At 54.2% G+C, this 69,452-nt stretch overlaps 1 protein-coding gene across 6 annotated transcripts; it reads left to right on the forward strand.

Annotated features, from left to right (window-relative positions):
* The first annotated feature begins 4,560 nt into the window (after positions 1-4,560).
* On the forward strand, positions 4,561-51,950 carry Src (SRC proto-oncogene, non-receptor tyrosine kinase). Of its 6 annotated transcripts, XM_059261806.1 has the most exons (17): positions 4,561-4,685; positions 21,156-21,232; positions 27,992-28,119; positions 36,779-36,848; positions 37,897-38,073; positions 39,102-39,359; positions 40,581-40,680; positions 40,891-40,908; positions 43,877-43,975; positions 44,143-44,246; positions 45,826-45,975; positions 46,914-47,069; positions 48,460-48,639; positions 49,564-49,640; positions 50,455-50,608; positions 50,719-50,850; positions 51,053-51,950. In XM_059261806.1, the coding sequence occupies exons 6-17, from the start codon at positions 39,110-39,112 to the stop codon at positions 51,259-51,261; spliced, it is 1,629 nt and encodes a 542-aa protein (XP_059117789.1). In that variant the 5' UTR covers positions 4,561-4,685; positions 21,156-21,232; positions 27,992-28,119; positions 36,779-36,848; positions 37,897-38,073; positions 39,102-39,109; the 3' UTR covers positions 51,262-51,950. The 6 variants fall into 6 exon arrangements, with proteins under 6 accessions (XP_059117789.1, XP_059117785.1, XP_059117790.1 ...); XM_059261802.1 differs by lacking the exon at positions 36,779-36,848; XM_059261804.1 differs by lacking the exons at positions 4,561-4,685; positions 36,779-36,848 and adding an exon at positions 5,038-5,110.
* The last annotated feature ends 17,502 nt before the right edge of the window (positions 51,951-69,452 follow it).

The following is a 69,452-nucleotide window of genomic DNA, read 5'->3' on the forward strand; positions in this document are numbered from 1 at the left end:
AAAGGCGTGAGCCACCACCGCCCGGCTCTACTTTTAATTCTGAGACAGGATCTCACTAATTTGCCCAGGCTGGTGTTATCTTCGTAGCCCAGGCAGGGATTGAATTGTGAGTCTTGGGCCTCAGTTTTCCTGGGTACCAGGTTGACAGATGAGACTCCCGTCTGCTCTTGATATCACGTTTGTTCTCCTCTCTTCCCTGGTCAGTGGGTAGGTGGAGGAGGGCCCTGCTGGCGGCTGGTCACGCTTCCAGCCGGGTAGCCAGCCTCTGAAGGGATGGCACTCATGGCTCTGCCTGTTTTCTGGCTCACAGGAGGCTGTGTTAGGTTTTAGTTGTCCAAGACACTTGGCCTCATTTCCTCCAACTCAGGTCTGTGGTCCCGCTCACGGGTGCGCGAGTGTTCACACACAGAGTAGAAGCTCAGGCATCCGCCTCACCTGTGTTCTGGCCCCCTGGGCCTGCCATCAGCATAAGGTCCCCACTGCCCCCTCCCTGCCTTTCTCTTTCCCTCCTACGTTCTCTACTTCCCTGCTCACCACCCTCTCTGGGGTCCCACTTCTGTTGGGAGGAAAGCAAAGCTTTCCCTTACACTTGCTGGTCTTGGCTTCTCCTCGGGTCACAGGAGAGGCCCCAGGAGCCTCAGCCCACGCTTACCGGCTCCCCTTAGCCATACCCTTGCCACACCCAGCACACCCCTGCTCTGTGTTCCGCTGGCACTTTCACTAAGTTCCAGCTGTGAGAGTGTGTGTCGCCTCAGGCCTCCACACAGCCCCTCTGCCCACACATTTGCCTTACCTTACCTGGTCACCAACTCTCCAGCTCTTCAGATTCCACACCTGCTGGGTTAGCCCCACCTCACCCCTTAGTCCTCTGTGCTTGCCCGGCCTCTTACTTTGGGCTCTTGCAACTCACACAGCAGGTCTGGCTTACTCACTGCTGCATCCCCAGCCCCAGGCCCAGACCCTGGTATCTACTAGAGGCTCTCAGTAAGTACCAGCAGAGGAGAGGGAGGACTGGGGGTGTGGGGGAGGGGCGCTCCAGCAGAGATCAGACCATGCAAAGGCCCAGGGTCAGAATGAGGCACAGCAGAAAGCAGGCTTGACATAAAGGCCAGGAACCTGAGTAGCTGGCAGAGGCCAATCAGAGGACAGCTCTGTGTAAACTGTAAAGTCCTGGACCCAGCAGGAAAGGCCAGCCTCATCTAACAGCCTCAGGCTGGACCCAGCAGGAAAGGCCAGCCTCATCTAACAGCCTCAGGCTGGAGCCGGAGCCTGGAACCTGTCCACCCCTCTACCCTCTCCGGTAGTTTCCAGGCTGGTGGCTTTAAGTAGAGGACTCACAGAAGGTCATGCAGGGTATGGTGAGACTGGGTTGGAATTCCCCCGGAAGACTGTGATGGGTCTGATTTCCCAGTCATTGCTCAGAGGGTGGTCTGGGCTCTGCAGATCAGCTACCATAGACTAGGGCCACCAGGGCTCCTAGTGAGGATGGGAATTGTCCCTGATCCCATGACATGGGACAGCCTTGACCCATGGGTCCACTACCATGTGTGAAGGGCCAGGCTTCTACAAGCTCCATCCTGTGTCTTTTACCTCTGTAGGGGAAGAAGGGGTCTGAGACACCGTGTGCAAACATTGCTTTAAAAACCAATGTGTAGTGTCACACGCCTTTAATCCCAGCACTCGGGAGGCAGAGACACTCAGATCTCTGTGAGTTCAAGGTCAGCCTGGACTACAGAGTGAGTTCCAGGACAGGCACCAAAGCTACACAGAGAAACCCCGTCTCAAAAAACAAAAACAAAAACAAAAACAAAAAAAAAAAAAAACAACCCTCAAACAAACAAAATACCAAACAACTCCTCCCAAAAAAAACCCAAAACCAATGTATATATATATATTGTGTGTACACGTGTGTGCATGTGGGAGTGCACGCACAAGTGTGTATGTGTGTGTGTGAGTGTGCTTGTGTGTGCGTTTGTGGAGGCCAGAGAAGGATGTCCAATGTCTTCCTCTATTGCTCTTTCCCCTTTTTTTTTTTCCACCTTTCTCCCTTGAGGCAGGCTCTGTCACTGAACTTGAATGCTGCTTTTTGGGAAGCACTTATCTCCACCCTCCACCGATGAGGTTTTCTGCACGTGCAGCCATGCGCGGCCGGAGATTCAGACTCAGATCCTCATGTCTGTACATTGTACAGCAAGTGCTCTGACCCACTGACTCATTCAGTGCTTTTGACAACGTCCCACAAGTAGAGTCTGACAAAGCTAGGCAAGATGGCTTCCGCCTGGGCCTCTGTTCCTGGGAGGCCGAGACAGGACTGTTGGAAGTTTGAGTTAGGCTAGTGTGGGCTACAGAGAGAGACTTCTCTGGGGATGGGGGGAGCACCTACCGTGTCTTAGTGATGGGTGCTGGGGGACGGCTCCTGTCGACGATCTAAGCCTGGCCCCGGATGTTTCATAATAATGATGGGCAGACTCGAAGCTGTAAGTTGCTGTTTTACTAACACAAAGCAAAGTAATGTACACAGTCATTCGTCTGCCAGGCCAGACCACCAACCCTCCCACCACATTCTGCAAAGTGGTGGGACGCTCATTCCCATTTGACTGATGAGTAAACTAAGGCCCACAGAAGAAGGGTCACAGTCAGTGACAGAAAGTGTTGGAACTTGTTCTCAGAGAGTCTGTGGAGACCATGCCAGTGTGTTTTCCACAGCCAACTGACCAGTGACCACTAGATGCTGGGCACAGGGCCAGGCCATGGTTCCTGCCCTCAGGGTGGGAACAGACACACCCAGAATGGACTCCGGTGGTGTCTCTATCTGGGGCGTGTCTAGAAACAAGTCCTGGAGGACATGGCCCTTACCCAGGATCTTGAAGGTCTGGGAGGGTGGGGAGACTGGTGATAGGGGTGGGCATGCCTGGTGGGGGTTATAGTCTGAGCAAAAAGCCCAGAGGGGGTGGTTAAAAATAAAGAGCACCCTGAAAGCTCAATAATGAAACCAGTGTGCTGCCCATTTCCTCAGAGAACCTCGCCTGTCACTCTGCCCTCAAAGCGAGGTAGCTCCAGGTGTGTGTGAGGCTGCATCACACCAGTCAACACCGGTCTTCTGTGCAAGGCTGTGAGCACCGTTCAAACCTCCCTCACCTCTCTGTACCCTCATGCCAGCCTTCCCAGGATGTGTTCTCCTTACCCGTTTTGCAGGGCTTTGGCATGCTGAGCTCGGAAAAACAGCATGCTCTAGGTCATTCATTTATTTGCAAAGTGGTAGAGTTGAGGCTTCAACCCAAGCCTGTGGGTCCAAAGTTTGTGCTTTGAAGCTTGTCTCAGTTCTAGAAACGCCCAGACCTTTCTGTTGAACTTCTGGCAATGGATTTAGTGATATGCTGGCAAATATTTAACAGCCAGCTCTCTGGAAGAAAAAGCTAAGGCATCGTTTGTCAAATTTCTCCATTTCCAAGTAGAACGCACTTCCTCTGCGGCCGATGCCAGGTGACCAATCTGACATCACCACCGAATATGGCACTGGGAAGGACAATGGTCATAAGTTCTTGCAAGCCGCTGAGAACCAGCTCCAGCACCTCATAGGAAGAGTATCCACCCTTCCCCCAGCCCAGTGTGGCCAGTAAAGGCCATTAGACAGCTCTCTGGCTGGCGGGGAAGAGGGCGGAGAAACCTGCTCCTCCAGCCAGGGCCTGCCGAATGGAGTCCTGGGAAACTGCCGTTAATCTTTGAGCAAGTCTTGCAAACAGGAGTGGCTAGTTTGCCTGCTGTTCATGAGGAACCCTGATCAGCCCCATCCCCTCTTTGGCCTCAGTGGGCTACCCTGGCCACACTCTGCAGTCCGGCCTCCAGTTCTTCAGCTCGTCCACTCCTACTGGAGAGAGGCCTGGAACAGGAACCTGATGGGCTGAGCAAGCCCTGAGGCACCTGGCCTAGATGTGAACTCAGATCAGCCTGACTCAAAGCTTGCTCCTTCCTGGTCTCCTGGAAGAGAGATTGTATCCTGAGGCTGGAGCCTCTTACATTCTAGGAGGATAGGGAACCTGCCCTTCAGGAGGGATCTCTAATCAGGAGAAGCTCAGGCCTGGTGCCATGGTGCCACATGAACCGGGTTGGATCTCAGTTGCCCATCTGTGAGATGGGAGCAATTTCAAGAAAGGACGATGGAGGCAGATGGTGATTGACAGCTGGTCAGACCCATCTTTGTAGAGGGGAAAGGAGGAGTCAAAGGTGGACCTCTGCCTGTCCCCAAGGGGCAGCCCTAGAACCTGGACAGGGACTGATGGTGTGTGGAGTGGTCTTCGAGACCAACCTGAAGCCACATCCTGCCCCCCTCGTCCCATTTTCCTTCTCCACTTCCTGTCCAGCTGGTCCTGCTGTCCTCAGTGGCTGGCTCACCTGCACACTGCCCAGTAGATGTACATGGTCTCTGTATGCATTGAAAATGAACTTTGGTTTGGCCTGATGCAGTCCCTTCCCTCCGTAGGCAGAGGCTGGAGGCTCCCACAAGTTCAAGGCCAGCCTGGGCCACATAGTGAGCCACGATTTCGCCTCTTGATACATTTTTAATAATGCTGCCTCTCCTCCTCACTCTGCCCTTCTGAACCCAGTCTCCGTTTAAAGACACTCAGGGCAAGGCTGGTGTGACCAGTGCCTCAGTTTCCGTGTCTGGAAGACAGTGCTTGCCATCGGTGAGTACGTAGCTCAGGTAGCTAGGGTGCAACCCTAACGTGGTCCCGGGCGGCCGAGCCAGGCGCGCGGCGTGGAGGGCGCCCCCGCGGGCGGAGCTGCGGGGAGGGGGCTGGGTGCGGGAGGCGCGGGCCCGGCTCGCGCAGCAGGTCCCCCGGGTCGCCGGCGGGACCCGGGTCCGCGCTTCCTTCTTTCTCCGGCTCGCCGCGACCGCGGCCCCTCCTCCCGCGCGCTCCCTCCCCCCTCGCCGCCGCCGCCGCCGCCGCCGCCGCCGCCGCCGCCTCCTCCTCCCTTTCTCTAGGTCTGTCTCTCCCGGCCCGGAATCCACCCGGCCGCCCCGCCGGAGCGGCCAGGCCGCCGCCCGCCAGCGCCGCGCGCCCCGTTGGGGTCCGCCCGGGCGCGTTCGGAGCCCGCGGCCGCCGCGCAGGTGAGCGCCCCCGCCCCGCCAGCCCCGCGCCCCGCTGCGGGCTCCCGCCCTGCCCACTCCCCGCCGCGGCCCGCGACCTGCCCGGCGCGGCCTTTTGTTGGGATGCGCGGGGAAGGCCGGGCGGGGCGCGGGGGGCACCGGCGCGTGGGGACCCTCGGCCGCGGACTCCCCGGCCCGGTTAGGCCACATCTGAAAACCCGGCCGATCGGCGCCGCCCGCGATCGCGGCTGCGGGGCCCTGCGCCCCCGGCCCGGAGTGGGTGGTGGGGGTGGGGTGGACCCTGAGGACTGGGTGCCCTGCCGGCCACACGACCTCCTTGGGTCTCGGGGCCTCGGTTAGGGCCTGGTGCTCCTGGCCTGGAAGAGACTGGGCCACTCTGTCCTCGGCCACCCCCAGCCCCCCAGCCTCGCCCCAGCTCAGGCCCAGCGACCGGCCGGCTCAGAAGTTGGCAAAAGTTTTGGGGTTTCACTACCACCACTAGGTCCGCTTGCCCACCCGGGCAGGTACTGGAGGTGAGTTTGTGTCCCCTACTAGGACCGACCACCACTTGTCATGCTGTGTGTCTTGGGGACAACTGCCTTCGCTCTCTAAGCCAAGGTCCTCCTCAGTGATGGGTGGGCCTGGCCAGGACTGCTGAGCTGGTTGAAGGGTGGCGTGAACAGAGGGGACTCACCCCTGGGTAACCTTTAAACCTCTGGGGTATTCAGAGGGAGAAAAGTGGGCAGAGGCATGTGAGGCTTATGAGGCCCTGAACAAGATCTTTCCAGCCTCACAAACTGCCCAATAAAGGCAATGGTGACGGGTTCACCTGCGTGGAAGTCAGATTCAGTTTCCAAGGTGGGCATGGGGGCGGGGCGCGCGCGGGGGGTGGGGGCTCTTTCCAGACTTGTGAGTCCAGGCATCTAAGTCCCTTGTTTTTCTGCGTGATTTGAGCTGGGGGCAGCCCCTTGGACCCTTCACGCCAGCGACAGGGTCCTCAGGTGACTATTCCCCGCGCTTCTGCAGCTGAGGAGTTGGCATACATGGAGACGGGGAACTCAATAAATGAGTCCCATCCTGGAGCCCGCTCAAGATGGCTGGGGTGCTTGTGGCATAGCCGCCTGCAGAAGAGGGTAGCTCTGTGCCTCAAAGGGTGCCCTAGAGCCCCGCCAGAACGAAAGAGCGGGGCATCCTCCAGCGGCCCACAGCTGTGTGAGCTCTTTGGCCTCAGTCCTGTCAGGGAGGAACGATCAACTGGGTTGTGAGGGAACTCAGTGGTAGAGCACAGGCTTCGAGTGCCCAAGGCCCTGGTGCTAGCCGCGGCAACGCAGGAGGGACAGATACATCAGATGGAGCCGTGATGACCAGAGATGCTGAAGTCCACGGAACTCCACCTGGGGCTAGCTCAGTCTGCAGCTGGAACCGGATCCTAGACTTCAGAGGAGCTGGCTGGCTGCCCTTTAACCAGCAGGGACACCGAAGGCTGTGTAGTTTGGGGTCAGGCACAAGGCATTGTTGGAAAAGGCTCCTCCCATATCCCCCCAACCTGGCAGAGCCATAAGTCTCTACTGGAGATGGGGTGTGTCCCGGTGAGGTGGCCTTTCCACAAGGGGAAGTGAGTGACTTACAGTGTGTCACCTCTCAGCTGACCGCCTGCCTGCATCCTGGGGTACACACTGAGAATGAGTGCTAGGAGCACCCCCCATCTCATGTTCATCCGTGTTCTTCCAGCCTTAGGGCAACCCTATCTCTCCCACCCCATCCTCTCCTGTTTCCTGTTGTGCCCCGTTCCCCCCACCCTACCCCCAGCCTCCAGCGCACAGGCTGCCTCCTGCTTGAGCTTTTACCCCGGTGGGGATGGGGCTTGTCTGGGTCCTCTAAGCCCCAGGGTCTAGGGAGGACTTGGTTAAATGACTTTTGTCCCTGCCTCTCCATCTGGTCCTCAGCTGTCTTTGATTGTTCATTGAGCACTTACTATGTGCTAGGGTCTGTGAACTTTGGTGAACAGCTTTGTGGGGCTTCCTGGAGGAGGGGTTTGAGCTGCAGGAAGCAGTGGCCAGCTAGCCAAGAGTGCAGCTGGGCCAGTGTTCTTCCTCTCTGCTCAGAAGGTCATCTGCCTGGGGACTTGCTGGGAAACTGTGAACAGGTCCTTGGCTCCTAGAAACTGGACTATGGAGGATAAGCCAAGTGGCCAGATAAATGAGTATATAATCATGGCTGTGATAAGGGCAGGGCCTAGGGAACAGAGGAATCTTGAAGGAAGGGTGTAGGAGGGACCTGGGCATGAAGCTAGGGGAAGGTGCCCCAGGCAGAGGGAGATGTATGTGCAAAGGCCCTGAGGTCGGGGGAGTGTATGCCTGTTGTGGAGAAACAAGGGGACAGCCGTGAGAGAGGACTGTCAAACACGGCCTGCTATCAGAAGGGCTGGTCTCTGCGAGGGCTCCCAGAAGCCTTGAGAAGGCTCTTGTCCTCCATTTTTACACAGGGAGCTGTGTGAACCAGCTTCTGGAGGCCAAGACCCAGAGCTAATGGAATAGATGTATAGGATGGCCTCCAATATTCTGTGGGGGCCTGCTCAGGTCTCAAGAGGAGGCAGTGTATGAGGCTAGGCTCTGAAGGTACAGTAGGAGTTCAACCCATGAAGCCAAGAGGCGGTGAGAACCAGGGATCAGGAAGCACAATGCTGTGTGTGTGTGTGGGGGGGGGGGCTTATGAGTGAGCTGGAGGACAAGGATGGTCAGTCAGGAAACCGGAGATCATCTTGTGCGTCTGATAGGCCCGAGTTCAAGTTCTAACTGCTGACTGTCCCATTTGCTGTGTGTCTTTGGGTCCTTCGCTGTGTCTTTCTGAGTCTTGGCTTCTTCATTAAAAACGAGGACCAACAATCTCCCCCTTTCCAGCTAGGGTTGAGAGAAGGCCCTGTGCCTGGCACTACTAAATGCCCAGAAAATGGGACCCGTTGGCTGTATGTGGCATTGGGAAGCCTGTTGGTATCTCTGGGCTCAGCCTTGCCATCCCTGTGGCCATGGCCTTGAGTGATGGCATGGATGTGAAGGTCTCAGTTTGGGCAGAGCTTGTCTAGAAGAGGATGTTGATAGGAAAGGACATCAGTGTGCTGGGTGACCGTGAGCCCTGTACTCTCTGTGCCGGAAAGCTGAGCTGGGGGTTGTGCACATGAGATGGTCTAGCTTTCTGGATGTAAACTGTTGCTAAGACGTAGAGAGAAAAGGCCACTTGCCTAGGGTTTCCCAGGTGATGTCCAGGGACGGGCTGTAGAGCTCTGAACTCCGCATTCAGAAGTGGCGCTACTGGAGTCTCAGAGTCCAGCAGAGGCCCTGTGTGGAGGCCCCACTGTGAGCCACAGCCTCAGTTGGAGGTCCTCCTGTCCCTCTGTGGTCCTCCAGACTTCACAGCCCTTTGGGCCTCTCATATACCTTTCCCCTCCCCGGGGAAAACCTCTCTGGTTTTCTGGGGAGAGGTCATCACCTTTGAGGGGCTCAGTTTCTTCATCCATGAAGTAGGGCTGACTCATGGCTGCCTCGATGTCCCAAGAAGATGGATGTGGGGTACCTGACACATTCAGGGCTTACTAAATGTGAGCAGGTTGGAACCAGACATGGGCCGAAGTCTCGCCTCCTCTAGCAGCTGGTCCTGGTCCTGGGACACAGGGCTGGAGCTGTAAAATGGACTTGCAGCTGACAGGGCCAAGGAGAGGCTGGGATCCCACAGGCCTTCACTGGAGCTGACTCTGCCTCTCTGCTCTCAGAGAGGGAGACCTATTGCTCAAGGCCTCATCCCACTGGTGAGCCCTGAGTCAAATCACAGCCTCTTTGCTAAGGTAATCCCAGCAGCTTAATCTACTGATTTTTTTTTTTTTTTTTGTACATTATATATATTTTCCCTTCTCTGGCTCAGACAAGAAGTTCTGACTTCCAGTTCCACAAACTGAAGTGCTGTGTTGAGCATTCTGACGTCCAGTGTTGGCTTCATGGGAGACAGTGCTGTGATAGATTAGTAATGTCTGCTCTGGGCAGAAGATTAGCAAGCATCGTCTATGCGCCATGAGTTTGTCATTCCTGATCTATTCAGACCTTCTCCTTCATTGTGGGGGACGTGAAGGAGACAGACCCAGGGCATGTTAGCCAAGCTAGGAAGAAAATGCTAATGTCTTTTGATGTAGGACTGTCCCCACCAGCCAGCCTGCCCATGACCACAACACTGTCAGATGGCCTGACTAGAGAGAGGGCCAGGCAATGAGGGAGAACCCAGAGCAGGAAGCCAGAACCCCCATCTCTCCACTCGTTGCTATGGGACTCGGGGCGAGTGACTTCCCCTAGGACTACTCAAAGGAGTTCTAGAAAGGAGAAGCAGGAAGCGAGAAGAAATTGAAAGATTGTGGTATATCTCTTCCTGTTCTGGTCCTCTGTGTCTTCGAGCATGGAGCTCTTCCCATGCTTGAGAACCTGAGTCAGGGTCCTAGCTGGAGTCGGGTGGGTGTTCAGGATGGGTGGGGTATCTGCCAACTATTGGTGATGGTAGCTGTGGGTCCTTAGGTGTCCTTGGGCTTGCTGGACTGTGCAGCCAGCACGATCGAATCTGACATTGGAGGTTGGTAACAGGGCTGACGTGGCACCAGGAGGCATGGTGGTCTTGCTGGAGGCTGGTAGCTTCTCTCAGGCCACTCTGTCTAACTTGTGGCCTCCACTGAGCTTTATCTGATGTCAGAATCCACACACTGTGTTCTCCAGAGCTGGGCCACAGCAGAGTGACCCACCGTATCTGTTCCTTATCCTGGAGTGGGTGGAGCTTTTATTCCTATTATGTGGAAGGTAAGCAGGGTCCCTGAGAAGCAAAGGACTGTGGCTGTAGTCATCCAGCAAGTGAGATATGAGCATGGACTTCTGCAGTCTGGATGACTGTGGATATCTGATTCCTGCTGAATGTCCCCGTGACCCCAGTGTGACTGACATCTTTCTTAGGCAGAGTATGAGTTCCCTGACTTCCTGGGCCTGTAATGTGGCTGGTGGATATTGGATGGTCCAGGTGCGTGGTCTCCTGGTAGTAGGAGATCCTAGGGAGGCAATTGGCTCTGGGTTTGCATCCTGGCATAAAGACCTGTTTGTTGCATCTGTTTGTGGGAAAAATAACTGCTCTGTGCCTCAGTTTCCCCAATATGGGTAGCTCTAGTATAGCTGTGAGAAGATGGCCTGACCGTCAGGCATGCTAGTATATGTCCAGTGCCTGGGCACAGGGCCCATTCAGGGTGTTTTTGAAGCTATGAGGGAATGTGATTCTGTGGTGAGGCAGAAAGGCAAATTGATCCGGGAATCCTCAGGGCTGGCAGGGGCCACCTTGGTTTCTGGTTGTCTTGCCCTACGCATCTAGGAGGGATTGCATCGATTGGGACCTGCCAGCTCCGTCTAGCTACTCCAAAGCTAGCCCCCGCCTCTCCCTGCCCCTCCTAGAACCTGATCACATATCCATCCCATGACCTCCAGTGCCCAAGACTCCCCTTACTTGTGGAGCCCTTTGTATGAGGTATCTGCCATCTGGGCAGTGGGTGCTCCGCATGCTGGTCCACATGGCCAGGGTACAAGCTGCACTTTCCTTGTGGTGGCAAGGAGAGGCTCATAGAAGGGTTCGAGCTCTGCATAGGTCCTGGAGAAATCACCTGTTGGGACAGAGTTCCTTCCTGAGCCCCAGCCTCCCTTCCCCCTTGTGTTTCTGTTGTGGGTTACCCTGCAGGCGCTTTCAGCCACTGGCTGGTTTCATGTTTGTCTAGATAGTTGGGTGTCCATGCCTTTGGCTATACAGGTTCTCCACTCCCGGGAAGGTCCTCTATTCTTTTATTGGGCAGGTGTGTGTGTGTGTGTGTGTGTGTGTGTGTGTGTGTGTGTGTGTGTGTGTGAGAGAGAGAGAGAGAGAGAGAGAGAGAGAGAGAGAGAGAGAGAGAGAGAGAGAGTCTTGCTATATAGCCTTGGAACTCATCTTGTAGCCCAGACTGGCAGCAGTAATCCTCCTGCCTCAGTTTTCTGAGAGTTGGAATTACAGGATCCACCATTACACCTGACTGGGTACCCCACTGTTGCCCAAGACCTCTAGCAGCTAAAGTATCTCTGGCCCTCCCCTTTCTCTGCTGTCTTTCAAGGCTCCAGCTCTGTCTGAGGTGGCAAGTCCTGACTCTAGGCTGGTTTTCTCTGCCTCTAAGGAAATGTGTGGTAATTATCACTCCCAACGGTATAGCACTTTATAGTTTACAAAGCACTTGTGTGTAGTTACCTGTGCACCCCAGCAGGGCTGTGAGGGAGGCAGAACCCAGTGAGCAACTTCATTTGACAGCTGAGGAAAATGGCCTCTGGTTGGCTCTCCCTGCTTGGGTAGCTAGAACACCCCCACGCTTCCGAGTCTTGAGTTTGCCTTCCTGTGAGTTCCTAGATGGATCAGAGAGGTAAAGTGACTTCCCTGGGGTCACATAGCACTGAAGGGGTGACATTGGGAGGTTCCTTCTAAGATTCAATGGCCAGGGTGTGCCCTGTGGACTTTGTTCTGAGCTGTCCCTAGTCCCCAGAGAAGGCTGAATCAGCTGGCCCTGTTCCACTTGCCTCTGCTGGAAGCCCAAGAAAATGGCCTCTTCCTTGTCCATGTCGGGAGGCAGCAGCTTTTTCTCTTGGGTTAGCTGGAAGATGACAAGCTCCTCCTCTCTAAATATCTTACAGCTTTAGGAAGTTTTCCCTCAGTGGTTGAGGTCGAGGGGCAGGAAGGGGGATTGTCCCAGGCAGAGGATGGTGTGATCCAAGGCTTGCAGGTGGGGCAGCCTGGGATCCAAGGGGGGAAGTTGTGGGTTGGATGGGCCCCCACTGCAAGAGTTGCCTCCTGTTCCCCACCCCACCCCTCCAGGTGTTCCAAAAGCCCGGAACCAGATGAGCCACCGTTCTATTTGGGGATAATTCTGCTGTTCCCGTTTCAATCCTGTGCCCTAGTTTTAGAAGCAATGTGGGTTTGGTTACCAGTTGGCCATTTGCAGGCAGCTCCCCCTCCACCCACTCTGCCCACACCTTAGATCCACGGGCATCATGGTCAGAACAGGCCTTGGCTGCCTTTGGGGTTGCCTGCCTTTGGGGCTGCCTGCATGGGCGCTGACTGGCAACTGATGGTGTCTGAGCCAGTGATGGGATGCCCACCTGGTGGGGTGACTGCTCCTGGGCTCTGAGAGGAGATGGACTTGGGAGGACAGGACAACTTGAGCGGTCTTGGGGACTGATCTGGGACTCTCTGGGAGCAATGCTCTAGGGAGCTAAGTACAGCCCCTGATGGTTGCTCTACTGTGAGCTAGGTACCACAGGAATAATGGCAGCCTAATAATGCTGGGAGGACTTCCCGGAGGTGACACCTAGGACTTAAAGGGGGAGCAAGAGGTCGTTAGAGAAAGAGAAGAGTGAGGGCATGCTAGGCAGAGGGAACCCAGGGGCCAAAGTGTGTGTGTGTGTGTGTGTGTGTGTGTGTGTGTGTGTGTATGTGTGTGTGTACGTGTGCATAACCTGGGACTGTGGTCATGCATAGGTACTAAGAAGGGGCCTTGGTTATTCCAGCACACTCAGACTCTGTTGTCTTAGAGTGATGGGAGCAGGGCAGGCGTAGGTGGTGGAGGGCAGAGGAGGAAGAAGGGATCAAAGCCCCTCACTGGGTGGAGGACAGCGGCTGGTTGAGGAGGAGCCTGATCAGGGCCGGATGGTACAGTGTGCAAGCTCCTTCTGAGCACTGGGAGCTGAGGTTTGGACCTGGTGCCCTCTGTGGACACCCCAAGCGTAATGCTGAAGTGTTTACACACAGCCTTATGAGGTGGGAGGGCTACGGTGGGATGGATACATACAGTTCTGTGGGTTGTGCCTGGCTCAGGCAGTGTGGCCTCCCTGCAGTGGCCCAGGGAACTCTGCTGAGTGGGAATAGCAAGAGCCTGGGTGGGGTGGGGGAGCAGGGAGGCTTGCCACAGTCCCCTCTTACAGCATCCCTTGGTCACACTGCCCCTCAGGAAATGGGGGGATCCAGTGGTGGGTTCCACAGGCACCTGGGCTGGGCTCTGGTCCAGGTTCCAGCCTCCTTCCTTTTGAGTGAGCCTCCCGGGGCACAGTCCACCCTCTCTTGAGCTCCCCGTGGTCTGGGAACTATCTATCTACTGTGGGACCCAACAGGCCTGGCTTGGAAGCCTCACTTTGATTCCAGCTGGGAGAGCTTGGCTAAGTGATTTTGCCTTCCTGAGCCTCAGTTTCTCCCCCCACAGAAGTGGAGACTATCCTTTGGAGGGCTGTGTCCAGTGTTGTACAGTCCTGGGAGAACCTGGCTCAGAGCCGAAGCCTTGCTGAGCTGCCAAGGGGCAGCTTCCGGGCGCCCTAGGTTCTCAGTTCCAAGGACAAAGCCCCTTTGTGGGGAGACAGATGGAGCCTGGGAGCCCCCGCCCTGGGGAGCAGAGCTGTCCGCCTCTCCTCTACACTCCATCCCCTGGGAGAAGGAGTTTTCTGAGGCCGGGGGTGGGAACCCCATGGGTTGCACAGCCTTGCCATTATGGCCGGGGAGCTCAGTGTCTCTTCCCTGTCTTGACCATTTCTCAGGGGCCCAGGCATCCCTGGCAAACCCTGAGCCTGCTGTGGGTGCTCTGTGCATCTATCCTTCTGTCCACTGTTCATCCTTTCATTCACCCATTCATCTTCCATCTGTCCATCTTCCTTCCATCCCTCCACCCCAGGAACCTTCCGCTTGCTGGGCCTGTGCTTTTAGCCACTCTGCTCTGTCTGAACGTTCCAGCTATGTGTTAGTTTTGTTGTTGTTGTTGTCTGTTTGTTTTTTGGAGACAGGGTTTCTCTGTGTTGCTCTGGCTATCCTAGAACTCACTCTGTAGACCAGGCTGCCCTCAAACTCACAGCGATCCACCTGCCTCTGCTTCCCAAGTGCTGGGATTAAAGCCGCACACCACCACCACCAGCCACTGTGTGCTAGTTTTAATACAACACTAACCACCAAACATCCATCTGTGAGCGAGGGGAAGTGGCCCTGCACTCACCCAGAGATGGCTGCCATCAGAGCAAAGAGCCAGGCCAGGAAAGAGAAATGGAGAGCCTCAGGCTGAGGGACCCTCCAGTCCCCTGAAAATATCTCTTTTGAGCTGAGCCTGGAAGAGTGGAGATGGCTGAGGTGCTGTCATGGAAGTGCCTATTGGAGTAGGGGACATGAGCCCTGAAGACTCAGAGAAAGTGAGGGAGTGAGGCATGTAGATGGGGGTGGGGTAGAGTAAGCTCCGGGCAGAGAGAATGGCCTGTACAAGGGCCCTGAGGCAGGAGCATGCTGTTTCCAGGGAAGGGAGAGCTATTGACTGTACAGCAGAGGGAAAAGGGGAAGGGTAGGGCTGGTGTGGTGACCGGGAGGGTATTGGGGCCCCTGTACAGACTTGGTCTTTCCTTTAGGGTAGGGCCTGTGGGGAGGTCAAGGGCTGAAGGATTCAGATCAGTGTTTCTGAGAAGCTTTCTGCTCCAGTTTGGTGGTGCATGAGAGAAGGATCGGAAGTGTTTGGAGCTGGGATTGACAAGGTTTGGAACCGGGCTACTGAAGACAGGAAACGGAGGCTGAGCGTGCCTTCTCCATGGCCAGGATCACAAGCAGGGAGGGCTGGATTTGGGCTGTCAAGGCCTAGGGGATCTATGGCTTTAGAGAGTACAGACCCTGGTCCCCAAGTCCCAGCCAGCAGTTTAAAAGTATACCCATTTCTTGTCTTGGGAAGTGGAGACTGCTCAGTATGCCTCTAGGCTGGGGAAAGCTTGACTCCAACCTGCTGTATGAACTGAGTCCCAGTTTCTTCTGTTAACAGTCAGTCTCTCCCTCACAGTGCTGTGGGGAAGCCTCAGTCAGTGTCTGGGGTGTGAGGGCCTGCCCGTCCACAGCTGGGCTTTGGAGCAAGGCTGGAGTTTCTTTTGGATATATCAGCACCTTGGGGTTGAAGGCTCTTGGAATCAGAGCCCAAAGCCTCTTTCTACATGGAGAAACAGCCCAGAAGGACTCCACAGTTTGCAGAAGGCCCCCTAGCCTGGCAGAATCGGACAGCATCACTTAACTGCCTAGCCCCAGGGCCCAGCTCGCCCTGCCCTGCCCTGCTCAGGCTCCACTCACTTCCTGGCCTTGCCCTCCTTCATCCTGGAAGCCGGGTTCCCAGCTTCTTGACATTGCGACACAATGTTGTCATCTATATGGTTCAAGCTCCAGGGACTCTTGAGTTACATAAACAAAACAAAACGGGGCGGCGGGGGGAGGGGGGATCTTTAAGCAAGTTACAACTTTGTGTTAGGTTGCATTCATAGCTGGCCTGGGGTGCTGTGGCCTGAGGGCTGCAGTGTAGACACTTTGGACATCCAGGCTTAGGACACAGCCTAGTGGGAAGGGATCTTGTTCTTCATGGCCCAGGTCAGGGGCTGAAGTCCAGAAGAGAGCAACAGGGACCAGTGGGTCTGCACCGGGCTTGCGGTGTGAGCCTCATTTTCCTCTTGCTTAGCTTGTGTCTTCCCAGGCTGCAGGTCCTGGGTCCCAAAGCACCACCCCCTCCACCTTTGCCAGGGCCAGCTGGAGCCTGCAGGCACTCTGCCCAGCGGCACTGGCAGAGCCGGTTTGAGGCGTGACAGCCCCCAGCATGCTTGTACTGGGAATGCAGGACCAGGCATGTTCTGACTGCTGTGGCCCTTGGATCTGCCCGCTCCCCCCCCTCCCCATGCACCCTCGCTCACTCCTGCTCACTCCTTACTCACTTGGCAGACACCTCCCCCACCTCCCACCCAGTTCCTGGCCCAGGCCTGTGCTGGGTGGGGCCTGGGACTGGAGCTGCTTTATATTTTACTTTGCCTGTGTAAGCTGGGTGGTCAGAGTCTCTGCTGGGAACTCGTGCAGTTCAGGGTGCATGGAGAGCAGGGGATGGGGCTCAGCCTCTGGGATGAATAGACCTGTGGTTTAGGCTACCTCTCCTTCCTGGGAGGCTCTAAGTGGGGACCATCCACCCCCCTAACTACCCACCCACTTGTCTACCTACTGTCGATCCACTCTTCTATCCCCACCCTGCCATCTTCTGTCTGTCCATCCATCCATCCATCCATCCATCCATCCATCCATCCATCTGTCCACCTATTTACCTACTCATCCATCTGCCTATCCCTTAGGGGGGTCCATCCATGTGCATATCTGCCCACTCACCTACCTGTCTGTCCTTCATTCATCCACCTACCTAGTCATCTTCACCCATCCATCTACCAATCCATCCTCCTACCTGTCCATGCATCCATCCATCCACCATCATCCATCTATCCATGTATCCATCCATGCATCCACCATCATCCATCCATCCATGCATCATCCATCCACCACCATCCATCTATCCATGCATCAATCCATGCATGCATCCATCATCCATCTATCCATGAATCCATCCATCCATGCATGCATCCATCCTTTCATGCATCCATCTGTCCATCATCCATCCATCCATGCATGCATCCTTCCACGCATCCATCCATGCAGTCATCTATGCATCCATGCATCCATCCATCATCCAGCCATGTACACTGGGCACTTCTATGCACTGGACAGTGTTCTGGAGGCTGGAGACACATCAGAGAACCAGCTGGACACAGTCCCTGCCTTTGCAGTTTGTTGACCCACAGGGTGGCCAGAACAGCAGCAAACAAGGGATCAGTGCGCATGGTCTGCTAGAGGGAGCCAAGTGCTGTGGACCCTACATAAAACAGGGAGGGGAAACGGGTGGGCAGCCAGGAAGGTGCTCACACTGAAAGACTGGCTGGCATTGGGAGAAGGGTGGGCTTACAGCTCTCAGGAAGAGAACCTAGGGAGGGAATGCCAGTGCAAAGGCTCCGAGACAGGGGCATGCTTGGAGTGTTGGAGCATCATCAAGAGTCTGGGGAACAGGGTAGAAAAGGAGGTGGAAGGAAGGCAGGAGACTCTGAGGGGCAGAGCTGGTGCCCAGGGTGGTCTGTGGGCTGGAAGTGGGGTGGGGCTGCAGTACATGCTGGCGAGGAGCAGATAGCTGTCTGCTTGGAGTACTTGGGTACTGAGTACTGGAGTACTCAGGCATAGTTCACTGTTCATTGTAGCCATCTTCTTTCTGTATGGAGGAGCCACAGCAGAGCCCTTGGCCCCTAGCCCTTCCCTTGCTCTCTCTCATGTCGTGATAAAGGATCTCCAGTGTCCCACGTCGAGTGTACGTACTTCTGCATAGCCACGGATCTGTAGTCTGCCCAAAGCCCACCGTTCCTTCCTACCAGTGGCCTCCCCCTTCCCCTGGTACATTTGCTGGTGAGGTTGATGTGGGTTATATGGGCAGCCTCCCTGCTGTGCTGAGTGGCCACACTAAGCCCGGGGCCTAGCGCTCAGTGGGTGCCCCCCACACAGTAGCCACTGCTCTGACGGGCAGCAGATACACCGAGCGTGCTTGCTGGGCTCTAGGTCCTATTCTCAGGGCTCCACAGACAGGAACTTACTTTATTCTCATGGCCTTTTTTTTTTTTTTTAATTTATTTTAACTTTATTTTATGGACATTGATGTAAAGGTGTCAGATCTCCTGGAACTGGAGTTACAGACAGTTGTGAGCTGCCATGTGGGTGCTGGGAATTGAACCCTGGTCCTCTGGAAGAGCAGCCAGTGCTCTTAACCACTGAGCCATCTCTCCAGCCCCCCTCATGGCCTTTCTTTAAAGTAGGCTGTTTGTGTATCCTGATTATATAGGAGAGGAAACAGGCACAGAGAGGTAGAGAAACTGTGCCAAGGTCACACAGTAAGGAAGGGTTGGAGCTGGGTTTTGAACCAAGGTGGTTCTGCGCTTAATCCTCATGTTGAGGGAGGGCTCTGTTAGCCCAGATAAAGAGGAGCACCTCTTTTCACCTGGGTAAGGGCAGGTGAGGTTGGGAACTGACCGTGGTCAGCCCCTCAGGAGGGAACAGCATGTGCAAAGGCCCGGAAGCTGGAGAATCATTTAGGGGTGAAGTAATGGGAGGGGGTGGAGAGAGATGGAGCAAGCCCCCAGCAGGCAGGGGCATGTTTGGACCACCTTGCTGACCACTGCCCCCACTCATGTTCGATACCTTGTCCTCAGTTCATGGAAAGGGAAAGGAGATGGCACCTTTGGACCAAGGGGTGGGGGTGGGGCTTAGGACTGCTAGTGCCGTGGGGCCTGGCCACTTGGTGTTCCTGCCCACCCATGTCCCCAAGGGAGATGCCACCTGGGTGTGGGCGGGGAGGAGGGGGCACTGTGTTCCCAGACTCGAGAAGCAACCAGAGCTGTTGGCAGGGAACAGCGGGCACCGTGGGCAGGGGCCGGCTGGCAGCCCCCCTCAGGGCCCATCCGCCTGCTGCCGGTGGGGAGAGGCCGCCCAGATGACCTTGGAGAGGCTGGGGAAAGATTGGAACTTGTTGCCTCCACGTCCCACGAAGGTCACTCCCTCATCCTGAGCTTGTCAGAGACCGTGCCCAGATACTGGCTGAGGCCCAGAGGAAGTGTGGCTTGCCTAGGGTCACACAGTGATGGGGACCTCCCTGAACTCATTAATAAACCATCTTGGGGTGTCCCTTAGGCCTTGAGCCAGTGGCTCTCAACTAAGTTGGGACGGCTCTAGCCACCCCTGCCTGCCTTTTTCTGGGAGAGCATGAAAAGGAAGGAGAAGGAAGGGTTTCCCGGCCCCCAGGAAGTCTCCCGAGCCCTGTCTTCAGATGTAAAACCGTGAGGCCGCAGGCTGCTGGGGGCTCCATTCTGGGTGGTGTGAGCTCTTATAGGAGGATCTGTCCCCGCCCCACTGCTCCTGTCTTCCCAGGAGTCTGAGCTGGGTTCCAGGGAAGACCAGCCCAGCTGGAGGCTCTTAGAGCCTTTTGCAGCCCCTGGAGGCAGCCTGCTGCAGGAAAAACCTGGGGGCTTGCCACAGGAGTCACCAGCTATCACAGGATGGGACCTTAGACTTACCTGTTCTCATCTGTAAAATGGGCTGAAGAATGACCCAAAGGGCCAGGCAGTGCTTGCGCACACCTTTCTTTGATCTTAGCACTTGGGAGGCAGAGGCAGGAGGATCTCGGTGGGTTCAAGGCCAGCCTGGGCTACAGAGTGAGGATAGGCAGGGCTATACAGAGGAACCCTGTCTTGAAAAAGGGGGAATAAATAACACATAGGACTGGTATGGTGGCACACACCTTTAATTCCAGGACTTAGGAGGGAGGCAGAGGCAGGTGGATCTCTGAATTCAGGGTCAGCCAGATCTACATTCTGAATTCTAGGCTACCCAGTGCTACTTAGCGTGACTCTTATCTCAAGAAAACTCATGAAAGGTGCTGGGGGTGCCGCTGGGTGAGAGAGTACTTACTTAAGGCCCTGGGTTCAGTCCCCACCACCGTGTAAGCTGAATTTGGGACGTGAAGGCAGGAGTTGGAACTTCAAGGTTATCCTCAGCTGCGTAGTGAGTTTGAGGCCAGCCTGGGCTATATGAGGCCCCGTGGGGGTATTCAGTAGATGCTAAGTAAGTCTCAGTCATCACTGCTGTTGCACATATTTCCTTAGCCCTTCATCCTTGCCACATTGTTAAGCTGCTTGTGGACGGCTACCCAGGCAGTTCCCATGGTAACACTAAAGACAGAGTCAGGGAGCTTCCCCCCAAGAATGCCGCAGGGAGGGTCCCTCCTGTGAGATGAGTGATGCCCTCCCGGGTCCTTTGACCCACTGCTGGGACCTGTCAGAATGTCAGCTGGGAGCCCATTCTTTGGTCCCACAGGCTCCTGGTGCCACGCCCCTCTGGCTGGGAGGCTGGAGGGGAGGCTGTGGTGGCCTGGCTCCTGGGGCCTGTAGTGTGTACCCCTCTTTCTGTCTGGTCTCTGTTCCCCTTTGGAAAAATGAGCTGGCCCATGAGCTTAAGGCTCCCCGTGAAATCAGCTGCGACTTTGGGAAGAGGGCTGGAAGATAGCTGGGACCTCACTGGTGGCCCAGGCACCTGACTTAGCTTCTTTGAGTATTTCCTGGCAGCTCTGCAGACAGATATGGCTGTGTGTCTGTCCCTGTGCCCAGGGCCTGGGAGAACTGGGGAGCTGGTAGTGAAGGTCAGAGGGAGGTCCCCCTTGCCAAGGCAGCCTGTGGGTTAGGGTGCTGCCCCCAAGAATGACACCAAACCCCAAACCATGATGCTCCCTTGACCTGGCTGAGTAGATGCCTGTGGGGACCCCTGCACTGCCCAGTCTACCTGCCGCCTCCTACTCATTCCTACATGGCAGACATGCCCGCTTTCCCAGTGCTCAGTGGTGCTGCTGGTGTCCTGACCTTGCTGGGAACAGCCCAAGGGAGGATGGACAATGGCAGAGGCAGGCTAGTCACCATGGGATGGTCCCGGAGTACAGGAGACTGTGGATCCCAGACAGTCCATGCTTGCTTTCGAATGCTGTCTCTTAGCTGCTGTAAACCTCTTTGTGCCCCAGCTTTCTCATCTACAGAAAGGAGCTGACCACACGGGTTGGGTGGAGCATCCTGGATCCAGGCATGGAGTGTACTGTTCAGCATGGTGTCTGTCCCTGGGAGTCACCCTCCTCTGAGAGCCCCCAATTTAGATAGATTCTGGGGGTTTGTCCTCTGGGCTAGGGGAGAGGAGGGAGGGCTGAGAGTGCTAGGTGACTTTGAACAGTCCCTCTCCTGATTTGTGGGGTGGGGGCTGGGGGAAGCTCTGCTGGTCTCAGCACCCTCTCTGGTTCTTCCTTTGTGTACCCCATCCCTTGGCTGCAGCCAGCTGGTTGACCATTCAGGGATGGGTGACTGAAAGACCCCCTTTGCCAGAGACTCCACCCCTACTGTGGGGACCCTTCTTCTCCCTGCAGCCCTTGGTGGGGCTGCCTCTGCAGGAAGCCTGCCTGCTCTCTGCTGCTCTTGCACGCGCACCCCCTCTAAGGCTCTGGGTGACTAGGACAGTCACCTGGTGTCCATAGTAACATTGATCGCTAGCAGAGACTGTGGCTTACCACAGCCATGTGGAGATGTCACTGACAAACATCCTTCTGCAGGACAGAAGACGGAGACTGAGAGCACCGAGTGGCCTATACAGCCATGACAGACTGAGCCAGGATCTGATCGGAGGCAGGTAAGCTGGGTAAATGTCAGTTTCTGACTCAGGGGGGTGGGTCTCATGTGGTCTAGGCTGGCTGTGAACTAACTGTAGCCCAGGCTAACCTCTAACCGGCTGGGTAGCCCAACTTACTATAAAGCACAGGATCACTTCCAACTGTGTAACCCAGGCTGACTTACAACTTACTGTAGCCTTGGCTGGCCTTCTGCTCACTATGTAGCCCAGAATGGTCATGAACTCATGTATAACTCTGCAGTTTTAATTTGGGTAGTGTTAACAGAGTGTCTCTTGGAGAAACAGTAGCTGTGGGTGCTACCTTTCCTGGTTCCCCTCTCTCCTACCAGACTGGAGATTTTACTGGATTTGAGACTGAATTATAGAAGTATCAGTTTGCCGATCTCTTGGGTGAACACTGATTTCCAGAATAGCTTTAAAAAAAATCACAATGATATAAGATAAATTCCCATGGCATTAATCCTTTTGAAGTGGTACATCACATGGTCTCATCAGAGTTGATTGTCTCCGTTCACTTAGCATAATATTTTCAAGATCTACTTAGTTGGGGCATCATGTCCAGCTGTGTCAAGACTTCCTCTTATCAAATAATATTTCGTTGTTTGGATATGCCCTATGTCTGTCTGTCTATCTCTGACCTCTGTCTCTCTCTGAGTGGGTGTGTGGGTGTGCATGCGTTCTTGGAGACTGGATTTGACGTCTTCCTCAGTCACGCATGTACCATCTTATTTTTTGAGATAGTGTCTGTCACTGAGCCTGCCTCTCACTGTCTTAGCTAGACAAGGTCAGAAAGTCCCCGCGATCTGCCTGTCACTGCCTCCATCCCTGGGGTCACAGGCATGTGCCGCCATGCCAGGCATCTGAACTCAGGTCCTCCTCGTGCTTTTGTAGCAGACACTTTACCCACTGAGCCATCTCCCCAGACCCCATATAGATCTATTTTAAACACATTAAAATGTTTTTGAGGGCTGGTGAAATGGTTCCATGGGTAAAGAAGCTTGTCACCAAGGCTGACAACCTGAGTGTGCTCCCCGGGGCCCACATGTAGAAGAGAACTAACTCTTCCAAGTTGTCCTCTGACCTCCACATGCACACAGTGGCAGGAGTGTCCCCCCTCCCCCCGCCACATACGCACAAACTGTAGAGGCTGGAGAGATGGCTCAATGGTTATGAGCACTGTCTGCTCTTCCAAAGGACCTGGGTTCAATTCCCAGCATCCACATGGTGGCTCACAACCACCTGTAACTCCAGTTTCAGGAGATCCAACACCCTCTTCTGCCCTCCTTAAGTGCAAGGTGTGCACAAGGTGCATAGATATACATGCAAGCAAAACACTCGCATAAAATAATAAATAAATCTCAAAACATGAAATGTAGTAAAAATATCTTTAAATTTACATAAAATTGTTTATGGATAACGTGATTGATTGGTTGATTCTGTGCTGAGATAGAACCTTCTCTCACACCTGCTAGGCAATTGCTCCATCCTAAGCCACAGTGTGTGTGTGTGTGTGTGTGTGTGTGTGTGTGCGCGCGCGCGTGCGCATGTTTCTCTGTGTGAGAACATTCAGAATCACTCCTTGTGGCTTTTTGAAATGGGCAGTGTGTTGTTACCTGTTGACACTCAGCTGTTCAGTGACAGGCACACAGGGACCTTAGTCCTAGAACATTCTGCACACTGATCGATCTTTTCCATCCCCTTATTTTCTCTTTCCTCCTCATCCTCTGGTAAACACTGTTCTATCACAGCATCTGTGATTTCAACACTTCTTTCTTTATTTGGTTTTTCGAGACAGAGTTTCTCTGTGTAGCTTTAGAGCCTGTCCTGGAACTAACTCTGTGTCCCAGGCTGGCCTCAAACTCACAGAGATCTGCCTGCCTCTGCCTCCCTAGTGCTGGGATTAAAGGTATGTGCCACTCAACACTTATTTAAAAAATATTTTTATTTATTTTATGTATATAGATGTTTTATCTGCATGTATATATCTGTATTCCAGAAGAAGGCATTGAATCTCATAGGACTACAGTTATAGACTGCTGTGAACTGCATGTGAGTGCTGGGAATTGGACCCAGAACCTCTAGAAGAGCAGCCAGTGCTCCTAACCACTGAGCCATTTCTCATGATGTCAACATTTAAAAAAAAACATTTATTTTTATTTTAAATATGTGTATGTGTGTGTGCATGTGTTTGTGAATGCAGATTCCTGAGGTGGCCAGAAGAGGGCATCATTCCTCTGGAGCTGGAGTTATAGATGGTTGTGAATCACCATATGGATGCTGGGAACTGCTTGGGTCCTCTGCAAGAGCAGCAAATACTTTTAACTGCTGCCTCTCCAGCTCCTGATAGTAACTTTTTGAGGCTCCACATGTGAGTGAGATCAGGTGGGACTTCTGGTACCTGACATATTTCACTTCCCACATGTCCTCCAGTTCTGTCTGTGTTGATTCAAATGACAGAGCTTCCTCCTTTTTTTACTCATTGATTGGTAGACATCGGGCTGTTTCTTGGCTGTTATGAATACTGCTGTGATGGACATGGAAGTTACCATGTCCCTCTGATGTATTCATTTTATTTTGAAACCAGAGGGCAATTTTATTGGCGTTTGAGAGAAAAACAACAGGATAGGCAGGCTGAAGACCTCAGGTGCCAGGAGGAGGGAGATGGATAAGAATAAGGGAAAATCATGGCTTCCTGGGTTGGAGGGCAGGAATCCAGGTGGGCTCTGTGATGGACATCTGCCAGCCAGCCTAATGGAGTTAGGGAACGCTTCAGATGGAGTAAGGATGCCCAGTAGTGCCCGAGTGCCAAGCCATGGGAGATAGAAAGAGGAGAAAGTTAGACTTCCCGAGTGGGTGGGCACAGCGGTGAGCCCTAAGCCCAGTGTGACTCCCCTGGCTGTACCCAGCAGGTGCACATTCTGCTCACAAGTTCGTCAGTTGATGGGCGTTGGGATGTTTCAGTGTGAGGCCACAGTGAGTGCTGCCCTGTGTGCGGTGGGGTGTGGGGTTTTGTGTGATTGTGTCTTGTAATTGCTGCTGATGTGTACCTGGGAGTGGACTTCCTGGATGGCGTGGTAAGTCTCTATGGAACCTTTTAAAGGAAGGCCAGACTTTTTCCAAGTGGGGGCATCAAGCGATGCACCTATAGAGGAAGGTCCCAGTGCCCATGTTCTTGACAGTGCTTGGTGCTGGCTGCCTTTCTGATGACAGATGTTCTGTGGGTGGGACACAGCATCTCACATGACTGACTTGCCTTTTCTTGTGGGTGCTGGCGATGCGCTTCTGTCCATGTGGGCTGCAGGTTGGTTTTTGGGAGAAATGCCTGTTTGTGTCCTTTGCCCATTTTTAAATTGGACTGTGATTATTGTCCATTTGTAGAGCTGGGGTTTATACCTAGGCCCCCATTCATGCCAGCAAGTGCTCTGCCCCTTAGCCACCAGTCCAGGATTTATGTGCGTGCGTGTGTGTGTGTGTGTGTGTGTGTGTGTGTGTGTGTGTGTTGCCCAAGTGTCATGGCCCGTGTGTGATAGTCAGAGGACAGTTTGGGGAGTTGTTTTGCTCTTTCTACCATGTGGGTCTTGGTAGCAAACACCTTTACCTCTCTGAGCCATCTTGATGGTCTAGGGTTCTTTATATCTTCTAGATATAAATCCCTTGTCACCTGATTTGGAAATATCTTCTTCCATGTTTTGGACAGGGATTATCTTAGTTGCTTTTCCTGTTGCTGTCACAAAACACTCTGACAAGAGGAGAAAGCGTTCTGGTTCACAGTTCAAGAGCACGGTCCATCACGGCAGGGGAGTCAAGGTACAGGAGCTGCACCCAGCTGATAACATTGCATCCACAGTCAGGAGGCGGAGAGGGCGAATGCAGGATGCTGCCCAGCTCTCGGTCTACGTATACGGTCCAGGATCCCAGCCAGGGAATGGTGCCACCCACAGTGGGTGTGTCTCCCACTTCAGATAAAGCAATCAAAATAATCTCCCACAGTCTTTCCCACTGGCCTGTCTTCTTAGTGAGTCTAGATTCTGTCTAGTTAGCAATTAACATTAGGTGTAACGTGCCTTACTATGTAGCTCAGGCTAGCCTCTAATTCATGATCCTTCTGCCTCAGCCTCCCACATGCTGGGATTCCAGTCCTGCTATATCTCTCCTGGCTCTTCTCTTTGCTTTGTTAAGGGTGTCCTCTGGAAAGACCATCAAGATTTTAATTTAGGATAAATAGTAACTTATTTTTCCTCTGTTGCTTGGTACCTGATTGTCCTGTGTGAGAAATCATTATGCCCAAGGTCATAAAAATTTTGCTTATATTTCCTTATGAGTTTTTGCTTCTTTGTTTCTTTTTTTGCTCTTTTTGACTTTGTAGTAGAGGCTGATGCCCCTGCCTCCGCTCCACTTCCCAAGTCCTGGGGTTACAGGTGTGTGCCACCATGTCCAGCTTTCTTCGTGCATGCTTTTCATTTCACCTCTTAGGTTCAGGCTTGTGATCCATTTCAAGCTGGTTTTGTGTCTAATTGGAGGAAACTGCCAAGCATTCTCCTGCCATGTGTGGCTTCCCAGTTGCCCCGTCAGCCTTTGCTTGGTACCCTTGTAATGTCACCTGACTCTTTGAGTATGTATTTCTTTTTAAAAGTTCATTTATTATTATTAATAGTGGATGTGTATGGGCGTGCATCGTGGTGCGCACGTGGAGTTCAGAGAACAGTTTTGTGGAGTCAGTTCTGTTCTACCTATGTGTGTGTTCTGGGGATTGAACGGAGCCCATCAGGCTTATGATACAATCACATTATCCGCTGAGCCATCTTGTCAGCCCTGAAACTGTGTTTCTGATGCTATGTTCCGTTGGGTTGTGAGGTGTGGGGTGTCGAAGTCCACACTGTAGTGATGACCTCAGGTCTACAATGTGTTTTGAAACTGAGAAGTGCAACTCCTCCAACTGTGTTTTCTGTTGCAGGATGGTTTTTGACAATTCTGGGTGTCTCAACTTTCCATATATATTTTTAAGTCAGGTTGTCAGTTTTTGTAGTGAAGTCAGTTGGCACTCTGGTAGGGCTGTGCCACCTCAGTTTAGCAGGTGGGAGTATTGCCATCTTTTGTGTGTGTGTGTGTGTGTGTGTGTGTGTGTGTGTGTGTGTGTGTGTGTTGGGGGAGTGAGGCTCCTTAGATGTCATTCCTCAGGTGCCATCTACTTTGTTTGTTGAGACAGGTTCTCTCACTGACTTTTGGCTCTCCCTGTAGGCTAGGTTGCTCAAGTGAGCCGCAGGGATCTGCCTTCTCTGCTTCACACAGCTGGGCTTTTGGCAGTGGGTGCTGGGCTGGGCTTACATGCACTGGGTGCTGGGCTGGGCTTACATGCAGTGGATGCTGGGCTGGGCTTACATGCAGTGGGTGCTGGGCTGGGCTTACATGCACTGGGTGCTGGGCTGGGCTTACATGCACTGGGTGCTGGGCTGGGCTTACATGCAGTGGGTGCTGGGCTGGGCTTACATGCAGTGGGTGCTGGGCTGGGCTTAGAGGCACTGGGTGCTGGGCTGGGCTTACAGGCAGTGAGTGCTGGGCTGGGCTTACAGGCAGTGAGTGCTGGGCTGGGCTTACAGGCAGTGAGTGCTGGGCTGGGCTTACAGGCAGTGAGTGCTGGGCTGGGCTTACAGGCAGTGAGTGCTGGGCTTTCGGCAGTGGGTGCTGGGCTGGGCTTACAGGCACTGGGTGCTGGGCTGGGCTTACAGGCACTGGGTGCTGGGCTGGGCTTACAGGCACTGGGTGCTGGGCTGGGCTTACATGCAGTTGGTGCTGGGCTGGGTGCTGGGCTGGGCTTACAGGCACTGGGTGCTGGGCTGGGCTTACAGGCACTAGGTGCTGGGGCTCAAACTCAGGTCTACATGGTTGTATGGCAGGTGTCTTGCTCACAGCACCCCCCAGCCCACGTTGCCGTCTGACCAGTATTTGCTCTCATGACCTGTGAACAGGGTGGCTTTCCTTTCATTAGCTCTTTAATTTCTTACAGCAAGTTCATAAGCTTTTGGGAGCTTAGGTCTTACCTTTCTTTTGTTGATCTTGTTCTAGATTCTTTGATGTTATGGGATATTCTTTTCTTATTTTCATTTTTGGTTTATTAGTTGCTAGTGTCTAGAAATGTATTAGTTGCTAGTGTCTAGTTTCTGTATTTTGTGGGGCTGAGGATGAAACCCAAGGCCGTGTGCAAGCTGTGAGCACTGTACCACTGAGCCACACTCCAAGCTCAATTAAAAAAGGTTTTTAAAATTTTTCATTTTGTGTGTGCACACGCGTGCATGTGGCACGGCATGTAAGTGGAGGTCAGAGGACAGCTTTTGGGAGTTGGTTCTCTCCTTCCACCACGTGGGTCCTGGGGAATCAGTCAGGGTGTGTGGCTTGGCAGCAGGCATCTTTACACCCGGAGCTATCCATCTCACCCACCGCGTTTTTACACGTTGATCCTGTAATGTTCAGCCTTCCTGAGCTCACTCACTAGTTCTGAGATTTTAGTAGAATCCTTAGAGTTTTCTCTGTATGAATCATGTTGGCCCAGCGTGGCGGTACATGCCTGTAATCGCGGAATTTAGGAGATGGAGGGAGGACAATCAGTTAGGAGCTAGCCTTGGAGCTCAAAGCCATCCTGGGCTACCTGAGACTGTCTCAAAAGCAAACCAACAAGCAAACCAACTGCGTCGTCTGCAAGTAGAGGTAACTTGGCACCTTCTTTCTTAGCCTGAGTGTGTTGTGTGCTACTTTCCTCCTCAGCTGCCCTGGCTGGAGCCCCGAGTACAGTTTCAAACGGAAGTGCTGCGGGCGACGTCTGTCTGGGCTTTGCTGTCTGTCACCATTAACACCACGTGAGAGCTGTGGCTTTTCTAGACGCCCTCTGTCAGGTAAGGTAGTTCCCCACTTGCCCCGTCCATCTTCCCCATCTCTTCCTCTCTCTCATCCTCCTCTCTCACTTCCTCCTCCTGTTCCCCGATTCTTCGATAGTCTCACGTTGCCCAGGGTAGCCTCAAAATCTGTGCTCTTTCTTCCTCCGCTTTCTGAATATTGGAATCTCGGGTAGGGCCCACTGCTTTTTTGTGTGTGTTTTGTGGTGAAAGGGGTGTGGGGTTCTATCAGACATCTTTTCCGTGTGTGTTTAGATCACCCCACGTTGAGATCATCATGTGGGTTTGTTCTGTAGGGTGGTGTGTTAGTCACCGGCTTTTAGAAATGAAACCAAACGTGCACCCTGGGATAAAGAGACACTTGGCCTGGCACAGATTTTCCCCTATGTGTCCAGAGGAAGTTTGCTTGTTATCTGTGGACAGTTTTTACCTCCAGATTCTGAGATGTCAGTCTGTTATTTGCCCATGATGTCTTTGTGACATTCCAGTGTAAGGGAGCACTGGCTTCATGGAGTGAATTGGAGATGTGCTCTGATGGAGAACTGGCCTTAACACTCCCTGAGTGTCTGGTCCAGTCCATCACTGAAGTCTCCCAGTCATTCGGCTAAGGTCAAGGGAAGTGAAGCAATCTGGGCCTCTTTCTTTCTTTTTCTTTCTTTCTTTTTTTTTTTTTTTTAGACAGGGTTTCTCTGTGTAAACCTGGCTGTCCTAGAATTAGCTCTGTAGACCAGGCTGGCCTTGAACTCACAGAGATTCGCCTGCTCTCTAATGCTGGTATTGAAGGCATATGCCACTACTACCTGGCTTGGCCTGGGCCTTTTTAAGGGAAATTTTAAAATGACTAATTCAGGGACTGGAGAGATGAGTCAGTGGTTAGTAATATGTGCTACTCTTCAAAGAGGATCTGAATTTGATTTCTTGTTCCCATATTGGGAGGCGAATGACCACCTGCAACCCCAGCTCCAGGGGATCTGACACCCTCTTTTGGCTTCCATGGACACCAGCACATGGGTAGCATGCATACATGCAGGCACAGACATGCACAAATAAAAAATGTACTGATTTAGGGCCAGCAAGGTGGCTCAGTGGATGAGTTCAATTCCCGGGACCCACATGGTAGAGGGAGAGAGTTGACGTCCACAAGTTGTCCTCTGATGGTGAACCTGATGCTTGAGTCTCCCCTACCCTTCTAGTCCATTTTCATTATGTAGCTCAGGCTACCCTCAAGCTCACCATCCTCTTGCTTCAGCTTCCAGAGTACAGGGATTACAGGTATGCGTCACCACACCCTGCATATTTTATTTCTTTCAGGGTTTTGATGATCTGCTTTCACTCCGGCCTGGGTAGTGTGAGTCTTCTCTTTCTTCCTTGATCAGTAGCTATTAGAACTGTATTGTTGATCTTTCAAAAGCACTAACCTGCTTTTGTTGATTCTTCTCGCTCTTCTCTGCTCTGTCAATTCCACACTGAGCTTTATTATTTCTTTCATTTTGCTTACCCTGAGTTTGGTTTGTTTAGACGGTAGTAGGTCAGCATATTGTGTTGACCTCCCTTTTCTGGCAGAGACATTTAAGCTGCAAAGTCCTCTTGAAGTTCCCTGTTTACTGCATTCAGAATCTTGCTATGCTGTGTTTTCATTTTCTTTTCTAAGCATTTTCTAATTATTTTAGTGTTTTCTTCCTCGGTAGTTTTCACCTTTGAGGTCCCCGATCACTTTCTGTTATTGATTTATTCTGCTCTGCGAGGCTGGAAACACGCTTTGTGTGATTTCATTTCTTTTAAATTTACTGAGCCTTGCTTTATGGCACAGCACATGGTCTGACTTGGAGAATGTTCCATGCACACTTGAGGAGCCTGTGGACTCCGCTGTTGCTGGGTGCCCAGTGAGGTTCGGCTTGTGTCTGTCTGTTGAGTCTTATGGTGTCTTGTGTCTGTCTGTTGAGTCTTGTGGTGTCTTTACAGCTCTTTCAGTTTGCTTTTCCTGTGAACTGACTGAGCTTACTTTTTTATCTTGTGTGAGCTCTTTATATATTAAGAAAAAACTCTTGTCTATCATATGAGTTGCAAACTTTTTTTTTTTCTAATTTAAATTTGTTTAACAAGCCAGGCAGAGTTTGATGTTTTTTTTGTTTTTTTTTGTTTTGTTTTTTGTTTGTTTGTTTTTGAGACAGGGTTTCTCTATGTAGCCCTGGCTGTCCTGGAACTCGATCTGTAGACTAGGTTGGTCTCAAACTCACAGAGATCTGTCTGCCTCTGCCTCCCAAGTGCTAGGATTAAAGGTGTGCACCACCATGCCTAGCCTAAGTAATATTTTAAAGACTTAAGTTTTTTAGAAAAAGAGGATAAATCAGTCCACATAAAAACTTAGACCGTAGCTAAGCATGGAGGCACACTTGGGAACCCAGCACTGTCCTGGTCTAAGTTCCAGGACAGCCAGGGTTTCGAAGAAAAACCTGTCTCCAAACAAAAACACAAAACCAAAAGCAACAACAAGAAAATTGACTCACTAAAAGAAAAAGAAAAAAATTCAGGCCTAGAAAGATGGCCCAGTAGTTAAGAGCACTGGCTGCTCTTATGGAGAACCTGGGGTTAGTTTCCAGCTCCCGCATGGTGGCTCAGAGTTGCCTGTTTTCCAGACCCCAGGGACCCAATGTCCTTTTCTGGCCTCTTTGGGCAAAAAGCACAGCAAGGTGAACATATGTACATGAAAGCAAATACTTGTATACGTAAAATAAAAATAAAAATGTATTTTATAAAACCCATTAGGCATTAGAGTTTTTTTTTTTTTTTTTTTTTTTGAGACAGGGTCTTACTGTGTAGCCTTGGCTGTCCTGGAACTTACTTTGTAGACCAGGCTGGCCTTGAACTCACAGAGATCCATCTGCCTCTGCCTCCCAAGTGCTGGGATGAAAGGTGTGCACCACCACAACCAGTCCATTAGGTTTTTTTTTTTAAATTTGTTGGTTCGTTTGATTTTTGGAGACAGGGTCTTACTATATAGCTCTGGTTGGCCTGGAACTCACTATGTGACCAGGTTAGCCTTGAACTCACAGAGATCCACTTGCTTCAGCCTTCTGAGTCCTGAGATTAAAGGCAATCACAACCTTGCCTGGCATCTCATTAGGGTTTTTACAGCATTCATGCTCAACTTGAAGGTTTTATGGGAATAATGGCTGTTTGTAATGCTAAGCTTTCCTCCATTTCACATTGAACACTAATGGTGTGTGAATATGTTACTGACTTTCAGATGACAGCTTAGCCTACTTCGCACACTTAGTGTGTGACTGATTTCAGTGTGTTCTTTTTTTAAGATGATGTGTATTATATTTTAGTTATGTGTCTGTGTGTGTCTGTGTATGGGTGTGTGTACTTTAGTGCCAGTGCCCATGGAGGCCCCGGAACTGGGGTTACAGGTGTCTCTGGGCTCTCTAAATGGAGGTGCTGGGAACTGAATGTGGGGCCTCTGAGGAGCAGTATACACTTTCAACCACTGAGCCATTTTTCTGGTCTCTAGAATGTTTTCTCTTGTTCTCTCTGGCCTCCATATTGTCTATAGACTGACTCTCAGATTCCTTTCCTAGTCTGTCCCTTGGTGCTTGGGGAGACTTTGGGAGGTCTTTGTCCGATGGTGACAACCATCAAAAGAGGTCAGAGGTCAAGACAGAGCTCCCACAGAAATGGCGGTATCAGCAGACACTTGTCACTTCCTGCCTGCTGAGGCCTGTGCAAACACCACTACTCTGAATCTTCCCTGCAACACGCTCGATTAAGCAGGAACAATCATGCCATTTCAACTTTGGAGGGGTAAACTGAGGCCTGCCTAGTCTGTGTGCCTAGGAAAAGGTGAGCGGGCACCTGCCCCTGGCATTGTAGCCCCAGGCCTGTGATCACTCTTTGACTCCTGTGGTGCCGTGGGCAATGGGGACCCTCTGCATGTCGGGCAGAGTCCAGGGGCATGTCTGCATCCTTTATTTCCTCTGTTGCCTTGGGCCAGGCTCTGGCTTCTCTGAACCTTGGTCTTATCTTTGAGGGGTGCAACCATAGCCTCTACTTGGCTATGCTGTAGGGACAATGGGAATTCCTTGTAAGTACCCAGCTTTGTGTTGGTATTCAAGGCCCCTCCAGCCCCTCTTGTACTGCTTCTCTGTTCTCTGTGAGGACAGTGTTTATCAGAAACTAATTCTATCCTGTCACATGGACTCTTAGCTCCAGACGTTAGGCTTATTATCAGCCCTATCTGTCTGTCCATCCGGCTGTCTGTCTGTCCACCCACCCACCCATCCATCTGTCCCTCTGTCTGTCCATCCGTCCATCCATTCATCCATCCATCTCTTTGTTTGCTTGTTTTGATTGTGGTGCTAATGATGGGAGTGGGGGCTCATGTGTGCGGGCGAGCACCCTCCACTGAATCATACACCAGCCCATGCCCATTTGACAGGAGGGAAACTGGGAGGGCACCATGGCTTGTGGAGAAATTCAGTTAGATGCAAAGCCATGCCCCAGCCTCACCTGGCCTCCCTCAGTCTGAGAACAGAAAACAGGTCTTCTTGTGAACCTCCCAGAGAAGGAGTGTGGAGTCCTGGGCAGTGGGAGGCTGGGCAGTGAGGGCCGTACCCAGAGCAGATCAGTGGACCCTGGGCCAGCCACTTAGGCCTTAGTACAGGGAGATTGTGCAGTACTCTCAAATGTTCTTAAGTACTCAGTGGTCCCGGGCTACTTGCCTAGTGAGCACAAGACCTCAGGTTCCATCCCTAGCACTGCAGATAATAGTTATTACCATGAGAAACTAACTTCCAGATGTCACCTGACACAGGATATAAAGTAGAAAGGAGATTTCCCTTTTCCGGTCCTACCCCTTGTCAGATAAAACATTGTGAAGACTTGGGGATTCTTCCAGAATGTTCTCTAAGCCTTGAGCACGTGTGCATACATCTGCACACACACATGCACAAACCAGTCTTACTACAGCAGTAGTAGCTCTTGTTTGCTGTGGGCAGCACAGAGCCCAGGGCCCGGGTCATCTCAATCCCTCACCAGCCCTGTAGGGTAGGTAGCTGGTGAGATTGACCCCACTTTCCAGATGAGAAAAGCAAGGCTCCACGATGCCAGTGGAGATAGTTCCCTGCCATCAAGAGACCATAATCTTTCCGTCTTTCTCTCTACTTTGACAGTGAGGCAGGAGCATCTTTCCAAACTACACTGAACTCTGGTGCTGCCCTGTGTCCTCAGGGTGATGAGGCTGTTGTTTCTTTTTAAAAAATGGTTTATTTATTTTATGTGCATTGGTATTTTGCCTGCATATATGTTTGTATGAGGCTGTCAGATCCCCTGGAGGTAGAGTTACAGGCAGTTATAGGCTGCCATGTGGGTGCTGGGAATTGAACCCAGGTCCTCTGGAAGAACAGCCAGTGCTCTTAGCCACTAAGCCATCTCTCCAGCCCCCTGTTATTTCTTTAGAGCCCCGATGGACACCCAGTTATTACTGGTTTTCTGTGGAGATCATTAACCCTATGTGATTTGTAGAGATGCCTCGGGCTTTAGGGTGGGCATGAGGGGATACGATGGCTGTGTCTGAGGGTGGCAGGGCCCTGGCTTGAGCGATGGGGCTGGGTTGGGTCAGGTTATATTGGAGGAAGAAGGTTCTGGAGTTTCCTCAGGGTTCCATGCTGCTACAGCTAGACCAGGCTCTCCCAGAGCCAGGGCTCTGCAAGTATTTGGTGACAGGCTGACCTTCACAGGGGGTGGGGGCAGGCTTATGGAGACGCTGGCTTCGGCAGGCCCTGGCCTATGGGTACTGGGATGTGGCAGGGGTGTGGAGTTAATCAGGAGCCTGTGGTCAGGCACTCGACCCACGGGAAAGGGCCACCTTCCTCTTGGGACCTCAGGCCCCCCAGTTCACATCCTCCACTGCTTCCCTTGGGCCCTCAACGACCTATCTCTCCTTCGTAGCTTTCAAGTGGCGGAAGAGATGGGGGGGCCCCTCAAAAGGGTGACTCATGGTGACTGGGCAGATGTCACACCCCTACTCCAGGGAGCCTGAGGTCTGGGACTGAGTTCCAGGAGAGATACCCTCCAAAGGGAGCCTCAACTCCACCCCGTATGTCCCCCTCCCAAAAAAAAAGCAACTGCTGAAGGCCTTGGTGGTGTACTCCTCAACTACTGGAAGGAGGGAGGGAGAAAGAGAGAGAAGAGAGGTCCTGGGGCGCCCTGAGTTCCCACCGGTCCCCTCAAGGAGCCCTTTTTCCTGCCTGCCCTGTGTGACTCATAGCTGTCACCCTCACCTTTTCACTCTTGCTGTGTGACTTCAGGCAGGTTCTTCAACTTCTCTGTGCCTGGGTCTCCCCATCAGTGAACTAAGGATGTTGTTAACACCCACATCCAAGATGCTCATGAGAATCCAGTGTTTGCCAAGAGCTTAGAGCGGGACCCAGCTTCTGGCGGGTTTGGACACTGACACCCAGCAATCCTCGGTCTCTGTAATGTGACCCTCTCAGTGACTAAGCAGGGCACAGTTTTGTGAGGCTGCACTCAGTCAAATGTTTCCAGAGCAGCTGGTAGCGCCCTGTCTGTCCTGGGTGCTGCTGAGAGGGAGCCTGGTGTCCAAGGAGCTTGGTGTCCATTGACCGCTCATAGACAGCAATTCCCAAGTCCACTTGGGCTGGTCACCGTGCTTCGAGGCCGGTACAGGCCCTCCCTCCGTTTCCGGTGCTGCGCTCGTCTATCCCTGCGGACCTGCACAGAAGTTCCACACTGCCGCCTGCAGCAGCCTGCAGGGCTTTTCAGAGATCTCCACTCATGTAGCGCTGCAGAAAAGAATTCCAGGATGAGTCGGTATAAAGCAGAGTTGAGTTTATTTAGGGAAGAGTTTGGGGGGTGGGGAGCTAAAGAGATGGCTCAGCAGTTAAGAGCATTCGCTGCTCTTCCAGAGGACCTGGGTTCAATTCCCAACACCCACATGGCAGCAGCTCACAACTGTCTGTAACTCCAGTTCCAGGGAACTGACTCCCTCACACAGACATACATGCAGGCAAGACACCGATGCACATAAAATAAAAACAATCATTTTGAAAAAAGAAAAAAAGATTTTAGGGCTAAGGAGGTAGCCCAGTTGGTAGAGCGCTTGCCCTGCATACAAAGACCCTGGGTTCCCTTTCCAACAGGATAAACAGAGCTTGGCGGATCAGGAGGCTATCCTCAGCTACTTAGCAAGTTCAGGGTCAGCCTGGGCTGTGGGAGAGCCTGTCTGGAAAAGATAAGGTGAAGAAGCAGCCGAGGAAGCCGCCCTCCTGCCAGCATTTGGCTTCCGGGTGTGCATGTGCTGGTGAGTGTACACCGCACATATGCACAGAAGCATGCACACCTCGAGCGCACACACAGACACAGATGTAAACATGGGATTTAACAGGAAGAGCGGAGCGTACAAAAAGGGCGGGATGCATAGGTGATGGTGGAGCTTCTGAAGGGCCCCCGGTCTCAGCTCTAGCTGTGTGGGATTTTGGAGCTTTTGGAATTATGCTGCTCGTGGGGTTTCTAAGGGACCTGCCTCTTTTCCTTTTTCTTTGCCTGACTCAACTCTCTTTCTGAGGCAAGGTCTCACTATGTAGCCCTGGTTGGCCTTGAAATCACTGTGTAGAGCAGGCTAGCTTTGAACTCACAGAGATCCGCCTGCTTCTGCCTCCTGAGTGCTGGGATTAAAGGCGTGCGCCACTATGCCCAATCCCCTTTTTCTCTTAAAAAGAAAAGATTTATTATTTTTGTGTGCGTGTGTGTGCACAGGTGTGTGCAGGGGCATATGCCTTTGTGCTAGGAGGCTAGAAGAGGGCATTGCGTCCCTCCATCCCAGAGTTACAGGCATTTGCCAGATGCCTGGCTTGTCACATGAGTGCTGGGATCTGAACCTGTGCTCTTAACCGCTGGGTCACCTTGCTAGCCCTGTTTCCATCCCAGGTGAGATCGTAGGGTGGCTCTGTATGCCTTGGGGAGGATTCCAGTATGATGGTGAAACCTTGGGCCACACAGACGGAACATGGGGCCTTCGACTGTAAATGGGGTTTGGAGATTCCAAGAAAATGGCAGGTTTAGCTGGAAATGGAGAAAGGTCACACTCAAAGGTCATGTAATCTTGGGCCTTCACCGTGGTTCGTTGCTGGTTCAGTATATATTTATTATTGTGTGTGTATGATATGCGTAAGTGTGGGCACAAGCATGCCACCGCGAGCCTGTGGAGGTCAGAAGACAACTCTTGGGAGTCCCTCCTCCTGTGGGTCTATGGCTGGAGCTCTGGTTGTCGGGCTCCACGTGGCCTTGGCTGGCTGAGCCATCTTTAAAGGGCTGAGCCGGCCCTGCTTTAGCTTCTTATTGGAAATACCTCTACAAAGAAGGGATGTTGTCTATGTTGGCAGCCTCTCTGCAAGCTTTAGTTGTGCTGGAGTTATTAACTCTCGGCTAAAGAGAGACTTGGATAGTTGGTGTGAGAGGTTCTTTTCCTTTCCCACAATCCCTTGATTTCCCCTGACTCTCTGTTTGCCCTCAGACTCAGGCTGCTGAGTGTCGCCTGCTCATCTCCCGCAGCCCACTCCTGGGCTGGCTCCCAACCTTGCTGCCTCTTCAGATACCTGGTGTTTGTATAACCAGCATTAACCACAGACCTCTTCCACAGACAGCTCCTACCCCACACACCAGCCAGCATTGCGACCTGTGGCCTAGGCCTCCTTGGATTTGCCTTCAAGGTCCCCACTTTACTTTTCTGTATACTCGGGGCGGGGGGGGGGGAGTTCCCCTTGATTAGTGTAAGGTCTCAAGTGCAGGGCCTAGACCCATGTTCTACCTCCTCAAAAGATGGGGCATACATCTTCCGGGGGCTGGTTCCCTTCAGGCACATCTCCCGAGAGACATTCCTGACCCCCCTCCAATGACAGGGGGCACACTATGCACTGCTGTGATCATTCCCAAGAAAGCTCTTGCTTCCAGACAATTCTTTGTATATGGTAAATAGATTTTATTTTAAAATCTGTTTTATATTTTGCATTGTCTCTTAAAATCCTTCTGGAACTGTTAGCCAAGGACTATACAACTTCCCGGGGGTTGCCGGGGGCCAACTAGGTTGGCTTCTAGCAAGCCAGGCTATAGGGAAACCCATTGATCAGCAGACCCCTCAGAACAGGGTCTGTGAGTACTGATGGGCACTGTGACCTGGAAAGAGGCCTTCCCTTACTGTCCACTGCTGGCCTGGCCCTCAGGAGTCTCTGATGATCCCTTGGGCCATTGGGCAGGTCTCCCCACGTCCCCAGCGTGAACCTCCACAGCTCTGAAGTAAAGGACAGGCTGCTGTACCCAGGTCCTGGAGGGTAGGGGCCACAGAGCTGGGCTTGGTACGGAGGACAACCGACGAGACTTGTTCCGTCACTGTTCTTTGAGGAGGTCTGGCCTAATGCTGAGGCCTTCTGCATCCCAGGGATTTCCCCCACCCCCGGCACATCCAGAGCACATGCCAGTGACTTGGTGTGCAGAGTAACCCCCGCTGTGGCCCCATTTGGTCATGCCATAGCTGTCACATAAAGGGAAGAAATGGCATAGGGATGATGTCTCATACCAGTGTAGACTAGACAGCTGAGGCCAGAACTGGGGAGCTGGCTTCCAAGCCTTCCGGACCACTGTATCACCTCCTTTCTCTTGTTCCCAGGATCTTTGGAAGGACAACGGGCATTTTGGCAAGGGGAGGCTTCTGATGATCTCAGGGTGAGAGCGCTAACAGTGTCCATGTTCACATCCCCACAGAGGCTCTGCAGATGCGGACGCTGAGGCCCAGAGAAGGGGAGCCACTCGCCTAGGGACACACAGCAAGAGAGGTGGAGCAAGGTCTCTAGGTCAAGACCCCGGACACCACAGCTGGTATTTGTGCCAAGCCCCCAGGCTGCTGCCCAGACCCGCTGGGGTAGCCCTGCTGCCCCCCAGGTGAGCGGAGATGAGAGAGTGGAGCCCCAGCCCAGCCTCCTGGCTCGGGCACAGATGTGGAAGGAGGGTAGCAGGGTATTGGATGCCATGGAGCCTTCAACACGGATCTCTCTGTGTGTCCTGGTCCCAGGACCTCCCAAACTTTGGGCTTCATCTTTGAACTCAGGCTTCTCTCACCACTCACCATCCACTTGGCTGTTTATTAAGCACCTACTGTGTACCTCACTCCGCACAGCAGTGAACAATTATAGGATTTAAAAGAAGAGGAGTTGCATGTAACCAAGGGCGGGTACAGTAGTCAGGGGGCTCATGAAAGGATCTGGAGGCCCCCTCCTAAAGGGAGTGACTGGAAACATTTTTATCGCTTTATTTATTTATTCTGTGTGCTTTTCGGGAGGCGTGTGTGTGAGCCGTGGCATGTGTGAAGGTCAGAAACCACAGGATAACTTGCAGGACTGTTTCTCACACCTCTTTCCACCGTGTGGGTCCTGGGGATTGAACTGAGGTTGTGGCTACCTGCTGACCTCAACCTGCTGAGCCGGCTCCCCAACCCAGGAAGCTGAGTGTTGACGGGTGCTGATTTGTCCTGGGGAAGCCGTCAGTGAACAGTTTGCAGAGGTCCTGTGGCTGGAGGGAAGGCCCGGTGGCCATCCCTTCTTCAGGCCACTTACTCTACTGTTGCCTCCATCACCACATGTAGCACACCCCACCCCACCCTACCCCGTGTTAGACAACTGGTCAAACTTGAGTGAGCACCCTAAGTGCTGGGGACACAGGTATGACTCAGTGTCCCTGCGCACGAAAGACTGAAACGGACTTTGGGTAGCGGAGGTCAGAGCTTTGGGCTGGCCGTGTCTTCTCTCCGTAGCTCGGTCCTAAGGTGCCAACAAGTGAAGAAACCCTGAGGCCAGCTCTCCCAGGCTGGCTCTTCCCCTTCTCAGGACCTGTTTCCCTACCCGCTGAGTGGGTGGGGTGCTTGTCTGCTCTCAGAGGCTCTCCTCTACCTCAGGGTCTTCTGTCGCCCCCAGCCAGGACCATGGGCAGCAACAAGAGCAAGCCCAAAGACGCCAGCCAGCGGCGCCGCAGCCTGGAACCTGCCGAGAACGTGCACGGGGCGGGGGGCGCCTTCCCGGCTTCGCAGACACCGAGCAAGCCTGCCTCCGCCGACGGCCACCGAGGGCCCAGCGCTGCCTTCGTAGCCACCGCGGCCGCTGAGCCCAAGCTTTTTGGAGGCTTCAACTCCTCGGACACCGTCACCTCCCCGCAGAGGGCGGGGCCTCTGGCAGGTCGGCTCTCCCTCTTGCTGTGTGTCTCAGGGCTGAGGTGCACCCTCTCTGGGCTCCCGGGGCTTGGTTTACCGGAGACTTCGAGTGGGGTAGGACTTGTAAACTGGAAAGCGGGGTTCCTGTCGCTTTGGAGGTTCATAGCATAACGGGTTCCGAAGGAGAGGCCTGTAGGGGACCCCGAAGTCCAGAGGGAAGGACCGCCCTGGACCGCCTAGCTGCAGCCTCCCGCCCAGCCTTTGTTTCCGACTGTGCGGTGCGGTGGCCCGAGTGCGCCCCTGCGCCCTCTGTTGGCGCTGCGAGGTGCCGCAGCCCTGTCGCCGAGGGGCTGAGCTGGGTGACTCACGCTCCTGCCAGATGAGTGCACGGCTACACACCCACTCGTGCAAATCCTACGCCTAGACCCAGCCACACGCACGGCTGCACACCCCCACAGGCACATCCCACGCTCAGACCCAGCCACACGCACGGCTGCACACCCACACGTGCAAACACCATGCTCAGACTCAGACCCAGCCACACGCGCAGCTGCACACCCACACAGGCACCTCTCATGGCCAGACCCAGCCATGATATGCGCCCACACTGGGCATGTGCCCACACTGAATGGAGACACCGTGGAAATGTCCACTGTGCTCCTGGACACACAACTAGGCCAGACACCCGCAGTGCAACACACAAGGACACAGGTGTGCCTACAGCCTTGCACCCTCAGACGCGGCTGTGCACCTCCAGTCATTGCTTGCACACGGGATGCAGACAGAGGCTAGGGTGTCCGGCCCCAGAGCCCACTCCAGGCGACCCGTAGACAGGCTGCCGACTTCTGCCTGAAGCAGCCACACACCATTCGTTCATTTGAGAAGCATTGGGGGGCCTTAGGCCACAGAGGGTGGGCTGCAAGAGTCCAAGGAGCAGCTGTGGGTGAGGAGAGACTCTGAGGGGACGGGCCTTGCAGCTCGGCCCAGATACCCAGAGCTTCCAAGGACACATACACAGAGGCAGAGTCCCCACTGCGTGGGGCCTGAGCAGAGCAGGACGCCTGTTCTCCGGGGCTTCTGCTTGTGTCGATGGGACATGCCAGGCAGGGAGCACCTAGTCTGCCTGCCGCCCCTTGCTCCCTCGCGGGGACGCAGTGTGCCACTTCTCAGGGTTAGGCAGGTGGCTGAGGCAGGCAGTCTCCTATCCCAATCCCAGGGCTCTGACACCTCACGTCCCTCTCTGCAGGTGGGGTGACCACCTTTGTGGCCCTCTATGACTATGAGTCACGGACAGAGACTGACCTGTCCTTCAAGAAAGGAGAGCGGCTGCAGATTGTCAACAACACGTGAGTGGCACGCCGGGAGAATGCACTGGGGGCGTGGACCCAGCTATACCCAGAGCTGCCGGCAGAGGGCAGTGCAGATCCCGCAGGGCCCCTCTGCCCTTGGTGGGTGGTGGCCCTCCCTAGACCCCCACCTCTGTCCTCCCTCGTCCCGGGCCCTGCCTTCGCACCTCAGCCTCTCCCTCTCTCTGCTTCTCTCTCGCTGGCCCTTAGGAGGAAGGTGGATGTCAGGTGTGTACCGAGGCCAGGTGGAGGGGGATGCTTCGCTGAGGCTGGGGGCTGCTCTCTGCATGTGCTTCCCCCACTGCCCCTGTGTGTGGTCTCCAGCCCCCTCTCTCATCCTGCATCCCACCCTTTAAGCCAACCCCTCCGTCTTCTCCCCACACTTTCCTGTTAGCTCCCCTCTGCCCTTCTGGTTTGTGATTCCACTTCGAGGGCCAGCTACACGCAGGACCCAGTGCATTCTGGAGGCCAGGGAGGGAGGCAGTGTGGTGGGGAGTGGGCTACCCCAGGCCAGGCCAAGGGTGGGTAGAGGTAGGCTGGGGTCCCCGAAAGATGGCCCCAGGAGAGGGGCTGCCCGTCAGAGGAAGGACAGTGAGCTACTGCAGGTAAGGGTGGTGAGCAACCTCCCTGGGAGATGGGCAGCTGATGGTTGGAGGTGCTGGCTGGGCTGCGGGGGGGCGGGGGGGTCTCCTTGGAGCAGGTAAGGTTTGGGGAGTTTGATTTGGGGTGTTCTAGAGGGGAGAGGAATCCGTCACGGAGAGCCCACAGGCCTGGCCAAGGAGGCAAGCTTTCCACATCCCTCAATGTGTCTCGCTGCTCATGCCTCCTGATCCTTGCGCATGCTGTTCCTTTTGCCTGGAATATTCCTTCTCCTCTGTCCATCTGGTGAACGCCTATTCATCCCTCAAGATCCAGGGTGGGACTGCCCGCTGTGTGAGGCAAAAGCGAGCAGGTGCCATGTGCTGTGCCAGTCATTCTCACCCATGCCCCCCCCCCCATCTTGTTATCGCTGACCCTGGGGGCAGCAGTAATGGGGGAGGGGCTGGCCCTATTTTACATATGAGGAAACTGAGGCTCAGAGTTGTGAGGGCCCTTGTCCAAGGTCACATGGCTACTGAGTAACAAGCCCCGGATGGAACCTGGACGTTTGCCCTCCCTTTCCTAGACTGCCAGCCTGTCCCCTTGCTTCTGGGGGTCTCAGCCTCTGTGGATTCGGGTTGCAGTGTTTGGCTGTGGACACCAGAGGCCCCCTGGACTTCAGCCTCTCTCTGCCATGGACTATGCTGTGTGGCTTTGGGCAAATCATGGCTCTCTCTGTGCCTCATTTTCCCCACTGGGGAGATGGATGCTTTGGATTGAAAGATTTTAGAGAGCTTCTGACCTGAGTCTGTGTAGCTTTGGGCAAATCCTCTCCTACTACTCCATGCCTCAGTTTCCCCAGCTCTATAAAGAAAACACTGGTCTCTCTTGCCAGAGTGACTGCGTTTTCCTCCTCTCTCAAATGTGGTTTCTTCATCTGGGGGTGGGATTCTTGCCTTCTTCCTTGTAGGATGACCTTGGGGGTCAAATCAGACAGGAAACTGTGTGTACCCCAAGCAGAGGTGGAGCTTTGGGGCACGGGTGCTGGGTGAGCTTGCACCCTGCCGTGTGTCTGTCCTGCACGGCTCAGTCATACCCTTTCACTGCACACGTCCATCTAGAAGGGACCCCTCTGGCCCAGCACCAGTCACCAGAGTCAGGTCTGGTGCTCCCCTGGCCTCCAGCAGGTCCTTCGAACTTTCCCAGCCCTGCTTGCTCCTGGCCTCAACCTCTCCGTCTATAAAGCTGGGTGCAGATATGCTCAGACATCAAGTGTGTTCAAGCTGGGACTGTGATGTGAGGCCAGGGCCTTTCTGTCTCTGGGCCGGGGTGGGGTTGCTGTACATCTTCTCAGGGTCGAGGCAGGGGCCAAGGACCACACCAGCTGGCTCATTTGATACCCACCTTGCCAATCCCCAATCCTTGCATGGAGATGAGCTGGAAAGCCACTGAGCCTCATGGTACCCACAGGGAGGCACCTTCCCCGGGACCAGGACCTTCGCTTCTCCAGCCTCAGTATTTCCATCTGTACAGGGGGTGTGGGAAGGGCTGGACCCTACCTCCCAGGCCCTGTCCCCCGATCTTCCCTCAAACCTCCAGCCTTTGCCCTGTCCCCTTTGGTTGCTTTGGATGTGAGGCCTCTGGCTGCCCCCTGGCCCCGTTCCCAGTGTCCCCAGCACTGCCTGGCTCTCGCTCTCTCCCTCGGCCCCCGCCAAGGCCTCTCACCACCCGCATCTCTGCCTCTTCTCTCCTGTCGGGCTCTCGCTTGCTCCTCCCTCCTCTGTGTCTGGACCCCTGCTCCAGCCAGACCTGGTTCACATTCAGATGGCTGCAAAGGTACTTCCCCCCCTCCCCTCCTGCCCAGGCCCAGAGCCCGAACCCTGCCGGGAGCCCTCCTCCCTCCTTCCTCTTCCTCCCTCCTTCCTCTTCCTCCTTCCTTCCCCTCTTCCTGGGGCAGTTATTGTAGAGGGCCCTGGGTACCCGGCCTCTGCCACCTCACTCCCCATGACCCGCTGTGTGACTTTGGGCCTGGCCCAGTTCTCTCTGGCTTCACTTTCCCTGTGGACAGGGGTAGGCTGAAGGAGGAGGCCTGTAGTTTTGGCTAAGGACCTATAGGAGTGAGCTATGATTTGGGACAGGGGCAGGTATTGCTTGTTTGAAGGGATGGGCCTGGACTGTTGCTGGGCCCCAGAAGGGCCAGCCTTGTCTCCATTGGGTGTCAGGGCTCTCAGGGCTTGGCAAGCTGTTGAAGGTCTAATGTGGCATCCATCTCACGTAAACCCTGCTTACCCCTCCTTCTCTAGACAGGGAGCTTCCTCCCTCTCTTTCTCCCCAGGCAGCCCTTGGCACCTGCAGGCCGCTATGCACTTCTGGACAGTGCCTCTGGGCTCGGTCCTTGGGCTGACAGGGCTCAGTTTTGCTGAGGTTTTGGGTGGCATCCTCCTGGGTCAGCGTGACAGGGAGGTGTGAGTTCCAGGCCAGCTCCTGCTGGCTTGCTGTGGACACAGGCTAGCCCAGCTTCCTTTGCTGCAGAGCCTGGCCGTGCACCTGGGAAGGTCCGGGTTGCTGACCCTGCTCCTCTGATGATGCCATTCTTTGCTCCCTCCCATCTGCTCAGAGAGGGGGACTGGTGGCTGGCACACTCGCTGAGCACGGGACAGACCGGTTACATCCCCAGCAACTATGTGGCACCCTCCGACTCCATCCAGGCTGAGGAGTGAGTATGTGGTTTAGCTACTGTCTGCTGCCATTGCCACCGCTAGCAGGGTCCCTCCTGGGCCTGAGTGGGCAGCAGGCTGGCCACTCTGAGTCCCAGCACCCAGAGCCAGCATGGTGGGCCGTGAACACTGCCCAACCAACACAGATTTGTCCCTCCCACCCCAGGTGGTACTTTGGCAAGATCACCCGACGGGAGTCAGAGCGGTTACTGCTCAACGCCGAGAACCCGAGAGGGACCTTCCTTGTGAGGGAGAGTGAGACCACAAAAGGTATGTCTGAGACATCTGTGGCTGGTGGAACTCGGCTTTGAGGGTATTGTCTGAGCTGGGTATTGGAGAGTAAGTAGGAGTTTGGTACGTGGGATGGAGAGGGAAGAGCCCCCCGGTGGAGGTGATAGGAGGAATTAAAGTCAAGACGGTGCTTGAGGAAGACAGGTAATCCAGAGGTCAGGGCGGCCAACCTGAGGCTCTCTGCTTTGGCCTCAGTTTCTCACACGGGGGAGGGAGGGGTGGGCACAGGTAATGAGGAGCTCTGAGTGCACACAGCCACACTTGTCCCTTGTTCCCAGGACGGTACAGATGCAGGGGGCCCCTCTGTTTCCTTTTCCCCTTTCCCAGGGGCCTCTCCTGGCCTTCCCCTTCCCCCACAGTCTGTTTCTGCTCTGTTCCTGCCTCTTCTCCTAGCCCATCACCATGGCAACCAAGCCAGGCTGCTTCCTGTGGGCCTGGGGCTCAGCGGGAGATGGAAAAGTGCCTGCCCCCATGTGTGCTTGTGCATGGCTGGAGTTGGCCAGCGCTGCTTGGGAGTGAGATGTGGTGTGGTCCTGGTTCCTGGGGCTCGGGGGGGGGGGGGGGGGGGTATGGCAAATGTGGTCACCGGGCATAGGTACGCTACTGTGGGTATATGTGGTCCCGCTTGGCTATGGCCTTTAGCCTGTGCCTTCTGTATGAATGTGATGTGTGCCGTCTGCAGAAACCATGACTTCCCAGTGTAGCTTTGAGACAGGCAAGGATGGGTCCCAGGTCCAGCCCCGCCTAGCTCGCTCACAGGTTACCAGAGGATCATTGCATCTACCTGCCAATGTCAGGTGGGACTCCAGGGGCCTCAGCAGTGGGTGGTAGGGAGGCAGGCCTTCCATTCAGAGCTGCCCACTACCTGTCAGTTCCCTGGAACCTGTGCCCCCCCTCTGGGGCTCCCCTTGTTCCCTGATGCTACCTCAGATGTCCCTGGCTCTATTTAACAAAGGTTTCTGTGTAGGACGTTGCCAGTTGTGGTTTTTCTAGGCTCCAGGGAGGCAGGGTGGCCTCACAGGTCACACTCAGTGTGTGCCTCCTGCCCTGGGCTTCTCTGGCTGCCAGGGTCAATACTCACATATGTCCACATAGCCAGCTACCACTCCTGTCTGCTCCGCTTGTCTCCAGGAAGCAGAACAGGACAGACATGGCAGTGGGCAGATCCAGAGAGGGCAGCGGACAAGCTAAGAACACACAGCTGCCTGGGGCCTTTCCCAGACCCCAGCCAGCATTTATGGAGCGCTTGCTGAGTACACATGAAGCTTCACAGTAGTCTCGTTGTGTAGAGGAGGAAACTGAGGCCCGTAGAGGACCAGCAGTGGCTTGTCAGGGTCACACAGTTGGGATTCAGAGGTCTTACCAGAGCTAAGAGTTTGGGGCAATCCCTGGCGTGGGGATTTCGTGCCTAGGCTGAATGACTGTGCCTGCGTGGCTGCTCTGGAGCCTGTTCCTGGTCACACTAGGTGCTGAAAGAGGGCGAGGACTAAACTCACTTCCTCGAGCAGGGGGCACATCAGCAGGGTGCCACAGCTCTCTCCTCCCTGCCTGTCCACAGGTGCCTACTGCCTCTCCGTATCCGACTTCGACAATGCCAAGGGCCTCAACGTGAAGCACTACAAGATCCGCAAGCTGGACAGCGGTGGTTTCTACATCACCTCCCGCACCCAGTTCAACAGCCTGCAGCAGCTGGTGGCTTACTACTCCAGTGAGTACCCCCTGGCTGCCACCCCAGGAGGGCGTGGGGTACCGCGGGGTGTGCCTCCTCAGCCCTGGAGTGCCTCTCCTCCATCTTCTCCCCGCTCCCCTCGCTCCCTGCCTGCCAGCCCCCTCCTCTCCTTCCTCTGCAGCTGGCTGATGAGGAGGGGTCTGCCTTGAGCAAGTTAGAAGGGAGGGGCCGAGGCTGGTGGTGATTGTTTCTGCAGCCCTAAGACTGGTCTGAACCGGTTCCTGGGAGAGGAGGAGGGGGAGGCCTCTTTGATAGAGAACAGCAGAAGGGGGGCTGGAGCTGGGATGCGGGGCCGTGTGCAGCGGTGGGGCTGCTGTGCCCTTCTGTGCGTGGCGGCTGCCGGCGTAAGCTGCTAGAGCGGTCCCCTCAGCCTGAGCCTCTGGCTTCTTTAGGACCAGCTGCCTCTCTATCGGTCTGCCTCTGCTCTGGGGCTTATTTGGTACCCAGACCAAATCCTCCAGGGTGAGGTAACTACCCTAGTTACCCCTCAAAGCCAGACCAGGAATCTCTTCCTCTGGAATGCTTTCCAGAGCTCCCAAAGGATTCCCAAAGCCTGCTTGATTCCCCACTCCCAGTCTATCCTCTGTCACTTCCGTGGTCCTGAGAGGTGACTAGGGAAGCTTGACAGATGACTGGGTGTGTGGGTGTGTGTGTGGCTTCCTAGGGTAGGCTCCCATACCTGTTCGAACACCCCTGGTTCTCTGGCACCCTCAAATCTGATGGATGAGTGAATGAATGAGTGGGTTGAGCAGGTGAATTTCGTGTTGCAGGCCTGTGAGGAGTGGAGATTTACAGGAGGGTGTCTGTCTATCCCCAGAGCTGGTGTGCATGCGATGTATAGGGCCATACCCCCAAGACAGGGAAGCCAGCTTGCTGGGGCCCCCTGCCTAAGCCCTATTCCCTGCCTCCATCTCCAGAACACGCTGATGGCCTGTGCCACCGCCTCACTACTGTGTGCCCCACATCCAAGCCTCAGACCCAGGGCCTGGCCAAGGATGCCTGGGAGATCCCCCGGGAGTCCCTGCGTCTGGAGGTCAAGTTGGGCCAGGGCTGCTTTGGAGAGGTGTGGATGGGTAAGGAACACACACCCCTGCCCCCACCCCAGCCAGCTCAAGGACCTTGGATCCCCCTCTCCTTAATTGTCTCTGCTGAGCAGCTAGTCTGTTTTTATTTTATGATTGTATTAACTGTTCAGAGTATCACATTTCCTGCGATGTTTTCAAACCCACACGTAACATACTTTCTTAGGCCCCTTCACCCTGACTATGACCCAACTGGGGTCAGCACTGAGATGGGCACACCCGACTCCTTGTAGCCCATGCTTGTAGGGCAACTGTGTACCAAGAGCTGCTGGGACCTGGGCACCACGGTCCTCCAGGCCTGTGCATGTCTGGTCAGGTCTCACACCCAGCCTCGGCCTCCTGATGTAAAATGAGGACCGATGTTAAGCTTCAAGAGGCATCTGCGTATTAGCTTGGAACAGAAAGAGAAAGTGCTGTGGCGAAGGGGGAAGTCAGTGTCCTGTTTCCTGGAGCCACTGGGAGTCCCCTGTGACCGTGAGGTGTAGACAGCCCTAGCCAAACCCAGGTCCCTCTGCCCAGCCAGGAGGAGCACAGGGGCACTGATTGGGGCTGCAGTGGCTGTGCCACTTCACTCTCCTCCCTTCAGAGGGCGCTAGAGGGGCTGGGGCCAGGTGGGGAAGGGACGTATGTCCTGGGCTGTGAAGAAGAAGGAAAAGCCAGCTCCCAAGCTCAGACCAAAAGGAGGATTTAGACAGAACCTGGGTGAGCCACAGCCTCGGTCCATCTCAACTATGATTCTTGGCAAGTGTGCGGTGGGGATCTGAGAGGGCCTCTCACTTCATTCTGGGGTTCTACATAGACCAGGAATTGCCATAAACAGATCCCTGGATAGCCTGACTCAGGAAGGGCTAGAGAGCTAACCTGTGCTACCCTCAGACCCAGTCCTGTGACAAGGGGGACTCCCAGGCTGCCCTGTCATTTCCCTGCCTGGTGAGGTGCTGGCACGGAGCTAACCTCTTGTTCTGGTGGCCCCAGTGGCCCCAGACATAGGCTTCCCATGTCCTGGTTGCTGATGCCTGGAGTCCTGGCAGCGCCCCACCCAGCAGAAACATGGTCACCCCAAGTGAAAGCAATTGAGATGGGCCCTTGCTCACCTACCCACCAGGCTGCTGTCCTGCTCTCTGGCAACGTTCCTTACCAATCAATGTCTCATGGCAGCTATGGTTTGTTAGCAGACTCCAGACACTCCTTTCACAGTCCTGGGAGGAGTCTCCATCCTTGAGTCTATTTTATAAGTGGGAATACAGAGTCTGAGTAAGGTCCCTGGCCATGGCTGAGCCCGTTCCATGAGTCGGGAGGCAAGGGTTGAGATAGGCACCCATGTAGGCCCCAGTGCCACAGAATGGTGGCCTGTGCTGAGGGCACTGTCACTCCCCCACAGGAACCTGGAACGGCACCACGAGGGTTGCCATCAAAACCCTGAAGCCAGGCACCATGTCTCCCGAGGCCTTCCTGCAGGAGGCCCAAGTCATGAAGAAACTGAGGCACGAGAAACTGGTGCAGCTGTATGCCGTGGTGTCGGAGGAACCTATCTACATTGTGACAGAATACATGAGCAAGGGTAAGGCGTGTGCCTGGGGAGAGCGGCACCCAGGTGCCTGCACAGAGCAGGCCACACGAGGACAGCTTGCTTCTTACCCTGAGCCAACCCTCGATGAGTGGACGGTTACCTGAGGGACTGCCTCGTTCCTTTCATAAATAATAACAAGAAATAATAATACCTTTTTAAAAAAGGGGTTATCCTTCTGTCCTTTACCACTGTCAAGATCCCTAGGTGGTGTGGTGGCCCACACCCGTAATCCCAGTGCCCAGGGGGTTGAAGCAGGAGGATCTTGAGTTTGAGGCCAGGCTGGCTACAAGGCAAGAATGCCTCAGTAAACAGTCATGTGGGGCTGGGGCTGGAGCTCAGTAGGTAGAGTACTTGCCTAGCACACACAAGGCCTGGAGTTTGGCCTTAGGTTGGATCCCTAGCGCTGCACCGATTAGGCATGATGACATATACCTGTGGTCCCAGCACTGAGATGGTAGAAGGAGAAAGATCAAGAGTTCGAAGTCAGCCTCCATTGCATAGTGAGTTGGGCTACTTGAGACCCAGACTCAAAACACAAAATGTGTATATAGCACCCACCCACGTTACCTCAAGGTTCCCTGCTGTCCTTAGTGACTGGGACTCTCCAGCCCCAGGCAGCCACGGGTTGGCAGGCTTGGTCCAGATAAACATAATGTGTCTTGGGCTTTACACATAGTCTTTTGCGTCGAACGTCCCCCAACACACACACACACCACCACCACCACCACCACCACCACCACCACCACCACCACTGCAAGGACCCAGTAGGATTTCTTGGTCCAGCTCCCTGGAGTGTTTGCCTGTGAGTGTCAAAGACTGAACTGAGGCTTTTGAGCAGGCGATCAGGGTCTGGGGGCCACAGGTTCCTGCACAGGGAAACCCTGGCAAGGATAGAGCTGTTTTTTTTCTCTCCAGGGAGTCTGCTGGACTTTCTCAAGGGGGAAACGGGCAAATACCTGCGGCTACCCCAGCTGGTGGACATGGCTGCTCAGGTGAGTCTCCCTCCCACCTTCCTACACACCTTTAGCTCTCGGGCTTGGAGCGCCCTCTCTAGGAGGCCTGCTTTCATTACACCCAAATCTCCCCTTGCTACTCAGTGGAGCCCTGGCTGGTGCCTGGGATGGTAAGTAGGTAGTTGTGGACAGCACACCATATCTGGGCATCAGAGACGCACATATACATAATTAAAAATAAAAATAAAATATGAAAAGTTTAAAATTTGTTGTTTCCATTTGATAGATGAGGAAACCGAGGCTCAGAGAGGGGACTCAGGACAACAGGCAGGACCAGGCATGTTCCTGTGTCCTTGGGTCATCTGGGTCCTCTTTTTTATACTCACCTGCTTCCCTGGCTGCATCTTATTGCGACTTCCCCATTGCCCTTTGCCTGGACCCCTCCCCCACAGAGCTCTGGTCTACCTTTTCTTTTTCTTTTTAAAAATTTTATTTATTTATGTTTTTTTTAGGCATTAGTGCTCTGTCTGCACATATGCTTGCAGGCCAGAAGAAGGCACCAGATCTCATTACAGATGGTTATGAGCCACCATGTGGTTGCTGGGAATTGAACTCAGGACCTCTGGAAGAGCAGTCAGTGCCTTAACCGCTGAGCCATCTCTCCAGCCATGGTCTACTTTTTCAAACCAGTGATGATTACTCTAAGCTGAATGAATTCCTTGCTTGAAAAGACATGGGATGGGCAAGGCATTGGTCCTCTCTCTATCCTTGGGAATGACCAGCCCGGGACACCTGTTTACAGCCCTGGGATGGGTGTGGGTTGATCCCTGAGCCAGGCTCTCTGTCTCTACAGATCGCCTCAGGTATGGCCTACGTGGAGCGGATGAACTATGTGCACCGGGACCTCCGAGCCGCCAACATCCTGGTCGGGGAGAATCTGGTGTGTAAGGTGGCTGACTTTGGTCTGGCCCGGCTCATAGAAGACAACGAATACACAGCCCGGCAAGGTGGGAGCTCCTGGGGGGTCATCCGATGGTGTCAGTCTGCCAAGTGGACTTGGGAGAGTAATGCTCCTGTGGCAGACCGGTAGTGACAGCCTGTGCTTTCTTGCCTTTAGGTGCCAAATTCCCCATCAAGTGGACTGCTCCTGAAGCTGCTCTCTATGGCAGATTCACCATCAAGTCAGATGTGTGGTCCTTTGGGATCCTGCTGACCGAGCTCACCACGAAGGGACGGGTGCCCTACCCTGGTGAGGAGGCTACACCTGTGTCCCTGACCTTGGCCCTAAGGGCAAGTCTCACCCCCTCACTACCTCTGGGCTTCCTTTTCCTGGGGCTGGTTACCAAAGAGGCTAGTCTCTGATCTCAGGCTGCCTCTGGTCAGGGCTCTTAGCCTCAGAGACAGGCTGCGTCAGTCTCCTAAGGCATCGCCTCACAGCCTTCTGTTCACAGGGATGGTGAACCGTGAAGTGCTGGACCAGGTGGAGCGGGGCTACCGGATGCCTTGTCCCCCCGAGTGCCCCGAGTCCCTGCATGACCTCATGTGCCAGTGCTGGCGGAAGGAGCCTGAGGAGCGGCCCACCTTCGAGTACCTACAGGCCTTCCTGGAGGACTACTTCACGTCCACCGAGCCTCAGTACCAGCCTGGGGAGAACCTATAGGAACTGTGTGCACAGGACTGTCGCCCCTAGGCTTCTGGGTGTGGCATCTGATGCACCTGCCTCCCTTCACCCTCTCTCTGGGGCTGGGTTGCCTCAGGGACGGGGCAGCCTGGAAGGACAGGTTGAGGCTGGTACAGTGACTGCCCCACAGCCTGCCCTGGCCACAGGCCCACTCTGCATTCTCTCTGGAGTCAGCCTACTTCTCGTAGAAGACACTGGGTGAAGAGCAGGGGCTGGGGGAGGGAGGGCAGTTTTCCAACCTCAGCCCACTCCACTCACCTGGCTCCTCCCCACGTTCTTCACCCTGGGTCTGTTTCAAGCTGGCCAAAGAGCCTTTCCAAAGAGGAATGAGGCCCAGCCCTTGGCCTAGATCTACTTCCTGCCCCTGGCCATCCTTGTTGGAGGCTTCTGGGTGGAATTTTGGGTCTGGAACCATCTTCCATGGCTCTCAGGCTAGACAGCCCAAGGCCCAACACACGTTGGGATAAGAGTCTGAGTGAGCGCTCCTTCAGCCCTGTCCTCCACATGGGACCCTTGGCGATCACCAACACATTGTCCTCATTTCTCTGTTGGAAAATGAAATCCAGAGGGGCCGTGACTTGCCCAAGGCCATGGGCAGTTCAGGGTTGAGGTGGGTTAGGACCTGGTGCTCCCTCTGTCTTCTCAGGAACCGATGAAAACTGTCCTTAAAGGCCTGAGACTGGTTTACCGGGGGCAGAATTCTGCCACTGACGCTCATGGGTCTGTCGTGGGGGAAGAATGGAGGCGAGCATAACGCTGAGCCAGGAATGAGGGGTGCAAAGTGATGGTGTGCACCAGGGTCAGTCACAATGTGGGTGGGCTTTGACCTTAAGCGCCAGCCATGAAATGGAGTGAGCTCCCAGGCTGCAGAGGCAATCAAGCGGAAGAGCTGAGAAGTTGGGAGCCCCAGTTGTCCTCCTCCTTTTGTCCGATCATTTCAACACCTGGCCCCTGCTCTCCGCCCATGCTGGTACCTCAGCTCATGGGGACGGAGGGAGCTCCTTGGCCAGGGAAAGGTGGGTGGGGACCCTCACTGCTGTGTCCCGACACTGGCCCTGCCCTCTCTCTGAGCTACAGTCTCTGCTCCTGTGGCTGTGGCCCGTGCCATTGTTCAGCCCCTGTATAGATCACAGCTGGGAGTCCAAGGGGCCCACAGCCCCCGGACAGCAGTCAACTGACTGCTTGGTCCCTGACTCTTCTGCCCAGCCTTGGGGTATGTGGTGGCTTCTCTCTGCCTCAGTGTCCGCATCTGTAAGGTGGGTAGTTGATGGTCTGTGGCATCTCAACTGAGGGCCCCTGTGTGTGTATGTGTGTGTACATGTGCCTGTGTGTCTTTCCTTGTGTCCATATTTAACATGTAAAAACACCCCGACTCTCCCCCCAGACATGACCATTTCACCCACTGCCCCATCACAGCAATAATGTCCCCACTGCCGGGGCTTCGAGCCAGCCAGGCCCTGCTTGCAGGGAAGGAGGCCAAGCTTGGCCTGCTCTGACATTTCCACTTCCCTCCCATCGTCTCTTGCCCAAGTTTTCCCATCTACCTGGCAAGTCTGAGCTTGCCACCCCATTCTCCCCACCCCACTCCAGCTACCCAAGGACCTTTGTATACGGTGGCCTCAACTGTCCTGTTTTCTTCTTTTTTCTTTTCTTTTTTTTTAACAGTGTTTTGTAGATTTCAGATGACTATGCAGAGGCCTTGGGGACCCTCCAGCTCTGGGCAGGACCTGGGGATCCCACATTCCGTGGCCCAGGTTTAGAAGGAGGGGAACCCAGAACTGGTTGTACATACTTTGCATACTGTCTGATTAAACACAAACAGACCTCAGTTTGGCCAGCTGTTTATTGAACATCTACTACGTGTGTGAGAGAAAGAAGAGTCTGGATGTGAGGGAACACAGCAGTTAGGCACCTTGATCCCTGCAGCTGGGTGGCTTCCGGGACTCAGGGGTGATGTGATCAGATGGGACAGATGCAGCACCAAGGGTCTAGGGGAAGCGAAAGTTTAGGGCAAGGATGCTTATGAGACACGGGCAGCTGGCATGATGGGGCAGGGCTGCCTAACCTGCGTGGAGTGTGTTCATGGGTGATCTCAAAGGCTGTGTGTGTGTGTGTGTGTGTGTGTGTGTGTGTGTGTGTCCTGGTGGGGTGGGTAGGAGTGAACCCATGCAGACCCTGAGCCCCCGGGGAGAAGCCCTGACACCTTCCTTGCCTTGTCCCCGACCCATCTGGAGACCTGTAAAGACTTCTTTTCTCCAGAGTAAACCTGGACCTGCAAGTCCCTGCTAGCTGCTCAGTTAAAACCAGAACACGTCTTACTTCATGTCCTCTTCACAAGTCAGTACCACAGTGGACACCCGAGGCCACCCCATTCTCCTGACTTTGTATAAGGTGGCCTCAACTGTCTGTCCTGCTTTCTTTCTTTTTTAAAAATGTGTGTCAAGGAACAAGGCAGGTGTGGATAGGGGCTTATGGCCTGTGTCTTCTGCTTCCCCGCAGATCTTCTATACTCAGTGCGGTCACGCTCTCTGCACACACACACACACACACACACACACACACACACACACACACACACCCTGTGGTCTGTGAGTAGGGGTGATCTAGGTGAACATGGCATGCTGTGATAGGTGGTGTGAGTTCACATCCACCTCCACACAATGCTCTCTAGCTCTCCCTTTCCACTGTGACTCAGTTTCTCCTCCCTATTGTCCTCTGTCCATTTCCAGCTTCATACTCTGGGCCTGGCTGGTTCTACTCTGGAAATCTCTTTCCTCTTTCTAGCTCCTATTCAACCTTCAGAACATGTCCACGGCCATAGAGCACCCTGCAAGTTTTCTCTGAGCCCTGGGATCTTCAGGGGCTGCCATGGTGGTGCAGAGTTCCACCCACTGGACCAGGTGCTGGGGGGCTGGCTGAGATGCCCCCAGGCCCCAGCCCATGGGGCAAAATCTATGCAGGGGAGGGAGGCGGTGGTCACTTCCCTCTCCGCTCCCCACCAGTTCCTTCTCTGGTTTCTAGTTCCACACTCTGGCCATGTTAAGTTTGCTTTCACGGGGCTCTACATGTGAGAGAGACAGGGACAGGTGCAGACAGCAGAGGCAGGGGGCATCTTTAGTTAAGCAGGTTTGGCCTGCTTAACTATCCTGCTTCAGAGCATGAGACCCCGGGGCCCTTTCTGTTTCCATTGCTCCTACTCTTCAGATCTCTGGAGTTTGAGGCCAGCCTGGTCTACAGAGCAAGTGCCAGGACAGCCAGGGCTACACAGAGAAACCCTGTCTGGGGAGTGAGGGTCCTGTGTCACCCATTCCCTTTTTTTTTGTTTGTTTGTCCTGTGCCCAGGGTGGTGTGTTTATATGTGTGGTGACATCTCTCTGGCTCTGTAATTTCTCTGCCCCTGTCTTTTACCCTCGTGGATCTATCTGTCTTTCTCGTCCATTCATTCATTCATTTCACACCAAATGAACGTGGCTTTGATTGTCTGCTGGTCTGTAAGGGCTGGGCCCAGCCCCCATGCTGTCTCCTACCCTTCAGGTCTGGGTTTCTGCAAAGCTCTTCAAACCTCCCCCTCCCCAGTCCCTTGATTCTGCCTTTCTTCCCGCTCTCCTTGCTCTGGCTTCGGGGGTCACTGGCATCGGCTTGCTGGGGGTGGGGCGGGGTTTCCTTTTACTCCCATGGTTCTTCTGAAAGCTCGAACAGTGGAGCAGCTGTTCCTGCCCAGCTGCACGTGAGAGAGGGAGAGGGGCAGACAGAGGCCCTCATCCCTCCTTCCGTCCTCTCCCTGCCTCCAGGGAGTTGCCCAGTCTCTGCGACTGTGCGTGCATGTGTGTGTGCCTGTGTGTGCTCCATACGGGGTAGGGGGGCTTCACTCACCCATTTCCTGCCGGCTTCCAGGTCTCCCTCCTCCATCCTGATTATTCCAGATGTGCTGGCCTCCCTCCGTGCCCTTCCCCCCTTCCCCTCTGTTTTTATAATCTGCAAACCCTGAAAGCTATCTCCGGCCTCCCTCCATCCCGTGTGTTCAGAACACTGGCTCCTCCGTTCTCTCCCTCCTGGTCCATTCATTTGTTTCCTTGACGATTTGTATGGAGTCCCTGACTCGGCCCTGACTGTAATTTGGGGGCTAGAGAATAAGCTGGGCCCACCAACCCCCTTCTGTCTAAATGAGAAGACAGGCCAGATGCAGAAAATCCCTAGGCTTCAGGAGAGTGACAACAGGCCCTGAGCTTGTCTGGATGGGAGGATAGGGCTCCAGAGAAGCGAAAGCCTGATGGTGTGTGTGTGTGTGTGTGTGTGTGTGTGTGTGTGTGTGTGTGTGTGTAGATGTGTGTTTGCATGTGTGTGAACGTGTGTCAGTGTGTGTGTGTGCATGTGAGCTTGTGCACGTGTGTGTTTGTATTCATGTGTGTGCATGCGTGTTTCCTTGGGTCTGGATCCCCCTTTCTTACCCAGCACCACCCGAACTCCCACAGTCCAGGTGTGTGACTCCCCCGAGTGGTATGTGGAATGTGGCACATGTGTGGAGTGGTTGCATTTTGTATTGTGGGAATTTGTGGTGTGTGGAGTGAGACATCAGTGGTACATGAGGTGTAGTGTGCTACATAACATATTTGGTGTGGAATGTGTGGTATGTGACACACAGTGTGCCTGTGGTGGGGCTGTGATATGACTTTGCATGTATGGCATACAAAGCAAGGCACGTGTGCAGCCTTGGTGGTATGATCCCGGGTCTTTCCTGTCCCTGGATCCAGCAGGAGTGATGCCGAGATCCCTTCCACGGCTGGACAGAAACGGCTTCGTGTTTCCTGCATTCATAACTTTGCCCCTGCAGTCAGCCCTCACTGCTGTTCTCAGGAGGTGGTCGGTGGCTGTCTGTCCTGCAGCCTCCCTGTCTGTTTCCCAGCCTTTCTTTGTTCCCTCCTGTGGCTCTCCTGTGTCTCTGCCCCAGGTTAGAGCTCTGTGTGTCGCCTGCTCTGGAACTGATTAGTTTCAATTGAGATGTGATTGCATAGTCCCAAGTGTGCGTCCGCCAGCATCCCACATGCCTTTCTGGCGCTCTTTTCAACACTCCCCCCCCCAAACCCCCAGCCTCATTCAAGTCCCCTCAGGCGTGGCCTGTGGGGTCAGACTACTGGCTTCCTAGTGTGGGGCCTCCCCTCGGCTTTGGGGTCACTGCCATTGGTTGGGGGGGGGGGTTGTTTTTCTTCATTCCCATGGCTCTTCAGAAAGCATTCCTTGTAAAGCTGTTGCTGCTGCCAGCCATGTGAGTGTGAGTGTGAGTGAGTGTGTGAGTGTGTGTGTGTGTGGGGGGGGCATTCAGTGTCCCTGAAGCTCCTGCCGGCCCCGATCTGTGGCCTGTAGCTTTCATGCCAATCTCGATGGCCCGTGCTTGCCCGTTCACGCAGTCAACACCCTTTGTTCTCCATCCGTCCAAGTGCATGTGCTATAGTCTGAAATTCCGAGCCCTCCTGGTCTTGCCTGTCTCCAGGGTACTTCTGAAATCTGCCTGGCCCTGCGAGTGCACGTGCAGGGCATTCAGAGGGGTGTGTGTGTGTGTGTGTGTGTGTGTGTGTGTGTGTGTGTGTAAGCTGCCTGGTAACATGTCATCTCTGCCACTTTCCCTACTCCTTTGTCCCATCCCGGGGTAATTCCCTTTACATTTTCTTTTGGTCAGCTCCCGTGAGGGTGTGGGTGAGCGGCAGCAGCTGTCGGCTCAGCTCTGCTTTCTCCTGCAGCCTGCCTCGCTCAGCCTGCAGGCTCTCCCCAAGCCTCTCTCAGGCCCTTTGCAGGGTGGGAGGGCTCTCCCAGGCTTTGTCCAGTGTTTACATATGCTCTGCAGATGTGTTCCAGGACCCACCTTTGTGCCCATCCCTTTGTCCTGCCCATCTCCTGTTTGTCCAGGAGTTATTTTAATTTTTTTCCCATTTATTTATGCATTTAGTGTGTCCAAACTGCCTGAACTCAGGTCTTCAGGTTCAATACCAGGTAACTCTGCCGAGCCATCTCACTGGCCCTTGCTAATTATTTCCAGGCTCCTTTCTTGGGTGCCACAACTGTCTCTCCTCTGTGAGTATCTACCCTCCTCCAGCTCCATTCCCCATAGTGGGGATCCAGGCATCCAAGGCCTCTGCCCACTCACTTCCCAGGCCCCCAACCCTCAAGGCCCACCCCACTAGTGGACATCTCCTCTCCAGGTAGCTCCTTGATGCCAGCTGAGGGGTCCTGGGGGTTCTCCCTTCACTCTGCCCTTTCTCCGTGGCCTCACTGCTCACTGTTTGTGGAACTCAGAGGATGTTATTATTATTATTACTATTACTACTACTATTATTATTATTATTATTATTATTATTATTTTATTGAGGCAGGGTCTCTCTGTGTAGCCCTGGCTGTTCTGGAACTCATTATGTAGATTAGGCTGGATCTACACAGAGATCCACTGCCTCTGCCTCCTGAGTGCGGGGATTACAGGAGTGCTCCACAATGGCTGGCTTGTCCTCTGTGGCTTCTCTCCCAGGAGCCCCTTTGTCTTTATTCATTCAGCTCACATTTTCTAACATGGCTCTGTAAGTATCGACTCTCTTCTGTCTGGTTTCTGCTCCCTCCCCAAGTTTCATTTAATTCTGCCTCCATGCTGTGTGTGTGTGTGTGTGTGTGTGTGTGTGAGAGAGAGAGAGAGAGAGAGAGAGAGAGAGAGAGAGAGAGAGAGAGAGAGAGAGAGAGAAAGGGAGGGAGAGAGAGAGGCTCCTCACCATCTTCCTCCCTCTCTGCTTCCCTGATCTCTGCCTCCCTCCCTGTACACTCCTGCTAGACACTTTCAGGGGAGGCTGGACCAACTTCTCCCCTAGTCCCTGCCTCCTTCCTGCTCCCCTCACTATCTCTGAGAGGTAGACCAGGATTCTGGCCTCCATCCTTCCTGCCTTCTCCCTCCTTTGCGAGCTCTGTGCTCCCTGGTGTACCCGGCTTTTGAGTTAGGACCTTGGACCCACATACCTACCGTGGTCTGTCTTTCCTACCTGAGAAGGACCCTTCAATCCCATGTTGCCCCGCGCTGGGAAGACTTCACGCCTGGCTCTTCTTAGCCCCGACCCACTGGACTTTCTGCCGCCCCTTGACACAGGGCTCTCAGGAGCTTGCCTGCCTTCCGCTTCTCCCCACCCTGTTGTAATTGTCCTCAACCTCTGGAAACACTGGGCCAGCCTCCCCTATTCCCAAGGGTCCTTCTTACACTTACCATGCCCACCACCCCTGTCCCTACTCCGGAGCTCAGCACCCCTCAGTAGGAACCACCCTGGTGTCTGTCACCCCAGTGCGGGTCTCCCAGCATTCCAGACTCACTTCTAAGCCACCCCACTTTTGTGCCGGTCCCGCCTGGAGGCCCCCACTATAGCTTTTACCACCCACTTAGAACCCCAGTCTGGCCAGCACATCCTCTATGTCCTGTTTGTGAGATTCCCCCCATAAACCCTGCCTCTCCTCCTGGGCCTGGCTTCCCTGCCACCTGTCACTTGGTACAGGGGCTACCTGTGGTCCTTCCTTCACCAGGCACATCAGGGCCTTGTCTCTGTCGGGCAGCCCAGGGAGGTAGACATTTGGCTTGGCGGGGCGGGCGGGGCACACAGCATGTGTTCCATATATTCCTCCTCACCTGAATCTCTTCACCTTCTCTGCTTCCCTTCCCCTCCCTTCCGCCTCATCCTTGAGGTGTGTCTGGTGGCTGCCCAGATCCCCACAAGCCCTATGTATTGTCGAGGGAGGTACTGTGAGCCCTTGCCCCAGACAGAGGACTGGAGTCTGTCACCTCTGGGCGTTGGAATGTCTCTCTGTGGATCAGCCATGCATCTAACTTGCGTGCGTGGGTCAGTGGGCATGTGTCTGGCACTCCATGTGTTGGGGTGTGGGTCCAGCTGGCCATATTTGCTCATCTGTATGTGGGTCACTGGCCATTCTGCCAGTGCAAGCGGTGACTTGGGTGTCCGTGTCTCCTGTCTGCGTGGCTGTGTGTCCTTCCTTTTCTCTGTCTTCCTTTTCACCCTCCTACCCTGCCTACTCTTTCCCCGCGCCCCTCCTTCCCCGAAGCCCCTCTCCTGGGGACTTTGCTGGGGTCCGCGCGTCAATGTCTGTGCGTGGCAGCCTCGCAGGCGAAGTGCGTCACAGCTCTGGCTGAGCCGGCTCAGCGTGGGCTCAGCGTGTGTGCGTCATCCTGAGCCCTGGCAGAGAGGGGGGTCTCGCCTCGCCTTGAGGCTCCCACTCTGGCAGCTCCCTCTCTCCATCCTTCTCTCCCTCTTCCCTCCCCTGCCTTCGCGCCTCTGTCTGTGCCCCATTCCTTCCTCCCCAGAGCTCCTCACTTGGCCCTTCCGGTTCTCTGCTGGAGAGTCAGTGTTGGGAGAATCTGGGGTTCACCTGAATCTTCCATCAAGTCTCCCACAGGGGTGGAACTGGTCAGGGGCTCCTCGTGACCTTATATTCTTCCCTCCACCTGTTCTCCCTAAGGTCTCTAGGGCACCCCATCACAGAATCAAATTCCCAGGACTAACTACAACCAAAGTACGAAGCCCTGCTGGCTCTAGCCTTGTGCTTTCCCCTGCCCATCCTTTTCTCAAGTATGACAAGTTGCTCCTACCCCTGCTGGAACCAGTTGCCAGAGGTTTCCCTGCCCTCAGTTGCCTCCCTCAGGTCCCCGCTCCTGTGCCTCCTCTTTAGAGAGGCCTTCCTTCCCTGGAGTATTTGCAAATGTCAGCACCCTCTTTGCTGGGCTTCTCTGCTGCCCACTTATGCGTTTGTTTGGGGTGTATTCCTTGTCTCCCACATCAGTCTCTCTTTGCTATGTTGCTTCTCACCACCCTCCACCGGTTCTCCACCTCCAGCCTGTCCCTCCAGAACCCTTCTCCTCAGGGTTCCCCAGCTCCCGGAGCCTCCACCTGTCCAAGCCTCGGGACCTCCACAGGGTCGATGGCGCCGCCCTCTGTCCCTGCTTGTTGAATTCTAAAGTATGCTGCTGTTCCTTTTTAAATTAAAAACTTTAAAATTGAGATAACATCGCATCCCACCCAAAACTGGCCTCTGGAGGTGAACAACTCAAAGCCTTAGAGCGTTCCCAGCGTGTAAGGCCGCTGCCTCTCACCAGCTCCCCCCGCACAGCCTGTCCCTGGAAACATTGTCTGTGCACTGTCCGTTGGACATCTGTTCCGGACACACCGTGTGAATGGGATCTCAGCATGCGACTGCAGAGTGACTTCTTTATTTACTATTTGAGGGCTCATCCCGTAGGCATGGGCTCACCCTTGGGGGAGGCTGGGCTTTCCTGCTTCACTCCTCTCCAAGGCCCATGGCTTTTGCTATCTTTATGAGCCACACTCTGGCTCCTCTTGCTGCGATGATCCAGTCACGCCAGCTGTCTCTGGACCACGGCGCTCTGAGGCTGTGGCTCACAAGTCTCCGTCCCCGCTGCCTCTGGTGTACTCCGTTAGTGTCACTGCCGTTCTTTTCCAGTTTCCCCTGCTACCCTTGGCTGGCCACCTAGCCCTGATCCCTCTGTCACCCTCTCTAGACATCAGCTCCTCCAACACACCCTTGATCTGTCCCTCCTCTGCTTCAGCCATCCTGTCCCCTAAAGCTCTAGAATGGGTGCAGTTCAGGCCTTAGCCGGGTGGTGGCACACTTTCCACACCTCGCCTCCCTTTGTCACCGGCTGGGACGGGATGGCCACCAGCATCCAGATGGCCAGCCACACACCTTCTTGCCCTCAGGGCCTTTATATCTGCTACTTTCCCAGCCACGGGGTCCAGCCTGATGTGCCTTAGGCTGCCATCTGGCTGAAAGTCCCCTCCCCAAGCCTGTGAGCGGTTTCTGATGCTCTGCATCGCTTGCGGTTAGCATCTTCCCTCTGAGGTATCCTGAGGGAAGAGCTCCCAGAACAGCCTCCACCCTGCTGTGTGCGGGAGGTATCAGGGTGTCCATCAGGGTGCCCATGAACCCCTTAGCATTCGTGTGACTGTACCAGGATGGGCTTTCCTGCAGCAACTGGGGAGAAAGCCATTGGGTGAGAAAGGTAGAGAAGAGAGACGTGTCCCAGGCCATCACTCCTGCCTCTCTGCCCCTTTCCTCCGAGTCTTAGTGTTAGCTGGATGGCTCTGGACACCTTGAGCGAGCAGCAGAGATGTGTGTGCCCATGTGTGTGCCCAGGAGATGCTGTAGCATACTAGGTCTCTCTTCTCTCAGTAGGACTGTCTGTCTGTCTGTCCATATGATCCTTTTTACTGTACTGTTTTCTTCTCTGCTCTAGCCCTGGGGGTCACGTTCATTCTTTAAGAAGGCAGGATTGGGTAGACAGGAGTCCCTTTGGGCTTCTCCAGGGCCTCTTTTTTTGTGCTCTGGGAGTCAGGCTTTCATCCTGCATTCAATGTGTGTGTGCGTGCATGTGTGAGTGTGTGTGTGAGAGAGAATCTGTGTGAAAGAGAATGTGTGTGTGTGCATGTGAGTGTGTGTGAGAGCATGTGTGTTGAGAAGAGACAGAGAATGTGTGTGTGCCTGTGAGTGTGTACATGTGAGTGTGTGCATGAGAGAGAGAATGTGTGTGTGTGTGTGAGAGAGAGAAAGAGAATGTGTGTGTATGAGAGAGAGGAATGTGTGTGTGTATGAGAAAGAGAGAGAGAGAACGTGTGTGTGCACATGTGAGTGTGTGTGTGTGAGAAAGAGAGTGCGTGTTGAGAGACAGAGAGAATGTGTGTGTGTGAGAGTATGCGCATGTGAGTGTGTGTGTGTGAGAGAGAATGTGTGTGAGAGAGAAAGAGAATATGTGTGTGTGAGAGAGAATGTGTGTGTGTGAGAGAGAATGTGTGTGTGTGTGAGAGAGAGAGAGAATGTGTGTGTGTGTGAGAGAGAATGTGTGTGTGTATGAGAAAGAGGAATGTGTGTGTGAGAGAGAGAATGTGTGTGTGTGAGAGAGAATGTGTGTGAGAGAGAAAGAGAATGTGTGTGTGTGAAAGAGAATTGTGTGTGTGTATGAGAAAGAGGAATGTGTGTGTGTGTGAGAGAGAATGTGTGTGGGTGAGAGAGAGAATGTGTGTGTGAGAGAGAGAATGTGTGTGTAGAGAGAGAATGTATGTGTGTGTGTGAGAGAGAGAATGTGTGTGTGTGTGAGAGAGAATGTGTGTGTGTGAGAGAGAGAATGTGTGTGTGTGTGTGTTCACGGTGTCTTCTCCTTGATCCGTTCTGTATATAGAAGGTGTCACTTGGGAGGGTGCAGTACCGTGTCCCCCAGCTCCCCGCCCACCTGCATGCCCCCCACTCCTCTCTCCACTCCTCCGTGTGCGGGATGAGCTCCTCTCTCTCTCTCTCTCTCTCTCTCTCTCTCTCTCTCTCTCTCTCTCTCTCTCTCTCTCTCTCAGCCCCCCACCCTCTTCCTTCTCCTCTTGGCCTGTCTCCTCTCAGCTCACTTTTTCCAGATGTGCCACGTCTGGCTACTTCATGCCTCATGCTTCCCTCACTCATCCCCCCCCCCCCCCCCGCTCTGTCTTCTCCTCTTCATCCTGCTCGTGTGTGTGTGTGTGTGTGTGTGTGTGTGTGTGTGTGTGTGTGTGTTAGAGAGAGAGAGAGAGAGAGAGAGAGAGAGAGGGCGCACAAGAGCTCCCATTGTTTCCTTTCACCCACCCTGCCTGCCCTTGCTTGCCAGGCTCCTCCAGCTGTCTCAAAGCCCTGTCTTCTTGCCGCCCCGGGTCCCATTGTGGTTCACTCACTCCTGGGTACATTGCCCCCTGCTCCTGAGCTCTGGACATAGAATCTGGAGCCAGATGTGTGTACCAGTCATTCGCCCTCATCCCTCAGAAAGCCCCTACCTGCCCCTAAGTGGCTTTCCATCCACTCTGCAGCTCCATGTCAGGCCACCCTGACCTAGCCAGGGAACGACCTTTCTGGCTTTGTGGATCAGCATGCCCCATTCCAACCACATCGGCCTTAGGATGTGTGAAAACACAGCTGCTCGTGGCCTCGTGGCCTCGTGGCCTCGTGGCTAGGGTAGGTGTGGGTGAGTGGTGCCCTGCTCCCTGCCATGCCCTTCCCAGCCCCTCTCAGTCCTGCAGTTTGAGTCCCGTGCCTGGCAAGCAGGGCTCCCTCTGCCCTTCTTCTTCCCGCTTTCCTCCCCGAACTTCTCTGCATCCCGGGCTCTGGGACTCCCTTCCAGAGGACCCTTGCCTGCCCTGGCTCAGACTAGACTTCGTACCCCAGCTGACCCTGAACTCCAGGCAACAGGCTGCAGCCTCAACTGGCACAAACTGGTGAAAACGCACTTTCTCTTTCGGAGTGAGGGCTGCCTCTGTGGGGTTCGGAGCTCTAGGTCTTGTTGGCTTACTTCCCTCTAAGTCTCCTCTCACACCTGTGTGCTCTTGTGCATGAGTGTGTACGCATGTATGTGTGTGTGTGTGTGTGTGTGTGTGTGTGTGTGTGTGTGTGTCTAACCGCCCCCCCCCCCCCCCGCCTTCCCGTTCTCTCTAGCTTTACTTTGCTTTGTTCCATTTTTCTTTCTTTTTCTTTCCAGGCACGTGGTTTCGCCTGATGTGAAAGGAATGAATCTATTTTTTTTTTTATGACTGAACATGTAGGAGATAGAGAGAGAAAAATAAGAGTCTCCTGATGTCCCTTTTCTCCAGGCAAGGGACTGGCCGCAGCATCTGCTGCCCGTGTGTGGGAAGGGGTGCGAGGGTGCGAGTGTTCCGCCCCCACCTGCCTGCCCCTCTGCTTTATCTCAGTCGGGACTCTGTCCCTCTCCACCTCCGTCACCGTCACCGTCTCTCTGGTCTGTAATTGAGATTGCCTCCCTGCTCGTTTCTGCCTCTGCCCTGGTCCCTCCTCATTCATTTCTTCATTCACTCATTCGCACCTCACTGAATTTAGCCACCTCCCTGGAGTCCTAGCAGGACATTGGAGTGCTTGTGTCCGTACGTCCCTTGGTCAGTGTCTGCTTGTCTCGCTTCTGCCTCCCTGACTCTGTGGCCCTTTTCACTGATGTTGTGTGTGTTGACGTGTGTGTGTGTGTGTGTGTGTGTGTGGTCTCTCTGCAGCTGCCTCCCTGTCTCCCTGGGGCACTCATAGATACTTTTGCTATTCAAAAAGTAGGACACGATTTTCTTCTGAATCGTGGGTCCTGAGTACAAAAAGCTTCGTTACCTTTGTAATAAGAAAAGCAAACAAACACCGCAGCCCTCACCACCACGAGGGCGGACTGGGCCTGTGTAGCCTGGTTACTGAGTTGTGAAGTTCAAGGGGGTGGCGGGCTGTCCCTCCCCGGCTTCCCTCTCTCCTCTCCCCTTTCTCTCCCTTAGAGATTTCTGGAATTTCACTCTCTCTGCTCACGCTATGAGCCTGAAGGATGGTGTGTGTGTGTGTGTGTGTGTGTGTGTGTGTGTGTGTGTGTGTGTGTGCCTCCTGCCTCTCCCACTCTCGCTGCTTCTGCAGCTTCTCCATGGGCTTTGTTCCCGCTCCGTGGACAGCTTCGCTCTTTGTGAAATGACATTTATTGTTTTCCTTCAGCTTCAGACAGAATACATGTTCGCTGTAGAAAAAGTAGAAAAAAAGCAAAAAGTGCGTGCAGAAGAATATAAAATAAAATGTCAGGGCGTCCACCTCCCGGTGAGGAAGGACCGGGTGCCTCTGGGGTGCCTCACCACCTTCTTCGCTCCGTTTCCTCCCCTCACTTACGCACCCCTGCTAAAGCACTGGGAGCCCCGGCTTGGGAGGTTGGCTTTGTCTGGAAAGTCCATCTGTCTGAGATGTCTGCTTCTATCGGGGTGCATGTGTTGTGGGGAGCAGAGGTGAGATGGAGAGGGACACCCCGGATTAGTTGTCTTCTTCCTCTCCCCGTGCTCACTAGTGTTTTAAGGATGTGACTGGGCCCTGGTTCCTTTGTTCTTTGGGACGGGAAATAGAATTGAGGAGGGACAGGAGGCTTCCAGGTGTTTCTAAAAGATTCCCTGGAGCTAGGGGCGATCTGGGAAGTGCCTGGGCCTGGAGGCTACCCACTGCCTCTCCCCGGGAGACAGCAAACACCTTCCCTTAGGCTCCCTGGGAGAACTCAGTGGGTCTCCATCTGTCCCTGTCCTTTGCAGGTCCCCCTCCAGGCTCTCAGCTCCATCTTGCTTTGCGTCAGGAAAGTGACATCTCTGGAGCAGTGTCTTGGCCTGCAAAGTGAGGACAGTCTGTGTGGAGAATGCTTGGTGCATGGTGGCAAGTGATAGAGTGGATACCAGGTCACACAGCCAGCTAACCGCTTGGTTGCCGTCCACCATTTCCTCCTTTCTGGCTGGATCATGGTAGTGGGGCCCAGGCAGCCATTTCTGTCCTCTCTTCACCTTTCCACGGTCTACTGCCTTTTTGGTGAGCCAAGGTAGCTCCACCCAATTGCCTACCCTGTGTCACGGCCCGGGGCATCCCAGTTCCCCGACACCCAGCACATAAGGCACCCCACGCCCTCAGACATCTTCTCACAGCCAGGCTGCCTGAAGTGACCCTATGCTGCCAGTACATGGGGCGGGGGTGGGGTGGGGGGCTCGGAACCCTGGCCTCTTAGGCTTAGGCTGCCCTGCCTCTTGACAGTCTTTCCCCAGAACATTTCCCTGCAGTCTGGCTTCTAGCCAGTTCCCTTGTTCTGGCTTGGCTCTGGTTGGCGTGGGCCCCTTCAGTAGCCTGTGGTCTGCTTGGAAGTGCCTGGTGTGCAGAGGCAGCCAAGGAGGAGGGCAGTAAGGGGTGTGGCCAGGAGATGGAGAGGTTCTCAGCGTGCTGACCCTGAGCCAGCTCTGCCCCTCTCTGTCTCCTCAACTCTCCAGTAAGACCCAGCAGTTGTGGGTGACAGGGTGTGGGGCTGGCATCAGGCAGGCCTGCATCCCAGGACCACCACTTCTGCTTCTGGGAAGCTCCTCACTCTGAGCCTCAGTTTCCTCCAGACTGGATCATGGTGGACAATGGACTTTTGGGGAGGAGTGGCAGGGATGGAGGATGATTATACAGAGCTTAGATGAGGGTCTAGCATGTGACCTGTGCTCCTAGATGTTTGCTCTTGTGCTGTGCACCTTCCTGCCACTGTTCCTGCCCTTTCCACTGGGGTCCTATGTCCATTACCGGCCTGTAGTGGGTGTAAATGGAAACACAGGCCCTTCCTGGGAGCTGACCTGGCCAAGGCTGGCCAAGAGATGTACAGATGAGTGTAACATGAATCTTAAAAGGTCTTATTAATAGAAAAAAATAGAGCCAGATATTGGGGTGAAAACTGAAAGAACAGAGAAACAGAACAAGCCACAGCCAACCTCACCTTGCCAACTCTTCAGCCGATCCTGTTTCCATGAATCCTCAGACAGAAAGCCTGAGTCCTCACCCCTGAGGGTCTTAGTTGAACTGATCAAAAGCCTCTGGTTCCTGGTCCTCACACCTTATATACCTTTCTGCTTCCTGCCATCACTTCCTGGGAATAAAGGTGTGTGCCACCATGCCTGGTTCTGTTCCCAGTGTGGCCAGATAGATCTCTGCCTCCCAAGTGATAGGATTAAAGACGTGTGTGCCAGCACTGTCTGGCCTCTATGTCTAATCTAGTGGCTGGCTCTGTCCTCTGATCCCCAGATAAGTTTTATTTGTTAGAGCACAAATAAAATATTACCACAGATGAGTATGCACGTGCATGCGTGCGTGTGTGCACGTGTGTGTGTGTGTGTGTGTGTGTGTGTGTGTGTGTGTGTGCGCGCGTGCGCGCACAGGCCAGCGTGCAGCAAAGCTGGACCAGGCTCAGAAGGGAATTGAATTCAGCTTTAGACACCAGCAAAGAGAGAAAGGAGACAGAGGTTTCTGGATGAAAGGCCTTGCTGGGCAGGCCCAAGCCCAATACAAAACCTGGGACATATCACCAAGTCTGCCCTGCCGGTGCTGGCAGGGGTGGAGGAACCAGGAGGTGCTAGAGAGAGACCAAGACACAGGTGAAGGAGGCAGAGGAAACAAAGGAGAAACACAGACAGACAGGAAGACAAGTGGGACCTCAAGTGTGGGATGAGTGACAGAACAAGACACGAGCTTGGAGGAAGATCCTAAAAGGGAGTGTGCCCAGCGGGCTGACAGGGTGAGTTGGCGCCTGAGGGATGGTCTTGGCCTTGAGAAGAGTCTGGACCAATGCTAGGAAAGATCTATGACTCTGTAGGGTGTGGTTCGGCAGCCAGGGCGAAGTCTGTGTTTTAACCCACCAGCCATTGGGAGCTAGCAAAAGCTGTGGAGTGAGAGTGTGACCCTGTGACCGAGGTCGAGCGTGGAAACAGGGTCTCAGCATCAGGGGAAAAACGGTTGTGTGGAGGATTGGGTGCCAGTCGGGAGGGACAGATGTTGTACTCAGGCATGGCTCTTCCTAGGTGCTGAGGGGATCGAGAATGGATGAGTGAGAGAAATCATGAAGGCCTGTGGGTAGTGAGGGTCAGGGAGGGAGGGCTGATCAGAAAGATTGGGAACACCAGTGCCCTTCACCAACACAGGGCCCCCAGCTCCTAGCTTTGCTGTGGCTGTCTCCTTTGCTGGGTCACCAGCTTCCTTTCCATCCCTTGTCTTATATGTCCCATCCTACCACCCCCACCCCCATTCAGGTGAACAGCCTGCCTTGGGGATCCCAGGACCCCTGGGTGTACCGTTATGGCTGCTGTGACCACATTCTCTTGTCTGTTTTGGTTTTCCCACAGACTGGGAATGTTGAGGGCAGGTTTGGCACAGGGTCCCTCTTGTCTGGGCATAAATGCGGCATCTGGAGACCCTGCAGAGCATCTGGGAGGATGGCTCAATTTTCCTTTCCACCTGGAAAACTTGTATGCGCCCTTCAAAACCCAGGTCAATTGCTAAGATGTCTCTTGTTAGCAAGTGGCCGACACACAGGTATCTAAGCAAATTGCAGGCCACAGCATGGTGTGTCCTTTATCTACACTGACCTTCCTTATTATTATTAGTGTGTGTGTGTGTGTGTGTGTGTGTGTGTGTGTGTGTGTGTATGTGTGTATGTGTACCAGCCAAGGACAGAAGAGGGTGTTAGAGTTGAGCAGGAGTTGGTGAGCTTTTAGGAACTGAACTCTGGTCTGTACGAGCATGAAGTACTCCTAATGGTTCAACCATCTCTCCAGCCCTTATGTTGTCCTTTCTAAAGTTCTGAGTGTTCAAGGGCAGAGCAAGACAGAGCCCTCAAAAGGAAGAGTAAGCTGGTCATGGTGCCACACACCTTTAATCCCAACACTTGGGAGCCAGAGGCAGACAGATCTCTGTGAGTTCAAGGCCAACCTGGGGTACATGGTAAGACTCTGTCTCAAAAAACAAAACAAAGAAACATACAAAAGATGGTGAATGTCCCCAGAGTACTCACTTCACTCTGGAAATACCCCCGAGGACCTTGTATAGGTAGCATGGCTGTGTAGTCCTGTCCAGAGTAGACACTATCACTGTTCCCATTTTATATAAGAGGAAACCACGTTTCAGGAAGGTTAAGTGATGTACCCCAGTCAGTGGTGGAGGTGGGATTGAACCAAGGCTGGCTCCAGAGGAGTAAGGCCATATAGAGAGCTGCTGTGTAAGTCTTTTCTTTCACAGTGTCAGAGGCGGCAGAGTCTCCTCTGCATCTCCTGCCCAAGCCCTGGGCCCCCGGACCCTCTTTCTGTTCCTTCCTGCTGGGCAACTGCTCCCTCTGTGCTGTGTTAACCCCTGAGTCCTTCCCAGAAGCCCCCAAAGACAAAGAAACAAAGCCAGCTCCATCTGGTTCTCTCACAGTCGCTGCAAACCTGCCACCACGCCTCTACAACGGTTCTGTTTCCTACCCCTCCTGTTCTCATTAGCGCCTGGCCTCGCCACCCACGGGGGCTGCAGTCAGAGCCCGGAGTCATCCTGGACCCCTCGAGCTTCTGCCACCCACCGCCCATCTGCCCCACTCGCTGTGATTCTGTCCCACCCCACCCCCTGGGATGCTCAGCGCCCCCTGCTTGGGCCCCACCTCCACCCTCGCCCCTCCACTTCTTGCTCAAACACCTGCTACTTTCCTAAGTCCCTTCGTCTGTAAACACCAGCGACAACATGTTCCTCTTGAGATGTCTCGGGGATTAGTCAGACACAGAGGCACTGTACGCCAGGGTCGGGCGCACAACCCGTGGCTGTTACTAGAGATTAAAGTAGTAGTA

This window comes from Peromyscus eremicus, chromosome 4 (genome assembly GCF_949786415.1).
Source record: "Peromyscus eremicus chromosome 4, PerEre_H2_v1, whole genome shotgun sequence".
Lineage (NCBI taxonomy): Eukaryota > Metazoa > Chordata > Mammalia > Rodentia > Cricetidae > Peromyscus > Peromyscus eremicus.

Bases quoted from the DNA above. Each gene is read 5' to 3' on its own strand.
- Src (XM_059261806.1), top strand. From the start codon at position 39,110: ATGGGCAGCAACAAGAGCAAGCCCAAAGACGCCAGCCAGCGGCGCCGC. The intron at 43,976-44,142 runs GTGAGTATGTGG...CTCCCACCCCAG, and splicing joins GACTCCATCCAGGCTGAGGA to GTGGTACTTTGGCAAGATCA. The intron at 50,851-51,052 runs GTGAGGAGGCTA...TTCTGTTCACAG, and splicing joins GGGACGGGTGCCCTACCCTG to GGATGGTGAACCGTGAAGTG.